Source organism: Nicotiana tomentosiformis, chromosome 2 (genome assembly GCF_000390325.3).
Source record: "Nicotiana tomentosiformis chromosome 2, ASM39032v3, whole genome shotgun sequence".
NCBI lineage: Eukaryota > Viridiplantae > Streptophyta > Magnoliopsida > Solanales > Solanaceae > Nicotiana > Nicotiana tomentosiformis.
Genome location: NC_090813.1, coordinates 121,596,940 through 121,654,636, shown reverse-complemented (window position 1 = coordinate 121,654,636; position 57,697 = coordinate 121,596,940). Strand labels below are relative to the sequence as shown.

General features: G+C 36.3%; 1 protein-coding gene and 1 long non-coding RNA gene across 6 annotated transcripts; one reads left to right on the top strand and one right to left on the bottom strand.

Annotated features, from left to right (window-relative positions):
- Nucleotides 1-22,125: 22,125 nt before the first annotated feature.
- LOC104112595 (uncharacterized) lies at nt 22,126-22,809 on the top strand. Its single transcript, XR_690025.4, has 2 exons — nt 22,126-22,349; nt 22,559-22,809. It is a non-coding gene; the product is annotated as an uncharacterized lncRNA (long non-coding RNA).
- LOC104112597 (uncharacterized) lies at nt 22,646-46,615 on the bottom strand. 5 transcript variants are annotated; one of them, XM_018776514.3, is made up of 9 exons: nt 46,510-46,615; nt 29,963-30,374; nt 29,420-29,560; nt 26,069-26,233; nt 25,765-25,854; nt 25,611-25,669; nt 23,235-23,379; nt 23,022-23,160; nt 22,646-22,948 (listed from the first exon to the last, which is right to left on the bottom strand). In XM_018776514.3, exons 2-8 carry the CDS (start codon nt 30,290-30,292, stop codon nt 23,086-23,088), a joined length of 1,005 nt encoding a protein of 334 aa, XP_018632030.1. In that variant the 5' UTR covers nt 30,293-30,374; nt 46,510-46,615; the 3' UTR covers nt 22,646-22,948; nt 23,022-23,085. The 5 variants fall into 5 exon arrangements, with proteins under 5 accessions (XP_018632030.1, XP_070052143.1, XP_070052144.1 ...); XM_070196042.1 differs by having other exon boundaries at nt 23,028-23,160; XM_070196043.1 differs by having other exon boundaries at nt 26,069-26,224.
- Between the last annotated feature and the right edge of the window lie 11,082 nt (nt 46,616-57,697).

Below are 57,697 nucleotides of genomic sequence, written 5' to 3'. Positions count from 1 at the left end.
TCTTGGGCGACCTCTACTCGCCTGAATAGCCCGATGTGACATATCTGTCTGGAGTCTTGGACAATCTCTCACCATGTGGCTGGTATCTCCACACTCGAAGCAACCTCTCTGCTAATGTGGCTGTGGAAACTATGCGGTACGGGTACTCTGAGATCTATGGGCACCTGGGATACTGTACAAAACCTAAGGTGCAAACTAAACTGGCTGACCTCCCAGTCCTTTCTCTCTTGACCCCGCCTGTCCTCTCTCTCCTAGCCCCGCCTGTCCTCTCTCTCCTGGTCCCACATGCCCTCTAATCGGCGGGCGATCCCCACCACCTGCTGAAATGGAACATCTGACTCCAATTCCCGATCCATGCTTAACCGAATATCACGTCTAAGCCCCTCAATGAATCTACGGACTCGCTCTCTAACTGTAGCGACCAAAACAGGTGCATGTCTGGCCAAATCACAGAATCTAACAATATACTCTGACACTGACATAGTACCCTGGCGCAGCTGCTCAAACTGCGCGTGTTATTCGTCCCGAAGGGGCTAAGGAACAAACTCTCTCAGGAACATCTCCGAAAACTAAGCCCATGAAAGTGAAGCTCCATCGGTCGGGCTACCCAACTCATACGCCCGCCACCATTGATATGCCTCTCCCTTAAGCTGGAACGTAGTAAAAGCAACTCCACTCGTCTCCACAATACCCATAGTGCGGATAATGTGATGGCACTCCTCTAGAAAGCCTTGTGCACCCTCTGAAACCAAACCATTGAAGGTAGGAGGGTCATACTTCTTGAACATTGCAAGTATAAGCTGTTCTTCCTCAGATGCTGCGACCCTAACCATGGGCTGAACTGGGACCACAGGCTGAGTCACCATGACTTCTGGAACCTGACCAATGAGGACTCGCTGCTCTGGAGTACGGGCGGCGGGAGTCTGAGTTTCTCCCTCGGTCTATGAAGTAGCTAGTGCAACCGGAATCAACCCTGCCCAAGTTAATGTACCAAACATGCTCAGGAACTGTACTAAGGTCTCCTGAAGTCCAGGGGTAACAGCAGGCGCCTCTGGTACCTGTCCCCCAATCGAAGCTACTAGTTGCTCCTCAACTGATGCTCCAGTAGGTGCCCTAGCTGTGACATGTGCTCCCCTTCGGCCTCTGCCTCTAGCGTTACCTGCTCCGGGAGCAGCGTCATCGGTAACTGCAGCTCGTTGAGAGAATAGAATGGCAAAACTCAAACTCCGAGATCAATAAACTCGCACGATAGGAATGAAGGAAGTGAAACTGTCCTAATAGTCCTGTAGCCTCTCGAAGATAAGTACAGACGTCTCTCTACCGATCCGCAAGACTCTACTAAACTCGCTTATGACTCGTAGCACCTATGAAAAGCTCTGCTACCAATTTGTCACAACTCAAATTCCCTCTGTAAGATGTCGTGATGGCACCTAGTCTTAAAGACTAGGTAAGCCTAACATTAACTGAATTAATAATAATATTTTACTAATATCTGATAATAAGGAATAGAAATCTCTATACAATTTACGATCCCAAATTCGGTAATACAAGTCATAAGCTCTACTGAGTTACTAGAAAGCCTACAAATACAACTGTTTGAAGTAGAGATAAAACAGTGCAAGTACAATATCAGAAGGTAGTCTCTGAAGCCTGCGAACGCAGTAGCAGGTTTACCTTGAGTCTCCACAACAAGATTCGTACTGCTAGCAAGCGGTCAACTGACTCCACATTACCTGGCTCAGCACAAAAATATGCAGAAGTGTAGTATGAGTACACCACAGTCGGTATCTAGTAAGTATCAAGACTAACCTCGGTGGAGTAGTGACGAGGTACAGTCAAGACACTCACTAGTCAAATAACGTGTGAAATATAGCATACAAAAATAATAAAAAATAAATAGCAGTGGTAACAACAATAATCAACTAGTGATGTAAACAATAAGGCAGCAAGAACACCATAAATATTGTCCAAACAAATAATGATCACAATCACAACCAATTAATCAAGTGCTTCAAAATATACACTTTTTATCTACTAGTTTTGTTTTTCAAATAAAAATCTTTGGAAAAAAATCCTTTCAATTAAATATCTTATATCATAATCAGAATTACGGGTCTCAATCCCCTTTTATATTCTCATGGCACCTCGTATCCATATCTCTATCACAATCGCACGGATAACTCTCGTGCCAAATTTATCAATATATAAAATCTACACAATCAATTTATTTTTAATAAAATAAGGTTACAATTCTTAAACCAAGTAAGAATTTAACAAAGAAGTGAGTTTATTTTAGAAATAGTTTGAGTGAAAAAAATGATATTTTAATTAAAATAAAGCATCAGATAAACTACTGATTTGGATATAAAACTTATTAAATTAAAATATAATAGTAATTTCTTTTATTTAAAACAACTTCATCATTAAGAACAAGTAAAAATCAGAAATACAAATCCTCAGAGTTTGGTACGAAAAAGCCAAAGTCGACATAATACTAGAAGAAATACAAAACACTTAATATTAATTCAAATAATACATCACGGCGAACACAGGAATTTACATATTACGGAAAAATAAAATAACCAAAGGCAAGTGCAGCCATAGAGAAATATCAACAAAAAGGGCATTCCCGAGTTACCGCCTTGTAGTCCCAAATCATAAATATCAACAACAAAAATGCCCCCAGGCCATCACAAGTCATCACAAATCAACCCCCGACATAGCCTACCTTGTCTCGCCACGTGCGCAATAATAAAGTAAAGGCTCGCCTTGTCTCGCCGCACGTGCATAATAATATTCTCGCCTTATCTCGCCATATGCGCAAACCCATATATATAGACCGCCTTGCCACGCCGCATGTGCATATATCTATAGTAACAATAGCATGACAGAAACCTCGTACAAATACCCGAACAAACCTCTCGACAATATCACGCGCCAATATCACAACATCTCATAAATTGCACCTCGAGTGCTCAATTATCACAACATATCACAAATTGCACATCAAATGCTCAAATATTACAACTTACCACAGAAATCAACAATACATTAATATCCACAATAAGGAGCCCATGGCTCGACCATAATATGCACAAATCTTAACAAAAATGCCTGGGAGTGAACAACTCAACAGAATAATATTTCACAATTTAATACTTTACCTCAATATGATTTACGATCTTTATAACTCAATACTAATTTTCACAACATGAACTGGAAAATAATTCATCAAGGAACAACGTCTTTTTTAATCCAAAATTTTGGCAATTAGATTAATGCCTCCTTCAAAAAGATTTTAATAAATTATTTGCAAGTGAATAATCCATAATGAAATTATCTCCAAGAAATATCAACTCAACAAAAATACGACATTCACATGAAAATCAAGGTGGCAATCACACCAAATTATCATATAAAAATAAATTCAACTAAATTCAACTAACATGGATTAACTAGGTTCCAATAATTTTCCAATTTAATACATAAGGGCGCCTACGAATTTCAACCAATAAAATTTGTACATATAAACCAAGTACATATTTGTCACCTCGCGTACATGATTTTCAATTACACAATTTCCACATAAGACTCAATGCCTAAGGGGTAATTTCCCCCACTCAAGGTTAGGCAAGATACTTACCTCAAACCGTAAAATTCTTTACTCCGTTGTGCCTTTGCCTCGCGGATTGGCCTCCGAAAGCCTCGTATCTAGTCACAATTAATTCGATTCAGTCAATATAAATTATTGGAATTAATTCCATATGAAAATATTAATTTTTAATAAAATCCGAAATTTAACGAAAAAAATCGCCTGTGGAGGCCACGTCTCGGAACCCGACAAAAGTTGCAAAATATGAACGCCCATTTAACCACGAGTTCAACCATATAAATTTTACCAAATTCCAATATTTACTGGACCCTCAAATCTTTAATTTAAACCAAGAGGGTTTTCTAAATCTTCCAACTTAAATTACCAATTAAATATTAAAAACAACCATGAATTCGGGTAATTTAACCGAAATTGAGTTAAGAGAACTTACCCCGTTGTTTTTCTTGAAATTCTCCCGAAAATCAACTTTTTCCGAGCTCCAATTCGTCAAAAATGGATGTTCAGAACTTAAACTTTCTGCCCAGCGATTCCTTCTCCGCGAATGCGGCCACTGCCTCGCGTTCGCGAAGCACAATTTTCGTTCTGCCCAAATTCCTCCTTCGCAAATGCGGCATCTCCCTCGCGTTCGCGAAGCATAAATGCTTCTGTCCCAAAATCCTTCTACGTGAACGCGGACCTTTGCTGACCCCTCTCATCGCGAACGCGTAGAACAATTGTAGGGAGTCCCCGGTTGCCTCTTCTCTTCTTCGGGAACGCGTCACACATCTCGCGCTCACGGTGCACTCTCCTCCCAAACCTTCGCGAACGCGTCCTCTTCTTTGCGAACGCGAATAACAAACCTTCCACAGCCTCCATGTACACTTCGCGAATGCGAGACCATTCTCGCGAACGCGTAAGAGGAAACCATAATCAACTAAATCTAATGCTTCAGTTATAACACCAAGTCAAATTCTAGTTTGTTAACCATCCGGAATCCACCCGAGACACCCAGGACATCAACCAAACCTACCAACAAGTCCTAGTACATAATACGAACTTAGTCGAGCCTTCAAATTTCATCAAACAATGCAAAAAACACAAATCGCACTCCAATCCAAACTTAATGAACTTTAAAACTTCAAACTTCAACAACCGATGCCGAAACCTATCAAATCACGTCCGATTGACCTCAAAATTTTCACACAAGTCATATTTGACATTACAGACCTACTTGTCACGATCCAAAATCTCACCACAGGCATCGTGATGGCACCTAGTCTCTAAGACTAGGTAAGCCGATTTCTATTACATTCTGAAGCCATTTTTTTTAAATTAAATAAGTAACCAAAACTAACAGCGAAATAAATATGAATATACAACCTCCCAAGACTGGTAGTACTGAGTCACGAACTCTAACTGAATACATGGAATGATCACGAGGAGCGAATATACAATACTGTTTGATTACAAATTAACAGTACAATAAAATGAAAAGACTCCAAGGGACTGCGACAGCCAAGCAGCTCTACCTTGAACCTTTACGCTCGCGCTTTAACTCTGCTCAAGTCTGATATCTCCAATACCTGGCTCTGCACAAAAATGTGCAGAAGTGTAGAGTGAGCACACAACAGCGGTGCCCAGTAAGTATCAAGACTAACCTCAATGGAGTAGAGACGAGGTACAGTCAAGACACTCACTAGTCTAATAACATGTGCAATATAATATACAAAATAATAGGAAACAAATAACAACAAAGCAAACATGAAACAACGAGTGATATGCACAGTAGACAACAAGAATACCATTAATATCGCTCAACTATTAATAATTATAATTACACCCAATTAAATCAAGTACTTTAAATAAATGTCTCTCACATATAATTCGTCCAAATAATTATCTTTCAAATATAATTCTTTCATATAATACTTTCTAAGTAAAAATCCTTCCAAATAAATATTTTGAATATAATTCTTTCAATTAAAAAGTCACCATGTGACACCTCATTTCAAAATCATAAAAATAATACGGGTCTCAGCCCATTTTTATATTTTTCATAAACACGGGTCTCAGCACTTTTTCATATTTTTTTATAAACACGGGTCTCAGCCCATTTTTCATATTTCCACGACATTTCGTGCCCATAATTAAATCATCATATTTTTCCGGCACCTCGTGCCCTCATTTCATATCTCAACTGCACGGATAACTCACGTGCCAATATCCTCAATATATATAAGATCCACGTGATCAATTTATTTTCAATAAACTAAGGCTAAAATTATTTAAATCACGTAAGAAATCAACAAAAGGATAAGTTTATTTTAGAAATCGTTTGAGAGAGGGAAAATGACATTTCCTTTAAAATAAAGCATTAGATAAACTATTGATTTGGATATAAAATTTACTAAATTAAACATACTAAAAATTTTTATTTATTTAAAACAACTCAATGATCAAAGACAAGCACAACCCAAAATATACAAATCCTTAAAGTCTCGTACAAAAAAGTCAAGGTCAACACAATACATCAAGAAACACAAAACACTTAATATTAAGTCAAATAATACATCACGAAAAACACAAAAATTTATAAATTATGGAAAAACAAAATAACCAAGGGGAAGTGTAAACATAGTCCCGAAGTAAGTGCTTAACAGGGGATCTCCCGAGTTACCGCCTCGTAGTCCCAAAATAAATATGCAACAACAATAATGCCCCCAGCCCATCACAAATCAATCCCCGACAAAGACCCCTCTTGTCTCGCCACGTGTGCAATAGTAAAGTAAATGCCCGCCTTGTCTCGCCACACGTGCATAATAATGTTCTCACCTTGTCTCGCCACATACGCAAGCCCACATATATATATATATATATATATATATATATATATATATATATATATATATATATATATATATATCTCGCCTTGTCATGCCGCATGTGCATAAATTAATAGTAATAATAGCACTGCAGAAATCTCGTGCAAACACGCGAACATAACTCCCACAATATAAAGTGCCAATATCACATCTTATCACAGATTGCACATCAAGTGCTCAAATATTACAACTTGCCACAAAAATTAATAATACTTTATTTTCCACAATAAGGAGCCCATGGCTCGACCATAATGTGCACAAAGAATCTTAACAAAATATCCGAAAGTGAACAACTCAACAAAATAATATGTCACATAAAAATTAAGGTGGCAATCACACCAAATCATCATGTAAAAATAATTTCAACAACAAGGATCTAGGCATGACAAATAGAGGATTTAATGAGTGCCAATAATTTCCAATTTAATACATAAGGGCGTCTAAGGATTTTTAATCAATGAAATTTGCACATATAAATCAAGTACGTACTCGTCACCTCGTGTACATGGTTTTCAATTACACAAATTGCACATAAGACTCAATGCCTAAGGGAAAATTCTATTACTCGAGGTTAAGCAAGACACTTACCTCTTTGAAGTTAGGCCGATATTCCAAAATAGCCTTCTTTCTTGAATTGACCTTCGGACAGCTCAAATCTATCCAAATTAATTGTATAACTTCATTAAAATTCATCGAAAATAATTCCGGATAATAATACGTCGATTTAAAATTTTATTCCAAAAAGTCAACAAAAGTCAACGCGAGACCCGCCCCTCGGAACCCGGCAAACTTTTCATGAAATCCGAACTCCCATTTTGATACGAGTTCAACCATACTAATTTTATCGAATTCCAATAACAACTCGACTTCCTAATCTTAAATTTTCGTTTTTGGAAGATTTTATAAAAATCTTGATTTTTCCTCCATTAAATCCGAATTAAATGATGGATTCAAAGAAACAATCATGAAAATTAATCAAAACTGGATAAGAATCACTTACCCCAAACACCCACGCAAGAATCTCTCCAAAAATCGCATTCTACCGAGCTCCAAATTTGATTTTGAGTTATGAACTCAAACCCCCATTTTTGGGACTTTTAATTCTGCCCAGATAGGCCTTCTTCGCGTTCGCGACCATAGCTTCGCGTTCGCGAAGCACAAAAAATGTGCTGCCCAAATTCCTTCTTCACGTTTGCAATATCCTCATCGCGTTTGCGATGCATTCCGACCTCTGCCCTTCGCGTTCGTGAGACACGAGTCGCGTTCGCGAAGGCTTAACTGCAGGCAGGCCCCCAACTCCCTTTCCTCTACGCGTTCGCGTCTGCCCACTCACGTTCGCGTAGGCTTTCCTCATCTATTTCTTCGCGTTCACAGCTTCTTCATCGCGTTCGCGATGGGCAAAATTCCAGCCATCCAAAATCCTTCTTCGCGAATGCGTGAAACCATCCGCGTTCGCGAAGAACAATACCAGATATCAGTTCCAGCAGTTGCAAAACAAGGAGAAATGATCTTGAAACCATCCCGGAACTCACCCGAGCCCCCCCTCCCCCCTCCCCGGGACCTCAACCATACATACCATCAAGTCCAAAAACATAACATAGACCTGCTCGAGACCTCAAATCATATCGAACAATATCAAAACGACGAATCATTCCTCAAATTAAAATCTATGAACTTTGAACTTTCACATTCTATGTCTTGTGCCGAAACACATCAAATCAATCCGGAATGACCTCAAATTTTTCACACAAGTCATAATTGACATAACGAAACTATTAAAACTTTCAGAATCGGATTCCGACCCCGATATCAAAAAGTCAAACCCCCGGTCAAACTTTCCAAAAATTCGACTTTCGCCATTTCAAGCTTAATTCCACTACGGACCTCCAAATAATTTTTCGGACACGCTTCTAAGTCCAAAATCACCCAACGAAGCTAACGGAACTAATGGAACTCCATTCCGGAGTCATCTTCACACATTCCCGACTATGATCAAAATCCTAAGATTTAAGCTTCTGTTTTAGGAACCAGTGTCCCAAATCACCCTGAATCATCCGGTAACTGAATTCAACCACGCACGTAAGTCAATACACATAATACGAAGCTGCTCAAGACCTTAAGTTACTGAACGGGGTTTAATTTATTAAAACAACAAGTCGGGTCGTTATATTCTCCGCCTCTTAAACAAACGTTCGTCCTCGAACGTTCTAAGAATTATTCTGAGGTTACCAAATTGATGATTTTTCTTTTACACATATACTCATGGTTGATTCCACGCTACCGCATTTGAGATAAGCGTGACAACATCATCTCATTTGAGTTTATTTCTTTTATCCATATTTGTAAGCTTTAAGATCAATTTCTTACACTCCAAACATTTCAAAAGGTCTAATTTTTACAACAACGCACGGTATTAGTCTCAACTGGCTATAGCAACTCGTGCCTACGCACACATCAATTTTTCTTGATAATGTTGAAGTACTTCAAAAAAATTTTGGGGTGTTACATTCTCCCCCGCTTAGGATCATTCGCCCTCAAACACATAACATAACTTATCTCTTCCTTTGCAAATCTCAATCCTTCAAATTTTACTAACTCCCAATTTTTTCAAAAATTTCGGTAGAGTCTCCCCTGTAATTAGGCCTATCCACCTGTCAGAGTAACACTAAAATAACTCCTAACAACACATCCACAACCCAACACAATACCACAAGGTATATGCCAATAATACAAATCTTAGCATTACAAGCACTGCATTATTATAATGATATCAGGACATGAAGCACATCATATGTATGCTCATCACCACATCTCTGGTCTTAAAAGTTGTTCATAATTAATTCCAGCTTCATTAATTAATCTCATATTAACCACCACCTCATTTCGAATTTTCACAACACTTACAACAGAATGTGAGGCATGAAAACTTCATGATTGCTTACTCGAATTAATGAGTCACATTTAACGCCACCTGGGCACTCATCTCATAGGTTAAAACTCAATATTTACAGCACCAAAATGGCTGAATATGCACAGAAAAATATACAAGAATTATCAAATAAGCCTAACAGGCATGACTTCCTATTAATATTATTGTACAATTAAATTTCACAAAGAAAAAATTTTAAACTCATAAATATTTCACCACAAGGACCTCGTCCTTACATAACTTCCATCGCGGCTTGCAGCCCGGTTTAAATATTTCACATCATGTAAAAATATGAGAATCTCATCCTCAACTCCGAATCACAAGTATGTTGCACATTGTGCCAACTGAAAATTTCAATTTCCTTTCTTTCTTCTTTTCAATATATTTCATAAATAATTTTAACAACATATAATGAACCCTCATACCGGTAGGGCATATAATTCATAAAAAAAATTGGAATCAATTATTCCGAAACATATTAAACCCACTGTAATAAATCATAAAAATTACTTTTGGACTTATAGCCCTCAATGGTGTACCAAAATAAAATGACATACACAGGCTCACACCTTCAAATCTCCCAACAAGGATAACATATAAGTGGGTCACAAATTTACGAAGCTCACCCATAAGTGGAGCATAATAGGAGGACTCACCTCAATATTTAAAACCAAATCAAATTAAGGAAAAAATATCCTTTTATAACAAAAATCAGGATCGTACATGTAACGTCACCATCTGGTGTATTGGCCTCAGCCAAATCATAGCGATTATATCAACGGGTCCGGTTTCCACCTCTTAGGTGCCCACTACCCGCCTATCCTCCACCTCTAGCTGACTGTGCATGTAGAGTATTAACTGGAATAAAGCTTGTAGCTTGAATCCCACCTCTTAATCATATACAAGTTTTGGAGAACCTTTTAATACCACATAAATGCATCTCAGGTCCCAACTGATATAGCACATGACCCCGCAATCTGATTGTTGATAGTAGACTCCCCTCACTTGGCGCGAAGCCACATGACACATTCCCATGATCCACAATACTAACCTTCGTCGCTCGTAGGACACCAGTCATAAGACGCCTCAAGCCATGTATTTGGCGCATTCCATCCTCGCGACAGTTAAACTCGCTTCCTCTAGTGCCTTGGTTGTGTACGTACCCTTTGCTAAATAGAAATCCCATATGAACTACATAGTCTTTAATACCACTAGCTATTTCATATCTACATCCACCTCGTGACCCTACCACAATTGTGGTGATTAGGCAATTAATTAAACCTTCTTAATATCATACTTATCAATCAGATGTAAGAACATGCTGCACCCCAATGTGCACAACTGAATGATCTCTCAATACTTCTGCATCCTCTATTTGGATGACACGTTGTAATAATGGTTGAGCAACCCTAGCTCTCTTATAACCCCTCTATAGTATCATGAACCGTTGGCGCATAGTTGATACCGAGTGCGCAATTTCATACACGAGTGGATGCAAAAGGACATAAGATATATGCTTCAAGCTGAATAAATAACGCACGATAAGCAATGAAAGAAGTGAAATTTCCTAACAGTTCTGTAGCCTCTCAAAGATAAGTACAAACGTCTCCGTACCGATCCACAAGACTCTACTAAACTCATTCGTGACTCGTAGAACCTATGAACCTAGAGCTCTAATACCAACTTGTCACGACCCAAAATCTCACCACATGCGTCGTGATGGCACCCAGTCTCTAAGACTAGGTAAGCTGATTTCTATTACAATCTGAAGCCATTTTTGTTTTTAATTAAATAAGTAACCAAAACTAACATCGGAATAAATATGAATATACAACCTCCCAAGACTGGTAGTACCGAGTCACGAGCTCTAACTGAATATATGGAATGATCACGAGGAGCGAATATACAATACTGTTTGATTACAAATTAACAGTACAATGAAATGAAAAGACTCCAAGGGACTGCGACGGCCAAACAGCTCTACCTTGAACCTTTACGCTCGCGCTTTAACTCTGCTCAAGTCTGATATCTCCAATACCTGACTCTGCACAAAAATATGCAGAAGTGTAGAGTGAGCACACCACAGCGGGCCCAGTAAGTATCAAGACTAACCTCAATGGAGTAGAGACGAGGTACAGTCAAGACACTCACTAGTCTAATAACATGTGCAATATAATATATAAAATAATAGGAAACAATAACAACAGAGCAACATGAAACAACCAGTGATATGCACAGTAGACAACAAGAATACCATTAATATCTCTCAACTATTAATAATTATAATTACACCCAATTAAATCAAGTACTTCAAATAAATGTCTTTCAAATATAATTCTTCCAAATAATTCTCTTTCAAATATAATTCTTTCATATAATACTTTCTAAGTAAAAATCCTTCCAAATAAATATTTTGAATATATTTCTTTCAATTAAAAAGTCACCATGTGACACCTCATTTCAAAATCATAAAAAAAATACGGGTCTCAGCCCATTTCATATTTTTCATAAACATGGGTCTCAGCCCTTTTTCATATTATTTTATAAACATGGGTCTCAGCCCATTTTTTATATCTCCACGACATTTCGTGTCCATAATTAAATCATCATATTTTCCCGGCACCTCATGCCCTCATTTCATATCTCAACTGCACGGACAACACGTGCCAATATCCTCAATGTGTATAAGATCCACGTGATCAATTTATTTTCAATAAAGTAAGGTTAAAATTATTTAAATCAAGTAAGAAATCAATAAAAGGATAAGTTTATTTTAGAAATCGTTTGAGAGAGGAAAAATGACATTTCCTTTAAAATAAAGCATCAGATAAACTACTGATTTGGATATAAAATTTATTAAATTAAATATACTGGAAATTTTCTTTTATTTAAAATAACTCAATGATCAAAGACAAGCACAACCCAAAATATACAAATCCTCAAAGTCTCGTACAAAAAAGTCAAGGTCAACACAATACATAAAGAAATACAAAACACTTAATATTAAGTCAAATAATACATAACGGAAAATACAAGAATTTACAAATTATGAAAAAATAAAATAACCAAGGGCAAGTGCAAACATAGTCCCGAAGTAAGTGCTCAACAGGGGATCTCCTGAGGTACCGCCTCGTAGTCCCAAAATAAATATGCAACAACAATAATGCCCCCAGGCCATCACAAATCAATCCCCGACAAAGCCCCCTCTAGTCTCGCCACATGTGCAATAGTAAAGTAAATGCCCGCCTTGTCTCGCCATACGTGCATAATAATGTTCCCACCTTGTCTCGCCACATACGCAAACCCACATATATATAAATAGCCCGCCTTGTCATGCCGCATGTCTATAAATCAATAGTAATAATAGCACGGCAGAAACCTCGTGCAAACACCCGAACATAACTCCCACAATATAATGTGTCAATATCACATCTCATAAACTGCACCTCAAGTGTTCAAATATTACAACATAGCATAGATTGTGCATCAAATGCTCAATTATTACAACTTATCACAGATTGCACATCAAGTGCTCAAATATTACAAATTATCACAGATTACAAATCAAGTGCTCAAATATTACAACTTATCACAGATTGCACATCAAGTGCTCAAATATTACAACTTGCCACAAAAATCAACAATACTTTATTTTCCACAATAAGGAGCTCATGGCTCGATCATAATGTGCACAAAGAATCTTAACAAAATATCTGGAAGTGAACAACTCAACAAAATAATATTTCACATAAAAATCAAGGTGGCAATCACACCAAATCTTCATGTAAAAATAATTTCAACAAACAAGGATCTAGGCATGACAAATAGAGGATTTAATGAGTGCCAATAATTTCCAATTTAATACATAAGGGCGTCTAAGGATTTTTAATCAATGAAATTTTTACATATAAACCAAGTACGTACTCGTCACCTCGCGTACATGATTTTCAATTACACAAATTGCACATAAAACTCAATGCCTAAGGGAAAATTCCCCCACTCGAGGTTAAGCAAGACACTTACCTCTTTGAAGTTAGGCCGATATTTCAAAATAGCCTTCTTGCTTGAATTGACCTCCGGACAGCTCAAATCTATCCAAATTAATTGTATAACTTCATTAAAATTCATCGGAAATAATTCCGGATAATAATACGTTGACTTAAAATGTTATTCCAAAAAGTCAACAAAAGTCAACGCGGGACCCGCCCCTCGGAACTCGGCAAAATTTTCATGAAATCCGAACTCTCATTCCGATATGAGTTTAACCATACCAATTTTATCAAATTCCAATAACAACTCGACTTCCAAATCTTAAATTTTTGTTTTTGAAAGATTTTACAAAAATCTTGATTTTTCCTCCATTAAATCTGAATTAAATGATGGATTAAAAGACAAAATCATGGAAATTAATCAAAACTGGATAAGAATCACTTACCCCAAACACCCACGCAAGAATCTCTCCAAAAATCGTCTTCTACCGAGCTCCAAATTTGATTTTGAGTTATGAACTCAAACCCCCGCTTTTGGGACTTTTAATTCTGCCCAGATAGGCCTTCTTCGTGTTCGCGAAGCACAAAAGATGTGCTGCCCAGATTCCTTCTTCGCACTCGTGATATCCTCATCGCGTTCGCGATGCATTCCGACCTCTGCCCTTCGCGTTCGTGAGACACGAGTCGCGTTCGCGAAGGCTTAACGGCAGGCAAGCCCCCAACTCCCTTTTCTCTTCACGTTCGCGTCTGTCCACTCGCGTTTGCGTAGGCTTTCCTCATCTATTTCTTCGCGTTCACGACCTCTTCATCGCCTTCGCGATGGGCAAAATCCCAGCCGTCCAAAATCTTTCTTCGCGAACGCGTGAGACCCTTCGCATTTGCGAAGAACAATACCATATATCAGTTCCAGTAGTTGCAAAACAAGGAAAAATGATCCGAAATCATACCGAAACTCACCCGAGCCCCCGGGACCTCAACCAGACATACCATCAAGTCCCAAAACATAACACGGACCTGCTCGAGGCCTCAAATCACATCGAATAATATCAAAACGACAAATCACACCTCAAATCAAAATCTATGAACTTTGAACTTTCACATTCTATGTCTTGTGCCAAAATACATCAAATCAATCCGGAATGACCTCAAATTTTGCACACAAGTCATAATTGACATAACGAAGCTATTCAAATTTTCAGAAACGGATTCCGACCCCGATATCAAAAAGTCAACCCCCCGGTCAAACTTTTCAAAAATTCGACTTTCGCCATTTCAAGCTTAATTCCACTACAAACCTCCAAATAATTTTTCGGACACGCTCCTAAGTCCAAAATCACCCAACAGAGCTAACGGAACTCCATTCCGGAGTCGTCTTCACACATTCCCAACTATGGTCAAAATCCTAAGACTTAAGCTTCCGTTTTAGGGACCAAGTGTCCCAAATCACTCTGAATTATCCAGTAACTAAATTCAACCACGCACTCAAGTCAATACACATAATACGAAGCTGCTCAAGACCTTAAGTCACTGAACGGGGCGTAATTTATTAAAACGACAAGTCGGGTCATTATACTACTCCAACTTTCAAAATCGGAACCTGACCCCGATATCAAAAAGTCAACTCCCCGGTCAAACTTCCAACTTAAAATTTCTATTTTAGCCATTTCAAGCCTAATTTAATTACGAACTTTCAAAATATTTTTCGGACACGCTCCTAAGTTCAAAATCACCATACGGAGCTATTGGAATCATCAAAATCGTATTCCGGAGTCGTTTGCTCGAAAGTCAAAATCTGGTGAACTCTTTCTATTTAAGTTTCAAAAATAATGATTGTTCTTCCAATTTAATTCAAAACCTTCCAAAAACCAAACTCGACCGCACACGCAAGTCATAATACGTATTACGAAATTGTTCGGGATCTTAAGTCACTATACGGGACGTAAATTCTTTAAACGACAAGTCGGGTCGTTACAACTATACTATAACATAGTATTAAACTGTGTTGATATGTCAAAAATCATATACTTTTATTTCTTTTTTATTAGGGGTATACGAATTACTAAAAAACATGGGTATATTATTTTTTAAAATATCTTTCGTATGAGTAAGTGTTGTTATATATATGCAAGGTGACTTGGCATCTCTTTTTGGCCAAAGATGCTATTTATCTTTTTTCTCCTTTTTTAAATATTTATTTGCTGTAACGACCTGACCACTCGTTTTGAGTATTATAACCACGTTCTCCCCAATTTACTGCTCAAGTTATGCTTTATAATTATTTTATAACTTACCGGGTTAGTTGGTTCGGGTCCGGAAGGATTTCGGAGTGAAATGAGATATTTAGTCTCATAATTAAAATTTTAAGTTGGAAAAGTTGACCGGATATTGACTTATATGTAAACGACCTCAGAATTTAATTCTGATGATTCCAATAGCTCTGTATGGTAATTTTGGACTTAGGAGCTTGTCCGAAAAATTATTTGAAGGTCCGTAGTGGAATTAGACTTGAAATGGTTAAAGTCGAATTTTTGGGAAGTTTGACTAGGGGTTGAATTTTTGATATCGGGGTCAAAATCCGATTCTGAAAATTTTAATAGGTCTGTTATGTCATTTATGACTTGTGTGCAAAATTTGAGGTCAATCAGACTTGATTTGATAGGTTCCTGCGTCGTTGGTGGAAACTTAAAATTTCAAAGTTCATTAGGCTTGAATTGGGGTATGATTCGTGATTTTAGCGTTGTTTGAGGTAATTTTAGGGTTCGACTAAGTTTGTATGATGTTATGGGATTTGACGGCATGTTTGGTTGAGGTCCCGGGGCCCTCGGGTGAGTTTCAGGAGGTTAACAAATCATTTTTGGACTTGGCATGTTGGTTGAAGACTGCTGGTGTGTTTTTCTGGTTTCCTTCTTCGCGTTCGCGAATGGGAATTTGAGGCAGGCAAGATTCGCCCTCCGCGTTCGCGAGGAGGTCTCACATTCGTGAAGAGGAGCCGGGTTGTTCACCGCATTCGTGATTAGGTATCGCGTTCGCGAAGGAAAAAATAGTGGGCTTGCGTTTTTGCCTTCGCATTCGCGAAGAAGAGCTCGGTAAAGCATCGCGTTCGTGAGCAGTGTCTCGCGTTCGCGAAGAGCAATATTAGGCAGCAGGATATTGTGCTTCACGAACGTGAGGGACCTGTCACGCTCGCGAAGAAGAGAGGTCTGGACAGAAAGTTTAAGTTCTGAAAATGGGACTTCGTCCCATTTTCCATTTTTGACGGATTGGAGCTCGGGAAGAGGCGATTTTTGGTAGAATTTCAAGAAAAATAACGGGGTAAGTGTTCTTAACTCATTATTGGTCAAATTACCCAAATCCATGATTATTTTTAACATTTAATGGGTGGATTAAGTTGGAAAGATTATAAAACCCTCTTGGTTTAATTTGAAGATTTGAGGGCCGAGTTGATGTCGGAATTAAGTAAAAATGGTATGATTAGACTCATGGTTGAATGGGCTTTCGAATTTTATAACTTTTGTCGGGTTCCGAGACATGGGCCCCATAGGTAATTTTTGAGTTAAATTTCAGATTTTTATGGAAAATTAGTATTTTCTTATGGAATTAATTCCAATAAATTTTATTGACTGAATCGAATTATTTGTGGCTAGATTCGAGGCGTTTGGAGGCCAATTCACGAGGAAAAGACATTGCAGAATAAAGAGTTACACGACTTGAGCTAAGTAACAGTTCTAAATTTGGTCTTGGGGGTATGAAACCCCGGAATATATATTATGTAATTGGTGTTGAGGTGACGCACATACTAGGTGACGGGCGTGTGGGCGTGCACCGTAGAAATTATGACTTGGTCAATTCCATGGAACTGTGTAGTTGAAAATCTGTTGATATTCGTATATTTTTTCTCCTATTAGAGAAATTGATCTATGAATCATGTTTAAATCATATATTTACACTATTGAGACCCACAGAGGTCGTGTACTTGTGAAATTATTTGCCAAATTGTTGTTTTGCACTCAGTCACAGTTCTATTTGTATATTTTTACCTCAATCTCTCTTATTCATTATTGATGCATCATATCATTGTTGTTGGGCTGCTTATCATGATTTCTGAGAGCCCGAGAGACTGGAGAGGTTGATGATTGAGTGAGGCCGAGGGCCTAATTTTGAGAATATTTATGGATCGGGTTGCACGCCGCAACATGTTTCATTGATTTATGCCATGATTGTCTTGATATAGCGCTTGGGCTGAAGGAGCCCCTCCGGAGTCTGTACACACCCCCAGTGAGTGCAAGTACCTACTGAGTGCGAGTGGCGATTGCCGAGTGATGAGTGCCTGTGAGGAATGAGTGACTGTGAGGAAAGAGTGACTGTGAGGTTCGAGTGAATGGGAGGACTGAGTGACTGTTACTTTGAGAGGATGCATTAATTTCATTATTTGTTGCATTTCAGCTGTCATATATCACTATTTTGAAAATTTCGGGATAAAAAATATTATTTTCTGTTTTGGTCAAACTTGATATGAAATTTCAGCGAAATCTTAATTGTTGAACTTGAGAGCATGCCTACCCTTTTATATTGGAAAGTACTGTATTTGGACTTAGCTGAGAAGCTCGTCACTACTTTCAGTTCTTTATTTATTATTGTTACTTATTGAGTTGGTTGTACACATACTACACCCTGCACTTCGTGTGCAGATCCAGGTGATTCCGGATACATTGGGTGTTGTTTCTTTCACACAGTCGATTTTTTGGAGATTCAGAGGTAGCTGCCATGTTTCGTAGACCTTGTCTCTCCTTCCCTATCCTTTTGTTTATTATATTTGGTCTCAGATTATTATAGACCACGTTTTTCAGACTTGTAATGTATAAATGCTCATGTACATAGTGACACCGGATTTTGGGAATGTATTTTATGTCAGTAATTTGTGTGATTTTCTATGAAATTCAAATATTATGTTTTCAAACTTAAGAGAGAATGTGGCTTATTGAGGTTGTCGGCTTGCCTAATATTGAGATAGGCGTCATCACGACATGTGAGATTTTTGGGTCGTGACATTTTCATTTTCATTTTTCATGTTGACTATCGGTGACTTTCCCAGTTTAAGAAATTCAAAAGTCAGCTTTTTAAATCTCTCTAACAGAGTAACCGTCTAAAAAATTAGCATCACCAAATGGGCAATTATACAAGTAGCAAAAAAAAGTCTCTTCCAACTGTCATGGCTTTTTAATGTCTTAATTTCAATTGTAATTCATCTCTAATGCCTGTTCTTTTTATCAAGAAGTTGTTCTTCTTCCAGAATATTTTTTTCACTGGGTAATTTTACATTAGAAAGTCAAAAATTATTTCTCTACTTTATTGCTGCTTTCATTGAAGATTAAGCAATTGCTCAATCAAATATCGATGCATTGTGATATAGGTCCCGACTTTTTCTTCTTAACTACGTTTTTCATAAGCACTTATAACACTACTGCCGTTGCTATACGCATATCCAGTTCGACATCAAGATATTGCAAAATTTCTTTGAACCCTTAAAGGCAAGTTTTCTGTTCATATAGTTTACTATTAAGTTCTCCTAAATTATTTTTTCTTAAAATGACAATACTATTTTTCTGTTCAATGTACATGATGGGATATCCTATATACATTATTCTCCATTCAGTATTCTAGACTCCTGTTAGATTTTAGGTGATTGTACCAAGAAAGTTTTCATCTTTTAGTTATTTTGTTGGCAGTTTGATTCTAGCTATTAAACTCGAAAGAAATATACCTAAGTACCATTTTACATGGTTCTGTGATAATAAATGTTTTAGCCAGTTTACGTAACAATGCAGTACTTTTGGAACTACTTTGAGAAATAACCACACTTATGAAATAAAGAAAATTTCGTTATTTTAATAGAAGTTTTAAAAGCATTTAGTTTGTTAATTCTTTTTTAAAAAGTAGACCCAAATTAAGGATGGTGATTTCAATAACGGAATTAAAAAGTAATTACTCAAAGAAAAAGTAATTATATTTGAGAGGATAAATTGTTTCATTAATAATACTACTCCTTCGTTTTGCGATTTTCTCTGTTTTTATTCAGTTTTTACAGATTTTCTTAATATGATAATCATATGCAATATGAAGAGAAAAAAAAAAGCAGGAGCAAAAATATTTATGTTATCATTTTTATGGATCAGTTTAGGTTTTTTGTGTTTTGTTTTGCATAATACGTCATGTTATTAATATGGAAGAAATGAAAATGTAGGTCCTCCAAATATTTACCCGTATTATTTTTTGTTCCATCTGGAATTCTGGATATAGAAGAGTCATTTTACTTTAAATTGTGGCTTAGTGGTCATTGACTATTTCTTTAACTTCTGATATCAGTATTCTTGGATGTACTAGCATCAAACTTGAAATTTTGCATGCATAGTGATAATAGTAGTAATATATAAGTTCGTTAAACTTTGGCATATTAAGTAAGTGAGAAAACATTCTGGATTTGGGATGTTGAGTTTCTTTGAAATATGAAGTGGTATCGTGTTGTAGTATGCCTTTACTCCAAAGAAGTATTGTATATATTTTTCATTGTTCATATATAGAAATTTGTCACATTGAGAACTATTCATTTTTTCAAAGTATTCAATTTATGTCACATGGTTTTTTCTTATCAATTGTAAATATTTGCAATTCTTCCAACAGGTGAATTTTATAAGTGATTAGGGTAGGAATGTATTACTCTGGGCAAAGACTTTTCCTGCTGAAAATTAAGGCTAAGCTTCGTAGTCGGGAATTAGATGATAATTCTCTTCTATTTTAAAGATTCAATAAAGTGATATTTGTTCTTTATTTTTTCCCCTATAGTCTATAGATGAAGTACATGCATGAAAATTTCATCTGTTATATATCTTGATTAAATTTACCATAAAATAGTATCGTAAATTTACTTTTACTGCGTGAAGCGCGGACAACTTAACTAATTAGAAAAATAATTGAGTATTTCATATATGAGTATTTATTGTGTAATTTTTATTTTATGCCAAGTAAAATCATTTAGCGAATTTTACAATTAATATCATATAATACCAAACTGAAAAATAAATGGTTCAATGTTTAAAGAAAAAAGAAGAGGTATTATCACTTTTATTCCGCGCCAGAAATTACTTACATTCGATAGTCAAAAAAGTATATAATATTTGTATATAAAATAAAAGATTGTATATATATACAAAATATATGTATTTTCGACTATTATTCTGAGAGCGATTATATAAAGCTAATTTTCTCAAAAAAGAATAATGGAATCTTTCTACGTTAAGGGACCCCCTTTCATTTATATTTTATAGAATCCCTACAAGTTGAGGGTAGTGGGGGCCGTGGATTCTAGATGTCAAGTAGTACACGCGCTGGTGGATTCAGACAGCGGATTTTGGTCCTTTGCACCAATCCGAGAACGCGTGATTTTCACGAAGAACACTGTCACTGTTGTGAACTTATAATGCTGACTCACCTGCCTAATAATTTGTCCATCCTCTCTCTCTTTTTTTTTTTCTTTTTCCCTTTCTTTTCTTATTTTATGAAATTTGCCGTAAATAGAAAAGGGATGGAAGATAAAAAGGAGCTTCTTGCAGCATTAGTATTTTGTATTTGAGTAAGTAAATGAATGCAACCATCAAATTATAACTTTGATACTAAAACAAATTTTATGCTAACTTGATTCACCTTTAATGAGTTCTTCTTATCTAAATAATTATGTTAGACTATATAAATAAAACAAAAACCCATATAAACTGAAAACAAATAATTATACTTTTACATATTTTTTGTTAAAAAATAAAAAGGAAATTATGGCCGTGTGATCTGAAACACAGAGTAAAAGCGTGTTTACCATTTTACTGCGTTACACTAGCAATAAATGTATTTGATTAAGCTAAAAGCTCGATATTTTTTTAGAAGACAGGAATCTTAGTGATGTGGCTTTAGAATATTCATAAAAACAAGATAAGATTCCATTCATATAAAAGGGCTCTTTGTCACCTGTTTTTATCTAGTATTCCTTCAGGCATACATGGTCAAAGTTTAAATGACATGACCTTCTTTAAGATAAACATTGTATTAAGATTATTAAAACGGATTTGAAATTTTAGATTAGCAAGTACATAAGTCATGATTTGAAACTTATGAGTTCAGAGTTTTAATCCTTTTAAGTTACTGAATTTTAGATTAATAATTTTCACACATTTAATGAATTTCTTGAGACAAATACAGAGTTGGACCAAATTACTAAGTTTGGACGAACTTATTGTCTCCACCCCTGAGTATAGAGTGTAAGTATAAAGTATTATAGATCTACTATTCACAATGTGAATGTAACTTAGTATAAATGTACATATTTTTATAACTTTACACTAATATATCAATTAGGTATGTCTGCACCCACAATAGCAAAAGGTACATTCATGGATTAACTTCAGTGCCTTAGCAACCTACTGGACCATAATTAAGATCCGAAAACCATAGTAAGAATAACACATGATTTGCGAGTAAAAAACAAAGAAATATCAAGAGAATGCTTATAGCATTAAATAAGCAAGTGTAGATAGTGATAATTTTGTCTTTTATTCCACTAAATAGCAATAATTACACCATGTAGAGATATGCATCGTGGCAAAATATCATCCACAGAGTTGACTTATCCATAAGTCACGAGGACTAAATAAAAGCCCTTGTTTTTTTTTTTTGGTAAAGAATAAAACCCCTTGTTACAAAAGAGACATTCACCTTATGTCTTGGATTTAGAGAATCAATGCTTCTGAAATATTTCAATGCATCTTTTGGCCCACTTTATTTTATCCTTATGAAAGGATCATTTCTGTTGTAGAAAAAAGAAGTGTTCTGCATTTATCTGAAAATTAGAAATGCACTCGATTTGTGAAAAACCTACTAATTCTTATGGAGAAGAACGATTGAATACCAGCCTTGTAAGTTGTAACCTTCACTTCTCACTTGTCTTTTCAGACTTGAGTTTATAAAATTTTCAGAATTGTAATCCTCTAGTTTCAGATGAGAATGGTAACAAATAAAGTGATGTTTATTATATGTATAAGAACCTACTAACGTTGGTAAGTTTTGAACTTGGAAATAGCCACGTGCTTAACACTGAACATTTTCACTTGCTTCTGTCTATTAGGTCTATATGATTAAATTTATAATGTCAAGCTTCTCTGTGAAACTCGCCTCTGATCAATTACACCTCTTCGACTTGACAAGCAGTAACTGACGACAAAGTCTCACGTTGTGCATAACTAATCATGGTATGTAAATTCTTAAGACGCTATAAAGCTTAGGAAATTTACAATTCTTGATGCCTGGATCACTAAAGTAGTTTGTATACATTCTATAAGTGATGAGGAAATAAAACTGAACAGTGTGATTTGTGTATATGTTGCCTCTATTTGTCATCAAAGACGAGCAGTCTGCACACAAGGCTGAGTTATATCAGCACCAGCCATTGGCCTCCAAAATCTTGAGTTGAGACGCCTCCAACATAACCACCAGAGATCTATTTCGACGAGAAGATCTGCACAATGTGCAGTTTGGTTAAGCCAGCTCCTGGGCATTAAAGACGATACCTGATTCATGATAGAACTTACCAGAACCTAAATCACGAATATCCCCAGTTTCATGAAGGCCCTTGTCAATTGTCACCACTTAGTATTACACCTCGTGAAGCCTCTTAGCATTTTCAACTGTTTCAGTGTAGAAATACAATCTCCACAGTGTTGCTTTGTCCTACAATAACCCATTGAGAACTTAGGAAACTAGTCACTTAGAAAAATTAAGCACATCATTGGATTTATATTTACCTCTTTTTCTAAATCAACATGCACCTCACTGCAAGACTCTACTTGCTTACCACGGCATAAAATCTCGACAACACGATCAAGATTTCTAGGTGGAAGGTCCCGTATCAGCCGCCGAAGGTGTTGTTTCTCAGGTAAGGTCATTAACCTGCCAAGGGTAATCGGATTCCCCATACCAAAAGTTAATCTGACAAGCAACAAGCCACATCGAGACCTCATGTAATAAACACCTAATTAATTAATTAACCAATTCTGCATCAATGCTAAATTAATAGCCTGTTTGGCCAAGCTGTAAGAATCAGCATATTTTGAGAAGTGCTTTTTGCCAAAAGCGCTTTTTGCAAAAGTACTTTTGGCAAGAAGTAGTTTGTGTTTGGCTAATTTATTTGAAAAACACTTATGCGCAGCAATTAGTGTTTGGCCAAGCTTTTAAAAACTGCTTCTAAGTGTATTTTTCTCAAAAGTGCTTTTGGGAAGAAGTTACTTTTTTCCTCTAAAAGCTTGGCCAAACACTTCAACTTAGGAAAAAAGAACACTTTTTTGAAAAAAATAAACAGGCTATAATTAGGATCTGTCATGTGCCAAATTAAACACTACACCCCGCAGGATCAAAATACAGACCTTCAATTTACAGGACTGTTGCTCTACCACTGAACTGTAGGGCCAAAGACATCTACCAGATATTCTACTACTGTCTTCTAAAGGGAATTCCACATCATTCAGATTTCTAATTATGCCATTCTTCTTCTGGACACAAATTTAACATCGCTTCAAGGGTGTGCAAGGAATTAACACCAAACGCAGCAACTAACAGGACATAACAGCGCATCTAATTTAACGAGGCCAAATACGACAAAATCAGATACATTCAGGCACTCACGCGCATGTAACCTTATACACGCACACGCACACTTCGTTTTTACACTATATCAGTCACTGAAAACCAATAAAACACTTTTTCTCGAATTTTTGTTTTTTTCTTTCAGATGTATAGCGGAATTCTTTATCAGAAAGAATATACAAAACATAAATAGAAAAGAATAAATTGGATACTTCCACAGTAAATATTTATGAGAAAACATTACTTTTGTTTGATAATGGTTATGAGAAAAACACAACTTCCAATCTCATTCATTCTACCCATACCCTAAATTGTAAAGAAAGAATAGACCTTACTACTTAATTTAGACAAAGTACAAAATTCTCATACCTTTCACCCAGATATTTTACTCTCTTTCTTAGTCTTAAAGGCTACGTTGAAGGAGTTCAACAATGTTAAAGAACAGATATATTATAATCTATGAAGTATGAAATGGATCAAAAATGTTCATTTGTGTCCTTTGTTCGATAGTTGTTACAGATTTTTACCAGAATAAGACCATACAAAAGTTAAGGGCAAGAAGAAGTAAATTCATGCCCCTTGCTTTTGAAAACTGTCTTGCACCTACACAACGTACAACTGAAATAGTGGTCAACTAAGGGAAAATTCAAAAGTTAGGTCTCCTTTCGATTAGAATATAACTAATATGTGAAACCAAGATGTGGTTCGGAATGTTGATAAAATACCACACTGCAACAATTAACTCACTATAGAACATGCTTAAAGCGGACATTAGCAACATCTTCAGACTGTTACATACTATCTCCATTTTCAATCTTTTCTCATAGTATTCATTCCCGAGAAAGAAGACCGCTCTCCTGAAAGGGACAATTACCATATTGAAAAAGCAAAATTAACATGTAATGGCTCAATCTTCCAACTTTTGTTTTAACATATCCCAGTGGAATTAAACACAACATCACATTCAAACTTTCTTTTCTTAAACATTAGGCAAAGTCAGCAAGGTCAATCAATTTGGGTATGGCAGGAATACTTAATATTTGGTCAAACCAATTGATAATCACATTTGGGCTGGATAAACCCAGGTAAAGTGCAAGAGACACCTCGAACTGGATAAGATCCCAACAACCCAATATCCGAGCACCCTATAGGACCATAAGGGAAACATACCAACCCTGTTTGTTATGGTTTTACAAAACGAAACTGCCAAATTATCATAACATTTATCCCAAATGAATATCTCAGGTGTTCCCTCTGTAACCAAATAACAAGCATTATTTAACACAAATTCTAACCTTCCTTTGAATCTTCTAAGATATTTAGGTTTTGGAGGCAAAGCTCATCCAAATTGTTAAAATTCAGCTCCCTAGAGTTCTTATACGCCAAACAGGGGAAAAAACAATAACAAAATGAAACAAATTTTCAAATGAGAACTTCCAAATCATCGTCTATCAAATATTACTAGCATACAAGGACTAGCAAAATATACTGAAATGGGAACAGCAAATAATCAAATTTCCCAATATGTCGACAAATACCTGCAATTTGACATAACAATATCAAGAAGTTCTTCAAGCTTCTCCTCCATGTATCCAAGCTGCATATTGTCAAACCACAATTTAGACATAGCTAACAATCTACTAAAATCAGTAAAATTCCTGATAGAGTGACTCAAGCTCTTAACCAATTTACCGTATCTAAAAGTTCATCGCAATGCTTCTTCATCACACTCTCAACCTTTGCGCTATCATTTTTTAGCAGAAACTGCAAATCATTGTGGACCTGGAAAACGGGAAGGGGGTGATGAAGCATTTCTTTGCAACTACATCAATTCAACATTCTAAGCAAAAGGATAGTGAACATGGTAGTTCAAGGCGAATAATTAAAGCTTTATCCTCATCCAGAAAAATTTCCACCTGAAAAGAGAAGAGAGAGAAAGAAGAAAAGAAGGCGAGCCTAGAAACATGCACCAGAGAGAAAGAGAGATGGATCTTACATCCCAGTCTTCAGGAGCTGCTCCAACATTTGAACCCAATTCATTTTGGTCCATCTTTGCAAGGGATCTTTTAACCTGTTCTCCTTCAACTTTTTGAACATCATCACTCGACATTCCTCCAGATGGCAATATATTCAGGTCCTCTCTTTCTGAATCCTGCATATCCTGTCAAATGTCTCAAAATACATTTCTATAAATAAAGCTAAAATATGGGGTGAGACCGATAGAGGCAGTGAATTGATTCACCCTAGCCGAATGAAGGAAGACCCTCATGTCAGTTCGGGGGCAGTAAAAAATTCGCATCCCCCCACCACACAAGGAAAACGAAGTCTTAACACAATACAAATTTTTGCCCAGCATTATAGCCGATGAAGTTCAGGTTGGGGCATTTTTCTATTATGCTAACTTATCAACTGCTTTATTATCTTCCTTTCCCTACCCATATTATTCTACTTTTACCAGTTACTTCTCGCTCGAGGGATGAAATGGAGACTCGCTTCTGGCGTTTTGTGTGACAAGAAGGTGCCATCAAAACTTAAAGGTAAGTTCTATAGAGTGGTGGTCAGACCGACTATGTTATATGGGGCTGAGTGTTAGCCTGTCAAGATTGCCCATATCCAGAAGATGAAGGTAGCAGAGATGAGGATGTTGAGATGGATGTGCGGGCACACCAGGTTAAATAGGATCAGGAATGAGGTCATTCGCGACAAGGTGGGTGTGGCCCCCATTGAGGACAAAATGCGGGAAGCGAGGCTTAGGTGGTTTGGACATGTGAAAAGGAGCACAGATGCCCCGGTGAGGAGGTGTGAGAGGTTGACATTGGAGGGCCTACGGAGAGGTAGAGGTAGGCCGAAGAAGAAGTGGGGAGAGGTGATTAGGGATGACACGACGCAGCTTCAGCCTACCGAGGACATGACCCTTGATAGGAAGGTGCGGAGGTCGAGTATTAGGGTAGTAGGATAGGTGGTAGATTGTTCATACCAATAGGTTTAGTACGCACTCTCGCATTCTGTTGGTAGTAGGTTTCTACGAATACTCGTCATTTTCTTTCATTTTGATCATCTTATTATTATGTTGTTTCTATGCTACTTTTACATGGTTTTTTGGTATTGTCCCTCATTGTCTATCTGTTTAATTAATGTGGTGCTTATGTTTTTCTGAGTCGGGGGTCTATTGGAAACAATCCCTCTACCTTCACAAGGTATGGGTAAGGTCTGCATACACACTACCCTTCCCAAATCCCACGATGTGGGATACTACCGGGTATGTTGTTGTTATTGTTGTTTAAGTGATGATACACTGGTTAAAAAAATCCAAAAAAACTAGGTATCTTATTATTTTAAATCTTAAAACAAATATTCGTTCGATAATGATAGTAACAGTGATAATGTTGTATCTAAATCAAACTCAAGATTAGCATGTCAAATTTTGAATTTAACTGTAACAGATGATCTTAAATCCTTTGAGAACATAATTAGAAAAGCTAGAAATTCAATTGCTCATGTTGTTAACTTTATTTCAAGCCCGACAAAGGCCGAATTTAAATGTGTGGAAAACTTTCACAATATACAATTCGGTAAATTACATTATTAAATGTGTGGAGAACTTTCACACATGTACTTTAAAAATTTTAGTACTTACTATCCTACAAATACTATTTCAGATTATTTAACTTAAATTGCTGCTATATTTCATGAATAAAAGGAAAATCCTTTCGCAAATGCTAAGCAAAGAAAGAAAAATTTGAAAAGAATCTTATTCCAATTACACCTATTTTTGAAGTTGCTTTATTAAATCCTATTTTAAAATAAGGATAAGTTAAACAATTAAAAGATTTGGTTATCTACATTTGGATATAGAAATTGTTGTTATCCCAAATGCGAAAACAACCGAGGCAATTTTATATGTACGTATGCTATTGCAATGTTCGGCTATTATCATGAATAAGTAGGGAATGTTAGACCAATGATTCCTACTCCAACTTCTTCTAAGATTTTAGGTAACTCTCGGTATTTGGAATATGTTTAAATCTCAATCAAGTTATGGCCCACTTTAACGAGCTTACTTTTTCTTTGCAACAGGATTTGGCAACGAAGGAAGATTGCAATGACATTTTGAAATGGTGGAAGAGAAAATGCTAATCCACCACGGCTTGGAATGTGCTCAATGTTCATGTCTCAACTATGGCATCTACAGTGCTTTTTACCCAAGGAAAGATGCAACTTAGTGAGCAATGAAACAGACTCACTGGACAAACTTTGGACGACTAAATTAAGTCGAACAACTCATACTCACAACACGAGTTTCAATATCCAAAGTTGACGACATTTGTGCTTCCGTGGATTATGAGTAATTCTTGTAAGTAACAAAATTACTCTTGTAAACTTGTAAGTTACATTTAAAATCTCAATATCTTTGTAATTAATTGAAATTTAATAAATTTTGAGGTACAATTTTCGCATTTTCGCATCCAATGCCACAATTTTTATATTTTACAAATGTTTAACTTTAAATTTAAATTTTAAAAATTACATAAAAGATTATTATAATTATTGGCCCGTCAGAAGCCCAGTTTAAGCCCGGACCTGCCATGCCTAACCCATTTAATAAGGGGCCTGGGTGAACTGCTTTCCGCTTTACAAGAATAATCCGGCCCGTGATGGCATGTTTAAAGTGAGCTTGAATCAGCAGCCTCCACTTAATGGGCGAGGTTCAGTCTGAATCAACCAACTTAACATGTATAATTAAGCTTCAAACCACTCTCTCCCAGATAAATTTGTTAAGGCAGTGTAAAGAAGTTACTCAATTTACAGCTTACAAATATTTACAGCTAAAAGAAATATCAATTTAACCCCTCTGCTTGTTTTTACCAAAATTATAGAAAAGAAAAACAAATCTAGACAAATCTTTTTTTATAACCAAGAAATCTTCAAAAATCAGCTGGTGCACAGCCCGAAACTTGATGAATATTGGGTTTGCCTCTTTACCCTTCTTCACTTAAATATCAGGCTCTAAGTTTGTGACAGAGTTTGAACTCGTGGCGTACATCTAATTCACACATCATGTTTTGCACTCTTACCACTAAACCAAAGTCCCAAGGGCAAATCTCAACAAACTATTTTGGCCTTCATTTATAAAAAGACTCTTAATATAGGAACGCTTATGAATCACTTTATTAAAGCAACTACAATATTCTCTACACGTAACCTGCAATGTTAAGCCTAAATTTCTCAAATTTCTTTTAGAAATCTCACTCCTTATTTTCTCTTTTCTTTTTTCCTTTTTACTTTCAAAGATCAAACTGAAGCTTCCAAAAGATAGCAAGTTCTAAATAAAACATGAAACACTTACTGTGAAAGGGGATGCTTTGAGCTTCTTCTGAGGACGGCTCCCTTGATCCGAGTCGGATACAGCACCTGATACAGCTAATAAACTTTCTTTATACCTTAGGCATGATCGCAACTGACATATGGAAAATATGGGATCCAGAATCTGCATTAAAATATCCAGTGTGAAAATTATATTATATAATACAGATATTACTAAGACAGCTGGTCTTCAATCATTCTTTGCATATTCTTTGCTTAGAAATGGTCATAAAATTCATACAATAGCACATCTAACATTTATCTTTCGCAACTGTTTCATCTTTATGAGAAAAGAGGAGAACCATTGACTGGAAAGCAATGACCACTTCCCACGATTATAATGGCACAGGCACAGGCACACAGGCAAAGGCACAGAACAACTTCTTACCACATAGACATGCCCACAATAAAAGGACCAATATATAATAAAACCATAAAAGTAACACCCCTTTCAGAAATAGCCAAGTATTGGGAGAACTTTGTTTGATGTGCAATGTAGGTGAAGGTAAAAGCGGGTAGTATGTACCTCGTCCACTTCCCGTGAAAGGGCAACAATACTTTGCCGAAGCAACAACTTCAATCTCTCTGTTCTAAAATCCGAAACATGAGATCCAAAACAATCAGAAAATAAGGAAGCAGACCCACCGGTGTAACTAAACTCCTTGGCGTTATACGTACTCATACTACTATTCTTTTCTTCGACAGCACTATTTACTTCTTCACATTTCTCAAATATCTGCTCTGAGAATGGCAGAAAATCTCCATCCTGAGAAAGTAACTCTGCCACCTCAGATGCAAAAAGCCCAAAGTAATCTGGTCCTTTTCTGTTGCACTCAGTCGAAGCACCCCAACCCATTTAAGATACCTAATAGCTTCAACGCCAACTTCTGCAATGAATTACTACTAGATCAGTCGCAGTAGCATTCACCGAAGTATTACTGCAAAGCAAAAACAAAGCCAGGTTGACTGATAAGCTGCCAGAGTAGCATAGAGGGAGCTCTTCTCCATTCAGAAGATAAGAGTAGCCAACACAAATATAAACTAGGGACGTAATTATAAACTACCTGTTGAAATTCAAAGGTATTAGTGAAGTTATATGTGTCTTAATTCATAATAAGTCTACATTCAACTCGAAGAATTATCGAATAACATTAAATCTTCCATATTTGATTTAAAATAGTCACTTACCTTATTGTATAGAAGATAGTTACTAATAAAAAAATGAGTTTGAGCCTAACTCAACCGCAAAAAATAGCTCATGAGGAGAAGATTGTCCAAGATCATATAAAAAGACCAAATAACCTACTCACAATTGATGTAGGATCTTACATCCCCCTCTCTCCTCCTCCTCTTCCCCACCAGCCCAAGACTGAATATTTGGAGCGTTGACAGTATAATATGAGAGCTCAATATCGGGTACTTTGTGATGGATCTAGCTATGATACCACTTGTTGGAATCGAAATAACCAAGTGTCATGCGGAAATTATTAAAGCAAATCTTGGACGATAATAAATAAGACAACAAAGAGAAATATACCAAAAGAAACAAAACAATTTAACATGATCTGGTCAATTGAACTATATATAAGCAATTCACTAATATCAAAGAGAGTACAAAAATACCGAGAGAATAATCCACCAGATTCACTCTCAAAAAGGTTTATGTTCTCCCCCTAAACAACCTCTCTTAAAGACTATAGTGAATGATCTAAAGTGAGAAGGAAAGATCCTAAATTTATAGAAGTCCAAAACCTTTTCCTCCAAAAAAGAGGATTAGCCAAATATGAAAGATTTATAATTTCCTTTTAGGAAAACTAAAACTAATTATAGTAAATGTTTTTCTCTTACTTCAAAACAAGTAAAATTCAAATATGGTAAAAAAGAAAAATCAACGTAAACACCCTTATCTTGAATTTTCTAACAAAATAAAGTTGATTCGCTTTCTTCACATAACCTTTAACATATGACTACTGCTTGCCATGTTTAAAAATAAGGTCAAAAATAGGTATGGGTTAAAAATATTTATATTTTTATTTTCATAGATGCATCAACAAGAATGTCGAAAATATGAGAAAATTATCTTCATATGGAGTAGTACAACAACAACAACATACCCAGTCTGGTCCCACAAGTGGAGTTGTTTCCGATAGATCCTTGGCTCAAGAAAAGCATTTTCAAAAGGTTTGAAAAATATAAGAGTAAAAAAGCTAAGATGAAAATATTGACAGCAAAAATAGTAATGATAACCAAAGTAAATGAAACAATAGTAGTAATAAAATTGAAAAATAAGATAAAAATAAAATAATAATAATAATTTTTTTTTTTATAAGGTAATAAATTTCATTAATAAGGGCCGAAACAAGCATGTATACAAGTAGTATACCCAAAAAGTAGAAAACCTTACAAAAGACATAGTTTTCTACGAATAGCACCCAATCTTTCATACAAATAGGAACCCCATGGGTGCACCAAAAATAAATAAGGGAAAAGAGGTTACTCCTCAAGCGAATAAGATCTATTTCTACTCCATCAAAAGCTCTCCTATTACTCTCATTCCAAATAACTCACATGAGTAATGGAGCAACATTCCATGCCTTGCGTCCTCCTCCGTTTTCTGAAGGCCCAACTAAGCATAGTGTCTTTCACCGTGCCCGACATCACCCACTCAGTACCAAACCACCTAAAATTTTCCCTCACAAATAGGAAGCTATCCGGCAATCTAAAAGAAGGTGATTCACATCTTCTCCCAATTCTTTGCACATGAAGCACCAACTACCACAAGTGATCTTCCTCTTCCTCAAATTCTCCGCCGTCAATCTCACCCCTCTTGTAGTTAGCCAAGTGAAGAAACACACCTTTCTCGGCACCCTGGAAATCCATACCGGATTATGTGGGAAGACCGGCTCCTCCTTATTTAGAAGCTTCTCATAGTAAGGCCTAACAAAAAAAATCCATTTTCCCCGGCACCCCATCTCTATGCATCATGTCTATCTTGTGAAATTTTTGATTGTGAAGCCATCCGAGCAAGTTTTGAAATTCTTCCACCTCCCAATCTTGCAAGTTCCTTCTAAACTTGACATCATATTGCACTTCTTCTCCTTGAAGACTCCACAACTGTTGGATAGGCATCTTCTTTTGATTCTCAAAGTGTTTTTCCCGCACCACCTATGCTCCCAAAAACTAATCTGCCTCCAATAATAACAACAACAATATTGCTAAAGGAGAAGAGAGCAAACAAGGTGCTCTAAACTAGGACCATGCTCCCCCACAAAAAAGAGAGAAAGCGCTCGACTACCTACAAACCTTTTATCCTAATCTTCAACCTCCATGTTCTCCTATCTAGGGTCATGTCCCCGATGAGTTGAAGATGTACCATATCATGTCTAATCACCTCTCCCCAATTCTACCTCAGTCTACCCCTATCTTTCCTTAGACCTATCACTATCAACCTCTCGCACCTCTTCACTGGGGCATCTGTTTTCCTCCTCTTCACATGCTCGAACCATCTTAGTCTCGCTTCCCGCATCTTGTCTGCCACAGAGGCCACTCCTACTTTGCCCGTATATCTTCATTCCTAATCTTATATCTCCTAATATGCTCACGCATCCATCTAAACATCCTCATTTATGCTACTTTCATCTTCTAAACATGTGAAAACTTGATTGGCCAACACTCTGCCTCATACAACATAGTCGGTCTAACAATCACTGTATAGAACTTACCTTTAAGTCTTGGTGGCACATTCTTATCACATAGGACACCAGATGCGAGCCTCCATTTTATCTATCTCGTTTCAATACAATGTGTGACCTTATCGACAATCTCCCTATTTCCTCGAATTACTGACCCGAGATGCTTAAAGCTTCCTCTCTTAGGGATGAATTGCGTATCAATCCTCACTTTCACATTCGCCTCATGTGATGCATCACTGAACTTGCACGCCATGTACTCTATTTTAGTCTTGCTCAACCTGAAACCTTTACTACCCAAGGTCTGTCTCCAAACGTCCAGTTTCTCGTTAACTCCACCACTTTGATCAAATTTCCCCAAAGAAATCTTCATTACCATCAAATTAGTTACAGGTAAAACTACACTCGCCATGAACCTGTCTTCAACCTCACTTTGATACCATAATTAAATGAATCTTGAGATTACATAAACCACAAAATCTAGCTCATAAGGTAATGAATGCCCAAAACAATATAAAGAGATTAAATAACCCACTCACAACCGATATGGGACCAGACCCTCCCTCCCCCCATCCAAAACCATACGAATACTGCATGGTCAATATGATATGGGGCCCAACATCGGAAAAACCAAAAGTTGAGATGGATCTGGCTCTGATACTTGATACCACTTGTTGGGATCGAAATAACTAGATCTTATGCGCAAGCTAACAAAATAAACCTTAGACGACGATAAATAAGACAACAAAAAGAAATATACCAAAAGAGACATAATAATTAACATGATTTGGTTAATTGATCCACATATGAGCAATTCACTAATATAAAGAAAGTACAAAATACCGATAAAATAACCTCATAAATTTCACGCTTAAAAAGGTTTACATCTATAAATTGTTTTTTTAAGGAATTGGCAATTGTATTATAAATAGCACCAGAAGGTGCACGCAAAAGTATTTATATATCAATAGCACAAGTATGTCCCATCTCTTCTTAGAGGGAACTTATCATTTCCTACTACTAAAATTCTTTTTACACCAAAAATACTATAACAATAATCAATTTATCTTGATCTTCTGAATAGAACTTTCTTTGTATTCAAAACACCTCTCATTACTCTCCTTCAAGATGGACCTTATACAATTTACATTTATAAATTGTTATGTGTTTATCCTGATTTTCTTATCATATTTGAATTTTACTTTTCTCTTCTCGTCTTCTCCGTCTTCTTGAGCCGAGGGTCTATCGGAAACAATCTCTCTACTCCATCGGGATAGGGGTAAGGTCTGCGTATACACTACTCTCCCCAGACCCCACTTGTGGGATTTGACTGGGTCGTTGTTGTTGTTTGTATTTGAATTTTACTTTCTCACAAAGGACGGACAAATATTAACCAAAATTGGTTTGGCTTCTTCAAAAAAAGGAAAATATAAATATACCATATTTGGCTAATCCTTAGAAGGAAAAGGTCTTGAACTTCTATAAAATAAAGATCATTCCTTATCACTTTATCATCCACAATGTAAACCTTAAGAGAGTCTTGTCTATGGGGAGAACGTAAATCTTTTTATGAGCTACATTGTACATAACGTGAAACTCTTATATAAGGAGCTTCTTTTGTACCTTGTCAATAATCAATTAAACAAACTATTTTGGCACTACTTTCCCCTAAGTTGCTCGGATACGGGTACGGGTATCCGACACGGGTGCGGATCTAGAGGTCGGATCCTTCGAGATGTAAATTCTAAGATTCGGGGATATGGATCCTAGTACGGATACAGATGCGGGGATCCGGCTAAAAATAATTCAAAAATATAAAAATATCTCTAAATTATGAGAAATTTTGTGGAATAATTACGTATAGCATGTAAAGTGTGGATATCTTTTTTATTTTCAAGTTGTAAATAAGCAAAGGATTGATTTCCTAGATAAAATATGCGATTTTCTTCAAATATACCCTAGTTTTGGTTTTGATTTCGAGAATAAGTTGTATCTCGTCTCGAATTTTTTTGTCCGCGGTGGTCAAAGCACCCAAAATTATTTGACCAGATCCGGTACGAATCTCATACCCACACCCATACTAGTGTCGTGTCAACACAGGTGCGGCACCTAAACCGCCGTGTCGGAGCAACTTAGACTTTCCCATAAGGTTAGAACTTCTACGATTTTAGTAGACTCAAGTAGCTTCCATTTATTTGACAAATTCCCTTATGCCATCTAGTCCGCCAAAGTTTTTCTTCTTTCATTATATTCTTATGTTTTTTCGGTGATATTCTAGTTGCACCGCTCTTTTTTTCAATGACATTCTCGATGACACAACCCGATTTTCGATTAACCGACAATGTAGTTTCCTGTTATCGCTATTCTATCATTTCTCAAGTACTATGTACGACTACTCCTAATCCTACCTACATTTTCTTAAGTTATCATCGCACCATCCCATTATGCCTTTGTTACAAATTTATCCACAGTCAAAATACCTAAGATTGTGGCAGAAGCAATGGCTCGTCCAGGTTATCATTAAGCTTTGGTTGAAGAGATGCGGGCCCGCAGGATAATAACACTTGAGATAATTCCTTTACCACACGAAAAAACAATAGTGGGATATCCTTCGGTATTTACTGTCAAGATAGGACCGACAAGCCAAGTTGATCGTCTTAAAGCTAGATTGGTGTTCGAGGGATATACTCGGATTTATGGAGTAGATTATGGTGATACATTTCTCCGGTGGGCAAGATTGCATTAATCTGCCTCTATATCTCTGTGGAAGTTATATTGGCCTCTTTATTAATAGGAAACAAAATGTTTTCCTTCACGGTGAACTTATTGAGGATGTTTATATGAAGCAACTACCTTGGTTTGTGGCAGCCATTCTCATTAGTCTCTTTATCAATTGGACATCAAAGATGTCTTCCTTCATGGTGAACTCACTGAGGATGATGCTCAGGTGAGTCAAGCTCTGCTTGGTATGTCATTTAAGGCGCGCGGTATATGATTTAAAACAATCTCTAAGAGTTTGGCAGATTCAGTTATGCCATTAAGTGAAGCATAAAAGAGGGAAAAGACATTAAAGGCTTGGTTCTTTGAGCATCCTCGGAATTTATAATATCAGCTAACCTATTTAATACATATATATCTACCAAATCATATAAAGTCATGCACAAATCTTAACATTAATTTCTATCCACCTAAAAACTATACAAAGTGATAACGTTCTTAACAGTCCCAACCATATACAGACATATATATTGCGCATCCAAAAATTCTTGGTGCGATATGGTGCTACAGACACATATATTGTGCATCCAAAAATTCTTAAATAAGATATATTAGGTTCATGGCCCAAAACTAATTGCAACGGAAAATATTTCTGATAATTTATCGGTCCGAGACGAACTAGCATTGCTGTATGCAAAATGGCATGACCCCAAACAGAAGTGGGCAACCTCATTTTCATGAGTAACGGTCTTGCTGTCAATTGTAGACGTTTAATCAAAGATTCTGCAAGGCCATTTTGAGTGTGAACATGAGCTACAAGATTTTCCACTTTTATCTCAATTGATAAGCAATAATCATTAATGTAACGACCCAACCGGTTGTTTTGAGTGTTGTAACCCCGTTTTCCCATTTACTACTTATTCTATGCTAAATTGTTATTATGTGAATTGCCGGGTAGTTGGTTTGGTTCCGGGATTGTTTCAGAATGAGTTGAGACACTTAATCTCAAGGTTGGGAGCTTAAGTTGAAAAGGTTGACCGCACGTTGACTTACGTGTAAATGGCTCCGAAATGGAGTTCTGATGTTCCAATAACTTCGTTGGGTGATTTTAGACTTAAGAGTGTGTCCGGATAGTGATTTGGAGGCCTGTAGTTGATTTAGGCTTGAAATGGCGAAAGTTGGGAAATTAGAAGTTTTGGAAATTGAGAAGTTTGACCAAGAGTTGACTTTGTGATTACCGGGCTCAAATTTTGGTTCCGGGAGTTGGAGTAGGTCCGTTGTGTCATTCATGACTTGTGTGCAAAATTTGAGGTCAATCGGTCTTGATTTGATAGGTTTCAACATCGATTGTAGAAGTTGGAATTTCTTAGTTTTCATTAGGCTTGAATTGGGGTGCGATTCGTGTTTTTGATGTTTGATGTGATTTGAGGCCTGTATTAAGTTCCATCGTGTTTTAGGACTTCTTGGTATGTTTGGTTGAGGTCCCGGGGGCCTCGGGTGGAGTTCGGATGGTTAACGGATCAAAGTTTGGAATTGAAGAATTGATGAAGTGCATCAGGTCTAGTGCGATCGAACCTGCGGAGTTTTGGTCGCAGAAGCAAAAGATTGGTCGCAAATGCGGTTTGGGCGAAGCTGGGCATTGGTCGCAGGTGCAAGGGATATGTCGCATCTACGAGCCCGCACATGCGCGTGTGGTTCCGCATAAGCGGAGGGTGAACTGGAAAAGGTAGTTCGCAGAAGCGAACCTTGTTGAGCATGAGCGAGCTCGCAGATGCGTGATTGGGGCCGTAGAAGTGATGGAGCAGAGTTTAAGTGAGTTCCGCAGATGCGGAGATTTGACCGCAGAAGTGGTATTGCAGAAGCAAAGAAAGTGACGCAGGTGCGAACAACACTGGGCAGAATATAGGTCGAAGGGTTTTTGTGATTCTCATCATTTTGGACATTTCAAACTTGGACTAAGGCAATTTTTTAGAGGGATTTCGAGGGGTTTATTGAGGTAAGTCACTTGTGACCATTTTTATTCAATAATATTGTTTCCTTATTGAATTTCCCACCTAGTTTGTGTGTGTTTTAGGTGCAATATTGGGAGTTTGAGGCTAGGGATTTGGAGAGTTAAATTTGGGGATTTGAGTGGTGATTTGGTATCGGAATTTGGTATATTTGGTATGGTTGGACTCGTGGTTAAATAAGATTTCGGATTTTGTGACTTTTATCGGATTCCGAGACATGGTCCCGCACCGTAGTAATTGTGATTTAGTCAATTCTATAGAACTGTGTAGCTATCTTATTTGAACATTATTACTGTACTCTATGTGTTAGAGCACTTGAGCTGTGATTTATGTTAGAAATCATGTTTTAGCTATATGCTAGTACTATTGGGACCCATAGTGGTTGTTCCTTGCTGTTGAGTTATTTGCTTAATTGCAGTTATGTACTCAGTCGCATTCATCATTTCATATCACATCTCAGTCTCCGTTATCATATATTGTCACATCTCGTATCATTTGATTTGGGCTGCTTAGCATGAGTGTTGTGAGACCGAGAGACTGGAGAGATTGATGACTGGGTGGGGTTGAGGGCCTGTTGTGAGTGATATTTATGGGATCGGACTGCACGCCGCAACAGGATTTATTGATTCATGCCAGGATTTGGCTTATTATAGCGCTTGGGCTGGATCTACCCCTCCAGAGTCTGCACACCCACAGTGAGCGCAGTTGTTATCGATTCATTTTCATTGGGCTGGATCTACCCTGGATTTATTTGCATTTGGGCTTGGATCTGCCCTGTACAGTCCTGAGTGATTGAGTGTGATGAGTGAGAATTGAGACAGTCAGGTTGGGTACTCCGAGAGTGAGTATGCGAGGCTTTCATTGTGTTGCATCGCATACGATATGCATATTGGCATATAGATATAGAGATGTCCTATTCCGTATATCATTCAGACTTGACATATTTTATCTGTTATGAGTTTAATTGCTAAACTTAGAAGCATGTCTAAATTCCTTTACCGTTAACTGCAGATTATGAATTTCTGAGATATTACAGTCATATTTTTCATAAATTTCCGTAATGTTAATTCTGTATGTGGGCTGTAATGTTCGAACTCGTCACTACTTTCGGTCCAAAGGTTAGACTTGTTACTTATTGAGTTGGTTGTACTCACGCTACACCCTACACTTCGTGTACAGATCCAGGTATTTCCGGACACGGTGGTTGCTGATTCTCAGAGTTTTTAGTCATTCGGAGATTATCGAGGTAGCTGCCTTGGCGTCCGCAGACCTTGACTCTCCTCCCTTATCCCTCAGTTTTACTTATTCAATTTTTATTTTTTTTTCTTATACAGTGTATCAGACTTGTATTTGTATAGATGCTCATGTACTCGGTGACACTTGGGTTCTGGGAAAAACTTTTGTATCGAGTTGTGACGGTTTTATCAGATTTTTACTTATTTAAACCTGCTTTAGTATATTTTAAATTTGAAAATGTCGGTATGTCTGAGTTGTCGGCTTGCCTAGTATCATGACAGGCTATATCACGATAGGTTGAGTTTTGTAATGTTACTGTCATATTTTTCATAAATTTTTCGAAAATTTCCGTAATGTTAATTCTGTATGTGGGCTGTAATGTTCGAACTCGTCACTACTTTCAATCCAAAGGTTAGACTTGTTACTTATTGAGTTGGTTGTACTCACGCTACACTCTACACTTCGTATGCAGATCCAGGTATTTCCGGACACGGTGATTGCTGATTCTCAGAGTTTTCAGTCATTCGGAGATTATCGAGGTAGTTGTCTTGGCGTCCGCAGACCTTGACTCTCCTCCCCTATCCCTCAGTTTTACTTATTCAATTTCCGTTTTTTTTCTTATACAGTGTATCAGATTTGTATTTGTATAGATGCCCATGTACTCAGTGACACTTGGGTTCTGGGAAAAACTTCTGTATCGAGTTGTGACGGTTTTATGAGATTTTTACTTATTTAAACCTGTTTTAGTATATTTTAAATTTGAAAGTGTCGGTATGTTTGAGTTGTCGGGTTGCCTAGTATCATGATAGACGATATCACGATAGGTTGAGTTTTGGGTAATGACAAGATTAGTAGATTCTTGCGAATCGGTACGGAGACGTCTGTACTTATCTTCGAGAGGCTGCCGAACCCTTAGGAAAACTTCACATTCTTGTATTCTTGTAGTGCGAATTTGTTGATTCCGGGAACTAAGCTATTCTATTCTCTCATAGATGGTGAGGACACGTGCTATCGAACCGGACGGACAGCTACCAGTACCACCGGCTAGGGCCACGAGAGGCATGGGTCGCGGTAGGGGTAGAGGTGCAGCTCGTACAGCAGCTAGAGCAACACCTGCAGATCCACCAGTTGTTCCAGGTCAGGAGCAGGTTCCAGATGTGGTTGAGCCAGTGGGGGCCAGCTCAGGCACCAGCTGTGCCCATTGTGATTCCAGGCCTTCAGGAGGCTTTAGCTCAGATATTGACAGTTTGCACTAGTCTTGCTCAGGCGGTTTCTGTTCAGACCGCGCGAGCCACTTCTCAGGTCGGGGAGGTACTCAGACTCACGCCGCCCATACTCCAGAGCAGGTGATGTAGGGACTTCAGACATCGGGGGTATTACCAGCCCAGTCGATTGCAGTTGCTCAGGCCCGGAGGGTCCCATTATGACTGATGAGGAGCAGAAGAGGCTGGAGAGCTTTCGGAGGATCAAGCCTCCATCATTGAGTCAGAGGATGCTCAGAACTTCTTGGATAGGTGCCAGCGGATTCTTTGCACGACGAGTATTCTGGAAATTAGTAGAGTCTCCTTTACTACTTTTCAGCTATTAGGGGCTGCCTTCAGATGGTAGGATGCCTACGAGAGGAGCAGACCAGTCGGTGTTGCACCACTTTCATGGCATGAGTTCTCCGTTCTCTTCTTGGAGAAGTTTGTGCCACATATCCGCATGGAGGAGCTGCGCAGACAGTTCGAGCAGCTACGTTAGTAGGGCATGTGTTTGACCCAGTATGAGATGAGATTTTCAGAGTTGACTCGTCATGCAGTTTGGTTGGTTCCCACTGAGTGGGAGAGGATTAAGAGGTTCATCGATGGCCTCCACTGTCAGTTGCGTTTTGTTATGACTCGGGATAGTGTATCGGGTGCTAGGTTCGACGAGGTGGTTGATATTGCTCGGCAACTAGATTACAGAAGAAGGTACGAGTATACTCTAGAAAACCACCAACATGATCCACATGGGCACGCATCTAAGTGAATAGCATCAAACCATCCTATTGTCAAAAAAGGTAAACATGGAAATTGAACAACATAAACTGAAATACAAAGGGGAAAAAAGTAATAAGGGGTTCCATTGTGCAAATTTATAAAATGCAATGATGCAGTAGACATGTGCCATGCAGGGAGGAAATAGACATAAAGACAACTTTTTTTTGGATACAAACTATGATAAATAACTCAAGATAATAGTGCTAACAACAACAACAACCCAATAAAATCCCACTAATGGGTCTGGGGAGGGTAGTGTGTACGCAGACCTTAACTACCGAAGGAGTAGAGAGGCTTGTTTCCGGAGGAGACGCTCGGCTCGAGAAAATAAAAAGACAAAAGGACAAAAGGAATAGTAAAAAATCAAAATCGCGAAAAATAGGTTGGTGTCGCAGAAAACGAGAATTTCTTTGAGTAAACTTAAAGAGAAAGAAGGAAACAACTCCTCAATTTCAGAGCAAAAACAGTAAACATTCAACTCAAACTGGAGAAATCGAACTCAACAAGACAGGTCTTTATACATAAAACTTAAACCGGTGATTACATTTGGAAATACCCATTAGGCAAAGAAGCAAATTTTGAACACTCAACAGCAAACTAACAGAAAGGTAGAGTGCAATATAATACCTAGTGTCTGTCTCTGACACAAATTGGGGATCGTCACAAGTAATTCCTCTTCTTTTGTCTTCTACTCGAAGCCCTAATTGAGGCGGAGAGAACAACCGACCAAGGGGAGAGAGAGTAGCTTTTGTTTGGCTTAAAGGGAGTACATCCCCTCCTACTTTGCGAGTTTGCTCCATAAACATAGTCGTCACTCTACTTTTGAGAAAAGGCCCGAAATAGTGTTTGTAATTTAACTCAAACTAATCATATTTTCTTTACATGTACCACTAATAGTCCATATTCTTTAATAAAGTGATATATAATGGTTATCATTTATTTTTTCTTATTTAGTTGGTGAGTGAAAAAAAATATTTTTCGGAAAAAAATTTCTAGCATTTGTTTAGAGAGTGAAAAATATTTTCTAAAATTTTTTTTATGCTAATTTTCTTACCTCCTCCCCCTTCTCCCAAATCCCCATATTTTCCGTGCTCCCCTTACCCCTCCTCTACCCTCACCCTAACCCCAATTACCTAACATTTTCAAAACTCTATTTTCTTCAATAATTTAATTATACTTTTAAAAATTTACACAAACTCAAAGGTACTAATGTGTTATTTTACTTTTTCTCGCAAAAACAACGTTGAAATTTGTGTTACACAACTAAAAAGAAAATACTCTTTTTTTTGGTTGAAAAAAAAGTACTCTTTCTACGACATGAAAAAAGTACTCATTTTGTTAAAATGAAAGAAAATATTTTTTCTATATCATGAAAAGAAAATATTTTTTGCTACATTATTTTGTTAAAATGAAAGAAAATATTTTTTCTACATCATAAAAAGAAGAAGAATTAACTCAAATATCCGCCTACCTAACTGCTTAAACTAGAAATAGTCGGTGGATGTATAATTTATGTATTATATATGTATAATTATATATAATAAATGTATAATATATGTATATGGCTAGAAAATGTAAACAGTAAAGAAAAGTTTGAAGAAAAAGGTGTGGAAGCTTGAAGAAAAGTTTTGAAAAATATTTTTCCCTCTCTTGAGAGGGAAAATATATTCCTCCAATTGGAGGAAAATGAGTTCATGAGAAAAATATTTTCCAAAATATTTAAGTCAACCAAACATGAGAAAATTGAAAAATATTTACCGAAAAATATTTTTTCATATCAAACATGGAGACTAAAAGTGTACCACTTTATTAAAGAATGATAACTATTAGTGCTCCATGTAAAAGAAATAAGACTAGTTTGAGTTAAAGTCCAAAGATATTGGACTATAATAATATACAGCAAGCAGTCGCGCCCGTTAATATTAATTAAATTAAATTATGATCGTATTTGTTTGAACATATTAGATCGTATTGCTTTAATAAATTTCAATTTTATCTTATTTGTCAATATGATATACTCATTAAAAAAAAAATTTTATTTGCACGCTTTCTTTTTGTAATATACGAGAAGATATATATTTTATTAATATTAAAATATTTTTTATTTTAAATTTTATTCTGTTGTTGTCAATAATATTATCTGAATTTTAATGAATAAAATCTCTATTATATTAAAGGAACTTATATAGTCAATTAGTTATTTTTTGTTATGTATTTTTATTTATTATATTATCCAAGATTTAATATAATTTTATTGTTAATAGAAATTTTTATTAGCATATTACTTTGTTTAATATTTTTGTCTACTATTTTTTTTGTAATATAATAGAAGACATATATTTTATTACTCTTGAAATACTGTGTTTATTTTAATTTTATTCTAATATTCTCAATAATATTATCTAAATTTTAATGAATAAAAGCTTTATTAAATTAAAGAGACGTGTATAGTCATTGAATAACTTTTTTGTTCTATATTTTTCTTTATTATACTTATCCAATATTTAGTATTTTTACATTGGTAATAAAAATATTTATTAGCATATTACTTTGTTTAATATTTTTGTCTACTATACTTTCTTTTTGTAATATAATAGAAGATATATATTTTAGTACTCTTTAAATATATATTTTTAAAATTTTATCCTATTATTCTCAATAATATTATCTGAATTTTAATGAATAAAATTTTTATTAAATTAAAGCGACTTATATAGTCATCGAATAACTTTTTTGTTTTGTATTTTGCTTTATTATATTATCCATATTTAGTATTATTTCATTGTTAATAGAAACTTTTATTAGCATATTACTTTATTTAAATTGTTGTATGCTACTTTCTTTTAATAATATAATAGAAGATATATATTTTTATATTTTATATTTTATTCTATTATTCTCAATAATATTTTTTGGATAAATAAACTTTGTAGATTTAAAAAGAAAACCAAAGAAATTTTGAATTGGAATTATGTTTTGTAATTTTAGTTTTTTTATTTTAAAATAATTTTAAAACTACAACTTGAAACTACCTTCCAATTTGAATGGACAATATATTTTGTTAATTTTCGTTTTTTATTATAAAATATTTTATTTTATTATTTTATAAATATTTAAATTCAAAAACAATAATCAATAACTAATTATTAACTAAATAACTAATTATTAACTACTTATGTCATGTGACGTTTTTTTATGCTACCACTTGACTTAAGGAGATGGCTTTTTCCTCTCCTTTTAATAATATATAAATATATAGAAGATTGTTCTCAGTAATATTATCTGAATTTTAATGAATAAAATCTATATTAAATTAAAGAGACTTATATAGTCATCAAATAACTTTTTGTTTTGTATTTTTCTTTATTATATTATCCATATTTAGTATTATTTCATTGTCAATAGAAACTTTTATTAGCATATTAATTTATTTAAAATTGTGTATACTACTTTCTTTTAATAATATAATTGAAGATATATACTTTTATATTTTATATTTTATTCTATTATTCTCAATAATATTTTCTGAATAAATAAACTTTGTAGTTTTAAAAAGAAAAACAAAATTATTAAGAAAAACAAAGAAATTTTGAATTAGCATTATTTTTAGTAATTTTAGTTTTTTATTTTAAAATAATTTTAAAACTCCAACTTGAAACTACCCTCCAATTTGAATGGATGGTTTTTTTTTAAATTTTTGTTTTTATTATAAAATATTTTTTTTATTATTTATAAATATTTAAATTCAAAAATAATAACCAATAACTAATTATTAACTAAATAACTAATTATTAACTACTTATGTCATGTTACTTTTTTCTAGGCTAACACTTGGTTTAAGAAGATGCCATTTTCCTCTCCTTTTAATAATATATAAATATATAGAAGATTGTTCTCAATAATATTATCTGAATTTTAATGAATAAAATCTCTATTAAATTAAAGAGACTTATATAGTCATCGAATAACTTTTTTGTTTTGTATTTTTCTTTATTATATTATCCATATTTAGTATTATTTTATTGTTAATAGAAACTTTTATTAGCATATTACTTTATTTAAATTTGTGTATGCTACTTTCTTTTAATAATATAATAAAAATATATACTTTTATATTTTATATTTTATTTTATTATTCTCAATAATATTTTCTGAATAAATAAACTTTGTAGTTTTAAAAAGAAAAACAAAAATTATTAAGAAAAACAAAGAAATTTTGAATTGGCATTATGTTTTGTAATTTAATTTTTTATTTTAAAATAATTTAAAAACTCCAACTTGAAACTACCCTCCAATTTGAATGGACGGTGTTTTTTGTTCATTTTCATTTTTTATTATAAAATAATTTATTATATAGAGTGTTTCTCCATAATTCAAGTGTTTGATTAGCACCTTCAATGTTTTCGTTAATTAGCACAACATCATCAACAAATATCATACATCATGGAACATAATCATGTTAGCTCATCCATAACGGGGATAAAGAAGTGGCACAATGCCTAGCTCAAGTGTAAACTCGATTATGGAAAACTCCTTTATATCTCATACCACTGTTTGCACACTAGTGACGTTCTTCTATGGAGTTATACATTAAATATGAATTCTTTTCTTCTCCAACACCCACCAAAGGACGTTTTTTGGTACTCCATCATATATTTTTCCTAGGTCAACAAGATACCATGTGCAGATCCTTCTTCCTCTCACAATCGACTTCTCAATCTCCTTAAAAATAGAAACACACGTTGAAGATCTTCCATAATTATAACAATTTTGTGAGGTTGGAAACCTTATTGTTCAAGATTGAACTTCAGAATTACTTTCAAGCGTGAGTTCTTTACCATAACTCTTTTCTTCTTTAAATTCTAATATCTTTGGTTCTTGCTTGTAAGATTTGTTGTTTTCATACTTCTTCTTCCTGCTACACCCTTGCTTTTCCACCGCTCTGTGGGAGCCTTCTCTTCTCACTTGAAAGATGTGATTTGAAAGAAGATAAGACGTTATATTAGTTAATCACCGCCCCTTCCTCTAATGAAATAGATCCCACCTCAGAGGGAATAATGAAAATATAAATAAATCTCTATTTGAAAGATAGTAGCATAGAAACTTTCAAAGGAATTAAACAATCTTAGACCCAAACTGAATGTATATGAAAACAATTAACAAATGAAATCAATCTTACCCAAAGAACGACAAGCAAGAACCAAAGATATAAAGATTTAAATAACAAATAACTCTAGTAATCTAGGGTTCCCACTTCATAGAAGATATCTATAAAGAACAAAGTATAGAATCCAATTTGATGAAAAACAAGAAACCCTAGTTAATCCAATCAAACAAAAAGTGGCCACTACCAAATCCAGCATAAGGGAACAATAAAATAAACGAAAACAAAATGGCTACCTTAACTTGAAAAGATTAATCTTGAGTAATACGTCGGAAAATCCTTCCTCTACTACTCTTTAGGAGTTTCACTTTTTCCTTTCCCCAATGAAATACTACCATGCGTGTCGTACGAAAGCTGAACAGTTGCCTTGTATAAATATAAAAGTTTAGTTGCTTGAAAAAAAAAAGATCTCTTTTTGTTGTTAAATTCTAAAAGTAATTTGAAATCTGAACAGGAAAAATATGGAATTTTGAACAAATCTAAGAGTCCGTTTGGACATAAAATTTGATGGAAGTTTTTTCCAAAAAAAATCACTTTTTTTTGAAATCAGCGTTTGTTCATAAAATTTCTAATTTTCACACATTTTGAAAATTTTCGAAAATTTGAAAAACTCCAAAAAGATGTTTTTCAAATTTTTCACTCAAATCACTCACAAAAACTTAAAAAACAACCCAAACTGAACTTTTATGTCCAAACACAACTCTAAATTTCAAATACCATTTTCACTTGAAAATTGTTTTCACCATTTTTCAGAATTTTATAATTCTTATGTCCAAACGCCTACTAAGGCACATTAGTCGAGGAGTCGGTTTCAAAATAACGTTCACGTCCTTCCCCAATTGTTTTGGTATGCGACTCTCAATCTTCACATAATCAACATGGTCCTTAACAGCTTGTTTGTTTGGATGTTTGTTATGTATCGTTTCATAATTTATATTATAATATTATATTATATTGTATTTTATCATTTTGATATATATAATATTTGAATAAATTGTATTGTCTGTCGTTGTTTCATTATGTCATGCACCAACAATATGAAAAATAAATTTTCAATATTATAAATAAAAAGTAAGGTGTGAGGTAATATTATTATATAAAAAGGCAGGGTAAAGGAAAAAATATATGATTATTTAATAATAAAAAAGGCAAGACGAGGAAAAAAAATAAGAAAACGATGCGACCACACCAAATCGGTCGTTCCATAAAGTGACACTTTTTGTTGTTACGTAACGACAAATTTAGCGATACGATACAATAAAATTTAAGTAGCAATAAAAAAAATTGTATTTGAAATAACAATACGATACAATTCAACAAATAACAACCATCCAAACAAGTTGTAAAATATAGGGGTTGGACTACTTTGGTCTTCCATATATTACCCTTAATAAAAATATCCCTTGCAATTAAAAAGATAGGCTCTTTTTGTAACGACCCGGCCGGTCGTTTTAAGAATTTGAGCCCCGATCCCCTAATATTTGCTTTCCCCGTACTTGTTTCTGCTTTTGGGATTTGCCGGAGTGTTTGGTTATGGAATTCAGGGAGTTTTGGGACACTTAGTCCCTAGTTGTGAGTTTAAGCCTTAGAGTTTGGATCGTAGTTGGAACTGTATGAAGATGGATCCGGAATGGAATTCTGTCGACTCTGTTAGCTCCGTTGAGTGATTTTGGGATTAGGAGCGCATCCAGAATGTATTTTGGAGGTCTGTAGTAGACTTAAGGCTTGAATTGGCGAGAGTTAATTTTTCGGCGATTTCGGCCGATAGTGAAAAATTTGATATCGAGCTCAGAATGGAATTCCGAAAGTGGTTGTAGGTTCCTAATGTCATTTGTGATTTGTGTGTAAAATTTGAGATCATTCGAACTAGATTTGATGTGGTTCGGCGTCGTTTGTAGAATTTGAAAAACTTTAAATTCTTAGGCTTGAATCCGTGCTTAGTTCATGATTTTGGTGTTGTTCGACGTGGTTTAAAGGCTCGACTAAGTTCATATGGTATTTTAGGATTGGTTGGTATGTTTGGTAGAGGTCCCAGGGGCCTCGGGTGTGTTTCAGATGCTTATCGGGTGAAAGCTTGGACTTAGAGGAATTTCTGATTTTTGCTGGGTTTGGTGTTTTCGCACCTGCGGTGGGGAGTCTGCAGGTGCGGCCTCACAGAAGTGAGGCTTGCAGGTGCAGATGCGAGAAAGTCGAGAGTTGGCATGGGGTCGCAGGTGCGAAGAAGTGTCGCATCTACGATGCCCGCAAATGCGCAAGGCTGTTCGCAAATGCGCAGAAGCAGAAGGGTTGTCCGCATGCGCGAGCGCGCAGGTGCGACCCTTTCGTCACATGTGCGAAGGCAGAGGGGGCAAGTGAGTTGCGCAGATGTGCATATTTTCCGCACAAGCACACCCACAGGTGCGAGCCCAGGTTCCGCAGGTGCGAAAATACCTGGGCAGTGATTAAAATCGAAGGGCTTCGCGATTTTTATTATTTTTGGCTTTGCAAATTCGGGTTAGGGCGATTTTTGAGAGTATTTTCGTGGCATTTCTTGAGGTAAGTTCCTTGTGCTTATTTTTGGTCAATAATCTTGCCTTGCCATGTATTTTTTCACCTAGTTAATGTGTATTTAAGGTGAAAATTGAAAGTTGGAGGCTATGGATTTGGAAGTTTGAATTGTGGATTGGAGGACCATTTGGTGTCGGATTTTAGTAAATTTGATATGATTAGACTCGTGAGTGAATGAACTTTCTAGTTTCGTGAATTTTGTCGGGTTTCGCGACGTGGGCCCGGAGGCCGAGTTTGAGCCAATTTCGGTTTTTGGCCTAATTTTTGTAGTTTTTCTTGTGGGATTCATTCCATTAGCGCGTATTGATGGTATTGTACTGTTTTGAATAGATTCGGGCCATTTGGAGTCGGATACTCATGGAAAGAACATGATATCGAGTTGATTTGAGCGGTTCGAGGTAAGTGGCTTGCCTAACCTTGTGTTTGGGACTTTTCCCTTAGTATATCTGGATATTATTTGGTGTGTGGGCGCCGTGTACATGAGGTGACTAGTACGTACACGGGCTGTTATTTCAAAAAATCCTGCTTATCCTTTTTAAATCATAAAATGTTTTTCTTATTAAATTGTATTAATATGTTTAATTATTTAGTTTTAATCTAGAAAGACATGATTACGTGTTTTAACTGCCTATTTGACATTTTGTGCACCATGCTTAGTTAAATCCATATTTTCCTTATCTGTGTTCAGTATAAACTGTATAACTCGATGTTATACATGCCATTTCATCTTGCGTTGCATATTTACTTTGGGACTACGGACGTATTTCGGGAGATCCCCCAACACTGCATATTTACTTTGGGCTACAGACGTATTTCGGGAGATCTCCCAGCACTGCATATTTACTTTGGGACTACGGACGTATTCCGGGAGATCTCCCTGTACTGCATATTCATTCGGAACTACGGGACGGTATCCCGGGAGATTTTTCACTGTGATTACCTTATTTTGAGCCGAGGGCTTTCTTAACTGTCAAATATTTTCGAGAATTTCTTTAACTGTATTACCGTAAATTTTATTTATATCTTTTATTGTTTAATTTATTATATTTACTCCGGTAGGGTCTTGACCTGACCTCGTCACTACTCGACCGAGGTTAGGCTTGGCACTTACTGGGTACCATTGTGGTGTACTCATGCCCTTCCTGTACATATTTTTGTGTGCAGATCCAGGTACGAGCTATCAGCCTTGGGGTTAGTGCGTGCTGCTGATTCTAGGGGACTTCAAGGTACTTCTGCTTGCGTCCGCAAATCTTCGGAGTCCCCTTCTACTCTCTCGCCTAGAGACTTTATTTATTATCTTCAGACTTTTGTATAGAGCTACATAGATTATAGCAGCTTGTGACTTAGTGATATTCCGGGTCTTGGAAAATTATTTTGTATATGTCGAGTGGTACTACTCTTGGCTATTTAAAAAATATGCCGTTTATCTTTAAAAATGTTATGTTTTCTTTATATTTTCCGTAATATTAGGCTTACCTAGTCGTAAAGACTAGGTGCCATCACGACACCTAACTGAGGATTAATTTGGGTCGTGACACTTTTAGTCTTAAACCATACAATTAACGGTAAAAATAATATTTTCGCTAAACTTAACACGTTTCGCTCGCATATAACTATAAGGTGTAAAAATGCAAAATACAGGACCAAGAGCCTTTTACGAGCTTTGACGAAATTTTTGGCCAGGCGACTTCATTAAAAAAGGATCTTTGATCTCGAACTAATGTCAGGATTCTCGTCGAGAAATTAACAGGGGGTGGCATAGTAAATTTGCGAACGAAGAACAAAAGAACCATGTCACCTTATTGAATTTGGACAAATCTGATACAACAAAATCAAAATACACAACAAGGACATAATGAAACTAAGTTTTTCATATTGTATTTCCACAAAAACAAAATATGGGAATGTTATAAAATAATATAAAAGAAGAAGAAGATTATTGCAGGAAAAGATAGAGAGAGAATTTTATTATTTATGATGAATTACAATGGGATAAAACCCCTCTATTTATAGGATAAAAGCGACTTAGCCACAAAGTAACAAACTCTCTAAAAGATAGATATTTATCTAGAATATAATTTTATTTATAACACTCCCACTTGAATGTCTATTCAACAGATAATGTGCCTCGTTAAATTTTTAACTAAAATGAAATCCAGTAAAAAAAATTCTAGTGGAGGAAAAGAGTACACATGTTAGAAATACGCCTTTTAGTTGCCTCATTAAAAACCTTGCAAGGAAAACTCAGTGGGACAAAACATTGTAAGGAAAAAAGAGTACAACGCATATTAACTCCCTCTAATGAGAGCATCAATTCATATCTTTGAGCATTCACATTCCAATCTTGTACACTAGCTTTTTGAAAGTTGACATCGGTAGAGATTTAGTGAACAAATCAGCCATATTATCACTTGATCGAATCTGTTGCACATTGATATCACCATTCTTTTGAAGATCGTGTGTGATAATTAACTTTGATGAAATATGCTTTGTTCTATCTCCTTTTGTGAATCCTCCCTTCATTTGGGTTATGCATGATGCATTGTCTTCATACAAAATCATAGGTATTTTGTTACACTTCAAGCCATATTTTTCTCGAATAAGATGTATTATAGACCTCATCCACACACATTCTCGGCTTGCTTCATGAATAGAAATTATCTCAGCATGATTAGATGAAGTAGTCATGATTGATTGCTTAGTCGATCTCAGGATATGGCAGTGCCTTCACATATAAACACATAGCTTGTTTGAGATAGAGCCTTGTGTGGGTCACATAATTACCCGGCATCGGCATGACCAATAAGATCGGGACTGCAATCGTTGCTATAAAATAAGCTCATATCGGTAGTCCCTTTTAGATACCACAATATGTGTTTGATTACATTTCAATGTCTCCTTGTAGGAATAGAGCTATATCTTGCTAAGACATAACTGAAAAAGTTATGTCAGGCCTTGTAGTATTAGCAAGATACATTAGTGCACCTATTGCACGAAGATATGGTACTTCAGGACCTAGAAGCTCTTTATTCTTTTCTTGAAATCGTAAAGGATCCTTATTCACATCAAGTGATCGAACAACCATCAAAGTACTTAATGGATGTGCTACATCCATGTAAAACTGTTTCAATACATTTTTGTGTAAGCGTGATGATAAAAAATCCCATTTGCCAAATATTCAATTTGAAAATCGAGACATAATTTTGTCTTTCCGAGATTTTCATCTCTAATTCCTTCTTTAAATAATCAAATGTCTTTTGGAGTTCTATAGGAGTTCCAATAAGGTTTATCTCATCAACATATACGACAAGTACAACAAGCTCCGATGTTATTTTTTTAATAAAAACACATGGACAAATGACATCATTTATATAACCTTCCTTTAATAAATACTCATTAAGGCGGTTATAACACAGTCTTCCTAATTGCTTTAGACCATACAAAGATCTTTGCAATTTGATTGAAAGTATTTTCTGGGACTTTGAATTATGTGTGTCGGGCATTTTAAATCCTTCAGAAATTTTCATGAATATCTCATTATAAAGTGAGCCATAATGGTAGGTTGTAACCACATCCACTAAATGCATGTCAAGGTTTTCATGCACAACAAAACTAATGAGATAACAAAACGTTGTTGCATCCATAACAGGTGAATATGTCTCTTCATAATCGACACTAGGCCTTTGTGAAAATTCTTATGCAACAAGGCGTGCCTTATTTCTTTGTACCTCATTTTTCTCATTCCTCTTGCGTACAAAGACCCATTTATAGCCAACAAGCTTAACACCAGTAGGTGTTTGGACTACAGGCCCAAAAACTTCACGTTTCGCGAGTGAATCCTGCTCGGATTGGATTGCTTCTTGCCATTTTGACCAATCACGTCTTTGTCGACATTCTCCAACGGATATTAAGGTTCAATATTCTCACTATATTTCATAATGCTAGATGTAACATTATATGCAAATACATAATCCACCACGATATCCAATCAATTCAAATTTGTCTCAATATCGATTAGATTCGTTGATAGTTCCTTATTTTCTTGAGTCTTAGGCTCAGTAATTTTCTCATGAATCTCAAGATTGGTTAGGTAACGACACGACTTGTCGTTTTAAGAATTTATGCACCGCTTAGTGACTTAAGGTCTCGAGCAGCTTCGCAATATGTATTATGACCCGTAGGTGTGGTCGAGTTTTATTTACTAAAGATTTAGAATTAAATTAAAAGAACAATCCTTAATTTAAAGCTTAAATGGAAAGAGTTGACCTGAGAGTTGACTTATGACAAAACGACTCCATAATGGAATTTTGATGATGTCAATAGCTCCGTATGGTGATTATGGACTTAGGAGCGTGTCCAGAAAAGTATTTGGAGGTCCGTAGTGGAATTAAGCTTGAAATGGCGAAACTCAAAATTTTGAAAAGTTTTACCGGGGGTTGACTTTTTACTATCGGGGTCAGAATCCGATTCTGGAAGTGGGAGTAGGTCCATAATGTCGAATATGACTTGTGTGTAAAATTTGAGGTCAATCGGACGTGATTTGATAGGTTTCGGCATCGATGGTAGAAGTTAAAGTTTCAAAGTTTATTAAGTTTGAATTAGGGTACGATTCATGATTTCGATGTTGTTTGATGTGATTTGAGGCTTCGAGCAGGTCCGTGTCATGTTATGGAACAAGTTGGTATGATTGGACGGGGTCCCGAGGGACTCAGGTGTGTTTCGGACCAAATTGGAGTTGTTTGGACTGTTGTTGCTGAAGTCTGGTTTCCTTCTTCGCGAATGCGAAGGTAGTCCCGCGTTCGCGAAGCGAAATTTGAGGGACTGATGGTTTGGCCTACGCGAACGTGAAGTCATGGATGCGAACGCGAAGAAGGAGCAGGGCAAGCCTTCGCGAATGCGGCCCAGGCAACGCGAACGCGAAGAAGAAAGGAAGATTGGGGCCCTGCCTGGCGTTAAGCCTTCGCGAACGCGAATGACAGAGGTCGGAAGGCATCGCGAACGCGATGGGGATATTGCTAACGCGAAGAAGGAATATGGGCAGCACATTTTTTTGTGCTTCGCGAACGCGAAGAAGGCCTATCTGGGCAGAGTTAAAAGTTCCAAAAACGGGGGTTTGAGTACATAACTCAAAATCAAATTTGGAGCTCGGTAGAAGGCGATTTTTGGAGAGATTCTTGCGTGAGTATTTGTTGTAAGTGATTCTTATCTAGTTTTGATTAATTTTCATGATTATTTCTTTGAATCCATCATTTAATTCGGATTTAATGGAGGAAAAATCAAGATTTTTGTAAAATTTTCCAAAAACGAAAATTTAAGATTTGGAAGTCGAGTTTTTATTGGAATTCGATAAAATTGGTATGGTTGAAATCATATCGGAATGGTGTTCGGATTTTATTAAAACTATGTCGGGTTCCGAGAGGCGGGTCCCGTGTTGACTTTTGTTGACTTTTTGGAATAAATTTTTAAGTCAACGTATTATTATCCGAAATTATTTCCGATTAATTTTAATGAAGTTATACAATTAATTTGGATAGATTTGAGCGGTTCAGAGGTCAATTCAAGCAAGAAGGTGATTTTGGAATATCGGCATAACTTCAAAGAGGTAAGTATCTTGCCTAACCTCGAGTGGGGGAATTACCCCTTAGGCATTGAGTCTTATGTGGAAATTGTGTAGTTTGAAGCCGTGTACGCGAGTTGACAAGTACGTACTCGGGCTTATATGTGCAAATGTTATTGGTTTAAAGTTTTAGGTATCTTTATGTATTAAATTGGATAATTGTTGGCACTAGTAAATCTTTGAATTTATCATGCTGTATTCCTTATTTGTCAAGTCTGTATTTTATATAATAATTTAGTGTTATTGTTATTTGGATTTTATGTGAATTCCGTGTGTTTATTAAACAGTGGTTATTCCAGTTATCCGGCACAGACTCAATACGAGCAGCCGCGACCTTAGAGGGGTTGTTATGAGTGTGGTGATACTAGGCATATCATGAGAGATTGTCCCAGAATTGGGAGGGGAGGATTTCATCAGAACACTCAAGCTACAAGTTTTATTCTAGTTTATACTCCACGTGCACAATCATCTAGAGGTGGAGGACATGCAGATAGTGGGCGCCTAAGAGGTGGAGGCCCGACCCGTTGATTTAATCACTATGATTTGGTTAAGGCCAATACACCATATGGTGTCGTTACAGGTACGATCCTGATTTTTATTATAAAAGGATATTTTCTTTCCTTAACTTGATTCGGTTCTGAATATTGAGGCGAGTCCTCCTATTATGCTCCACATATTGGTGAGCTTCGTAAATTTGTAACTCACTTATATGTTTATCCCTGTTGGGAGATTTGGGGGTGTGAGCCTGTGTCTGTCATTTGTTTTTTTTTGTACACCATTGAGGGCTATAAGTCTAAAAGTAATTTTTATTATTCATTACATTGGGTTTAATATTTTTTGGAATAATTGATTCTAATTTTTATGAATTATATGCCCTACCGGTATGAGGGTTCATTGTGTGTTGTGAAAACTGTTTATGAAATATATTGAGAAGAAGAAAGAAAGGAAATTGAAAATTTCAATTGGCACAATGTGCAACATACTTGTGATTCGGAGTTGAGGACGAGATCCTCGCATTTTTACATGATGTGAAATATTTAAACCGGGTTGCAAGCTGCGATGGAAGTTAAGTAAGGACGAGGTCCTTGTGGTGAAATATTTATGAGTTAAAAAATTTCCCTTTGTGAAATTTAATTGTACAATAGTATTAATAGGGAGTCATGCCTGTTAGGCTTATTTAACAATTCTTGTATATTTTTCTATGCATATTCAGCCATTTTCGTGCTGTAAACATTGAGTTTTAACCTATGAGATGAGTGCCCAGATGGCACTAAATGTGACTCATTGATCCGAGTAAGTAATCATGAGGTCTTCATGCCTCACATTCTATTTTCAGTATTGTAAAAAAATTTGAAAAGAGGTGGTGGTTAATATGAGATTAATTGATGATGTTGGAATTAATTATGAATAACTTTTAAGACCAGAAATATGGTGATGGGCATACATATGATGTGCTTCATGTCATGATATCATTGTGATAATGCAGTACTTGTAGTGCTGAGATTGGTGTTATTGATATATACCTTGTGGTGTTTTGTTGGGTTGTGGATGTATTGTTAGGAGTTGTTTTGGTGTTACTCTGGTAGGTAGATAGGCGCAATTACAAGGGGAGACTCTGCCGAAATTTCTGAAAATTTTGAGAGTTAGTAAAATTTGAAGTATTGAGAATTGCAAAGGAAGAGATAAATATGTTATTTGTTTGAGGGCGAATGATCATAAGCGGGGGAAGAATGTAGCAACCCGGAGAAAGTTGACCGGGATAGTCATCTCTTAGTGCATTCCCAACTCATAGTTCATCTCGTGCACCTTCAGTTCAGGGTTCATCTGCACCATGTTCTTCTACTAGTTATCCTGATTCTCGGGGTCCGCCTTAGTACTTGCCACCATTTTTCGAGAGGGGCTGTTTTGAGTGTGGAGAGTTGGGTCATGTGAAGAAGTATTGTCCCCGCCTTACGGGAGGTCCAGTTTAACGTAGGAGTCAGCTGTGCCTTCAGCACCAGTTACTGCATCACCCGCCCAACCAGCTCGGGTGGGGTTCAGGCAGCTAGGGGTCGCCCTAGAGGGAGAGGTCGACCAAGTGGCAGTCAGACTCGATTCTATGTTATTCCTGCCAGGCCAAATGTCGTTGCTTCAGACAAAGTGATCATATGTTTTGTCTCAATATGCCACAATGATGCATATATATTATTTGACCCTGGTTCCACTTATTCGTATGTATCATCATATTTTGCTTATTATCTGGATATGCCCCGTGAGTCCTTAACTTCATCTATTCATGTATCTATGCTAGTGGGCAATACTATTGTTGTTGACCATGTATATCAATCGTGTGTAGTGATTATTGGGGTATTGGAGACTCGAGTTGATCTCTTATTGTTTAGTATGGTTGATTTTGACGTGATCTTGGGTATGGATTAGTTGTCTCCATGTCATGTTATTTTGGATTGTCATGCTAAGACCGTGACGTTGGCGATGCCGGGGATGCCAAGGATAGAGTGGAGAGGTTCTCTAGATTATGTTCCAGTAGGTTGATTTCTTATTTGAAGGCCCAATGGATGGTTGAAGAGGGGTGTCTGTCATATTTGGCCTTTGTGAGGGATGTTAGTGTTGATACCCATACTATTGATTCTATTTCGGTAGTGCGAGACTTTCCGGATGTGTTTCCTGCAGACCTACCGGGCATGCAACCCGACAGGGATATTGAATTGGTGCCGGGCACTCAGCTAATTTCTATTCCTCCATATCGTATGGCACCAGCTGAGTTGAAGGAATTGAAAGAGCAGCTTCAGGAACTTCTTAATAAGGGGTTTATTAGGCCTAGTGTGTCGCCGTGGGCTGCACCTATTCTATTTGTGAAAAAGAAGGATGGTACTATGCAGATGTGCATCGATTATAGGTAGTTGAACAAAGGTATAATCAAGAACAAGTATCCTTTGCCGCACATTGATAATTTATTTGACTAGTTTCAAGGAGCGAGGGTGTTCTTTAAGATTGATTTGAGGTCTGGGTATCACCAGTTGAAGATTCTGGACTCAGATATTCTAAAGACGACATTCATGACCTGTTATGGCCACTATGAGTTCCTTGTGATGTATTTTGGGCTGACCAACACCCCCAACAACATTCATGAATCTGATGAATAACATATTTCAGCCCGATCTCGACTCGTTTGTCATAGTATTCATTAATGATATCCTGGTGTACTCACGCAGCCAGGAGAAGCATGCCCAGCATTTGAGGATTGTATTACAACGATTAAG

What these genes read in the sequence shown, in the direction of transcription:
- LOC104112597 (XM_018776514.3), bottom strand. Translation starts at nt 30,292, where the DNA reads ATGGGTTGGGGTGCTTCGACTGAGTGCAACAGAAAAGGACCAGATTAC. An exon ending in TTTCACGGGAAGTGGACGAG is followed by an intron (nt 29,561 to 29,962) that starts GTACATACTACC and finishes ATTTTAATGCAG; the next exon opens with ATTCTGGATCCCATATTTTC. An exon ending in TCAAAGCATCCCCTTTCACA is followed by an intron (nt 26,234 to 29,419) that starts GTAAGTGTTTCA and finishes GACATTTGACAG; the next exon opens with GATATGCAGGATTCAGAAAG.